The following is a 71,595-nucleotide window of genomic DNA, read 5'->3' on the forward strand; positions in this document are numbered from 1 at the left end:
TGCATATTCTATGTCATTATATTTTGGAAGAATGTGATCTGCCTTTTGTTCATTTTGTTTTTGAATTTTCTTTCTTGTTTTTTTTTAAAGATTTTTTATCTATTTTATGTATAAGTATACAGTTGCTCTCTTCAGACACATGTGGTTGGTGGGAATTGAACTCAGGACCTCTGGAAGAAGAGTCAGTGTGCTTAACCACTGAGCCATCTTTCCAGCCCTTTTTTTTTTTTCTCCGTTTTAGTTAGTATCTCAGGTAGCCTAGGCTGGCCTTGAACTTGCTATGAGGCCAAGGATATCCTTAAACATTTTGTCCTTGTGTCTTATCTTTCCAAACATGTGTCATCACATCCAGGGTAGTTTTTTTCCTAATGTTTTATCATGTTTAATTACTCATGTGTCTAGGTATGGGATCTGCAATGAGTGCTTGAGGAGGCTAGAGGTGTGAGATGCTCTTGGGTTGGAGTCCAGTTGGTCAGGAGCTGCCTGACATGGGAGCTAGGAACTGAACCAGAGTTCAGGGAGGTTTGTGCTCTCAGGGGTTGAGCCATCTCTTCCACCCTGCCCATGGAGTTTTTTGAAACTGAATTAACAATTGTGTGTGTGTGTTCATGCTTATATGTGCATGTGTTCATGCGTGTGCCTGTGTGTATGTCTCTGTATATGTGTATATGTGTATGGACATGCGAGTGTGAGATAAAGTGAGCTTATGGAGGCCAGCAGATGATTTTTTAGAGCTGGTTCTGTCCTTTCCCCTTTACCTGGTGTTCTAAGGATTGAACTCAGGTTGCTGTGTTTCTACAGCAAGCACCTTTACTTGCTGAGCCATCTTACTGGCCCCTTCTTAATTATTTATTTAAACATATTGTTAAGGTGTATGTCAATAGATCTTTTGCCTGAATGTATGTTTATGCACTACGTGTGTGGCTGGTGCCAGAGGAAGCTAGAAGAGGGCATTGAATCTCCTGAGACTGAAGTTACAGAGGCTTGTGAGCCACCATGTGGGTGCTGGGAATCGAACTAAGGACCTTTAGAAGAACAACCAGTGCTCCTAACTGCGGAGCCATCTCTCCAGCCCCAACAAGCTTCCTTTAACATTTGTTTTCTTTATTACATTAGGATATCATGTATGTAAGTACATATGCACACATGGAGAACAACATGAGGGAGTTTGTCTCTCATTTTACCATGTGGATCTCAGGTATCTTAGTTTTATTGCTGTGAAGAGATACCATGACCATGACAAGCCTTGTTAAAAACAAAACAGGACACTTCATTGGGGCTGGCTTATAGCCTCATTTGGCAGCACGCAGGCAGACATGGTGCTGGAGAAGGAGCAGAGAGCTCTACATCTTGACCTGAAGGCAGCAGAAGGAGACTGTGAGTCACGTTGGGCATAGCTTGAGCATGTAAGACCTCAAATCTCACCTTCACCTGGATACACTTCCTACAACAAGGCCACACCTCCTAACAGTCCCACTCCCTATGGCCAAGCATTCAAACAAGAGTGTATGGGGGCCATTCCTATTCAAACCACCACACCGGGAACAAACTCAGGTTGTCGGTTTTGGGGGCAGTACCTTTACTTATGTAGTCTTCTCCCTTCCTTTTTCCCTCAAGTTAGATTTGACAGGTTCTTGATAGGCAAAGTGATTTTGGCTTGAGACCAGGATGCTCTGAGTACAATCAGACTGTGGGTCTCATTTATATTTGTGTTTATTCCTCCTCCTCCTATACTGCTCTGCAGGGAGAGCAGGGATGGTGTCTCCTAATGCCAGGAGGGTGTAAAAGTTCAGGATCTTCCTTTGGTCTCCACTGGCAGCTGGAGCTGGAAGGGAGAGGGGAGTCCTTCTAGGCAATAGGCAGTTTCTGCATTATGCCTTTACTGACTGCACCCTAGCTGGGTGTGGGATAGTACCTCCTTCTGACCCCAAGTGGTCTCCACTACTATTGTGGACAAGCATGGATAGCCTCTTTGTGGGTGGATGTCCTGAGGGTCTCTGATCATTTGGAGGGGAAGGGCTACATCATGGTTAGAGTAGCCTGCTCTAGGCTTCCTACTTGGTCAGTTGATGGAGTGAGAACCAGGCTGGAGTCGAGATGATGCTGTTCAAACATTACCTGTCTTTCTAGTACCTTTCCTGGTCTTCTAACTAAAGGAAGCAGGCTTTCCTCAGGACTTTCAGTTGTCACCAATATTGGCAGATTTGGGTTGCTTGGTGTCTCCTGTATCCATTCTGTCATATATGGGGTAAGAAGAACACTCAGGAAGTAACACCAAGTTGTTTTGATCCCAATGTACCTAGCAGGTCTGTTTTCTTTCTTTTTTCTTTCTTTTTTTTATCAAGACAGGGTTTCTCTGTGTAGCCCTGGCTGTCCTGGAACTCACTTTGTAGACCAGGCTGGCCTCGAACTCAGAAATCCACCTGCCTCTGCCTCCCAAGTGCTGGGATTAAAGGCATGTGCCACCATGCCCGGCGCAGGTCTGTTTTCTTGTTCATTCTGCCTGTTCCATTTATAGCGTCCAGCATTTAGTTGTACTTAGCAAGAAGACTTGGGAAAAGCTTGTCTACTCTGTCTTTCCAGAGGCAGAAATTGTCCTGAATACTTAAAAAAAAAAAAATTTACCCAGGCATAGTGGCTGGAATCCCAGAAGTAGAGGGAGAATTTGGAGTTGAAGGCCAGCCCAGGGTACACAGTGAGACTTTGTCTTAAAACAAAACAAAAATTAAACTCAGCATTAAATGCTGATAAAAATGTAGGCTTCTGGCCGGGCGTGGTGGCGCACATCTTTAATCCCAGCACTCAGGAGGCAGAGGCAGGCGGATTTCTGAGTTCAAGGCCAGCCTGGTCTACAAAGTGAGCTCCAGGACAGTCAGGGCTATACAGAGAAACCCTGTCTGGGGGGCGGGGGTAGGCTTCTGATCTCTCATGAAACATTGGGAGATGTCATCCTAGTCCCTTGCTACAGTCTGGAAACAGCCGGCCAAAGCCCGCCCTGTGGATGGGGATACCATCTATGCCAGTTTACAAAGTTGCCTCACACACCTCCTCAAGGTCCTGCAGCTAGAGATTGATGCCTCTGCATCAAAACCTGTATCATTCCCAGGAATGGATGGCCACAGTAAACACTGAATGTGAGTCAGAGAGGGAGTTCCTGCCAGGATCTTTAAAGGATTCTGCTACATCATTGCAAAGATGTTCCCTATCTCCCAGTGTAGAAACTAACCACAGAATGCTTTGAGCAGTTACAATTAAAAAAAAAAAAAAGAAGTTCCCTTCTCCCTCCTAAAAAAAGAGCTAGCCTATTTCCCTTAAAAGAGTTAAGACTTCAGACCCAGATACAAGGTATGTGTGCTATGCCCTTTAAGGCAATGGTTCTCAACCTTCCTAATGCTGCAACCCTTTAATACAATTCTTTAGGGTCCACTTCTGTCCACGTGCTTATGGTTTATCTCCTTTCATGGTGATATCCTTCTTCCCCTTCCTCCTCCTCTTTCTTCTCCTCCTCTTCCTCCTTCTCCCTCTTCCTCCTCCCTCTTCCTCCTCCTGATGCATGTGGGAATCCTCTTGTATGGGGGTAACCAGATCTTGGGGTACAGGATTTAGTATAGGAATACATAGCAGCACCAGACCAACCCAACAAAACTTGGTTGTGTGCCTAGTGCTCAGCCTTAATGACAATGAGGTCAGAAACGTGAGAGCAGGTCGGCCCTCTTGCCTCTATTACCTGGGTAAAGAGTCTCTGAGCTGGGGGCTGGGAAGATGGCTCCGTAGATAAAAATTCTCACCAGGAAAACATGAGAACTCAAGTTTGAATTCCCAGAATCCACTGAAATCTTATTCTTTCCTCATTAAATGGTCTTGAGTATTCTTGCCAAAAACCAACTGACCATAGCTATATGTTGATCTCAGTTTATCCTTCCTTATGCCATCTTGATTGCTACTGATCTGTAGGGAGCTCTGACTTCGGGAACTTTTGAGTCCCCGAGTTATGCTATTCATTCTCTCTCTCTCTCTCCCTCTCCCTCTCCCTCTCCCTCTCTCTCTCTCTCTCTCTCTCTCTCTCTCTCTCTCTCTCTCTGTGTGTGTGTGTGTGTGTGTGTGTGTGTATGCATTTATTCTGCGGTCTTTATTGGATTTTGTGTGAGAGAGTATACTGAGTCTGATAGAGACTTAATATAAAGACAGAGTCTTTGGGAGAACATTGTCATTTTAATACAATTTTCCTTCTTTTCTTTCCTCGTCTTATTTTGTTTTTTGAGATAGGGTTACTCTGTGTCACCCTGGCTGTCCTGGAACTCACTCTGTAGACCATAGACTACGCTGGCCTTGAACTCATAGATATCACCTGCCTCTGCCTCCCAAGTACTAAGGGTACACTACTCCTTTTTGTTTGTTTGTTTACAAACAACTTTCGACTGGTTTTGATGTTCTTTAGTTGCTTTCACCATGGTTTTGTAGGGCTTTTTTTTGTTTTTTTGTTTTTTGGTTTTTTTTTTGTTTGTTTGTTTGTTTGTTTTTGAGACAGGGTTTCTCTGTATAGCCCTGGCTATTCTGGAACTCACTTTGTAGACCAGGCTGGCCTCAAACTCAGAAATCCGCCTGCCTCTACCTCCCAAATGCTGGGATCAAAGGTGTGCGCCACCACCAACCGCTGGTTTTATAGTTTTTAAGCTGCCATTTTGTAATGTTTTGTTTCTGTATGGTTTTTTTTTTTTTTAAATAATCTCAATATGTAGCTCTGGTTGGGTTGGGTTCTAGATCTTCTTGCCTCCATTTACAGGTTATTTGTTTTGTTCTTAAATTTACTTATTTTGAGACAGGGTTTCACTATGTAGTCCTAGATAGCCCGAAAGTCTCTATGTAGACCAGGCTGGCCTGGAACTCATAGATTCACAGAGATCCTCTCTTCTGCCTCCGAAGTACTGGGATAAAGGCATGTGCCGCGGCCCTCCCTGCTGAACAGCATCTTGCTCTGTATTCTAGCAGACTGACTTGGATCTCCATCCTTCTGCCTCAGCTTCCTGAGCACCAGAATCATGCATGTGCTCTACGATTTCTAGTCTACTCTTTAGAACTTTACTTACAAGTATGTGAGCATGTGTGATGTCTATGTATATGCGTGGGCGCAGATGCCTACAGGGGCCAGAAGAGGGCCTCAGAGCCCCTGCAGCTGGAGTTACAATTAATTTCCAGTTGCTCAGTGGTGTTCGTGCTGAGAACCGAACTTGTGTCCTCTGGAAGAATAGCAAGCTTTTTAACCACTGAGCCTTATCTCCAGTCCCTATACACACATTAGGGGTCATGGATGAACATCAGGGGTCTTCCTAAAGAACTCCCCTCTTGGGGCTGGCAAGATGGCTCAGCAGGTAAGAGCACTGACTGTTCTTCCAAAGGTCCTGAGTTCAAATCCCAGCAACCACATGGTGGCTCACAACTACCTGTAATGAGATCTGACGCCCTCTTCTGGTGTGTCTGAAGTCAGCTACAGTGTACTTATGTATAATAATAAATAAATCTTTGGGCCTGTGGTTGTTGGGAAATTCCCAGCTGTCCTATTGGAACAGTGTTCTGCTGTTCTGGAACTATGTAAATCTTGAACTCCCAGAGATCCTCCTACCTTCCCTTCCCGAGTGCTGAGATTAAAAGCATACACTACCAGAACTATCCACTATGGCAAATATCTAAGACCTTAAACCTTTTCAGCATTAAATCCAGAGGAAACGTTATCCCCAGCATCATGAAAACAAGCAAGACAACAAGTATCATAGGTATTTCACTTATGGGAGGTGCTTAAAAGAAATTAAAACCACAGAAAGGCAGAATGGTGGTCGCCAGGGGCTGGGGAGAGCATGGGAACTGCCCTCTAATGAGGAAAGTTTCCATTTTAGAAATAAGAGTCCTAGAAATTGATGCTGTTGCTCTGGTGATTGCTGTGCAACAATACGAATGTCCTTAATACCACCCAGCTGCCATTCACGGGAAGAACTGGGAAGGGAGAAGGCTGGGGATTGGACCTTACACATACTGAACAAGTGTTGTGCCAATCAACTACACCCCCAGACCAAATTAGCAAATTAATTTACAACTACAACTTTTATATGTGTGGGGGTTTGGCCTATGCACCTCTGAGTGTCTAGGGCTCTGGGAAGCTAGGAGAAGGCAGGTCTGGAATTGGAGTTATGGGAAGTTATCAACAGCGTGATGTGAGTACAAAGAAACAAAGCCAGGTCCCCTGCAAGAGCAGCAAATATCTTCACTGCTGAGCCTCACAACTGAAATTTTAATTAGGGCAGAAAGATAGCGAATGGGTGTGGTGGTTTATTCTTATAATCCCAGCATTTAGTATGACCAGGAAGGAGGATCACTATGAATTCAAAGTTGACCTGGTTTAGCCATGCTACCTCAAGATAAAACAAGAAAGCAGGCTCAGTTGCCTGCCTAACATGCCAATGCTGGGGTTGGGGGTTGGGGGTTGGGGAGAGGGCTCAGTGGTTAGGAGCAGCTGCTGCTTCTACATGGAACCTGATTCAACTCTCAGCACCATCCATAACTCTACTCTTAGAGGATCTAATGCCTTCTTCTGACTCCTGGGGCTCCAGGCGGGTCACATGATACACACACACAGGCAATACATAAATGAATACATCTAATTAAAAAAAATGAAGCACCGAGTTTGATCCAGCCAGTACACATTCCTATATGTAAGGCAAAACAAAAATAAACCACACAACCCACAAAACACATCCCGGAGTCTGAACTGCTTTCATTTCTTCTTCTTCTTCTTCTTTTTTTTTTAAAGCAGACTTAATTCTTTTATTTTTCTTGTACAAAGTCCTTATGTAGTAGCCACAGCTGGAGCCTGGGTCCTCTGAACAGAGACTCTGGTGTGGGTTTTCACAAGATGATCAGTGAATTCCTGATAAGGAGACTTGGTGAAGACAGTCTCTTTCCAGGGGTCGGGGGTCAAGTAGCTGTAAGTCTTGGAGATGGCATCAAAGGTGGCCTTAGCAAAGTTGCCCAGGGTGGCAGTGCAGCCTCTGGCTGAAGTGTAGCAGTCATCTATACCGGCCATCATCAGGAGCTTCTTGGGCACAGGAGCAGAGACAATGCCAGTGCCTCTGGGGGCAGGGATGAGACGCACCAGCACAGAGCCACAGCGGCCTGTCACCTTGCATGGAACAGTGTGGGGCTTGCCAATCTTGTTCCCCCAGTAGCCTCTCCGCACAGGGACGATGGAAAGCTTGGGCAAGATGATGGCCCCTCGGATGGCAGTGGCAACCTCCTTGGAGCACTTAACATCAAGACCAACGTGACCATTGTAGTCCCCAATAGCGACGAAAGCCTTGAACCTGGTCCGCTGGCCAGCCCGAGTCTGCTTCTGCACTGGCATGATTTTCAGAACAGGGAGAACAGGTAGATCTCCTCCAAGGACTTGATCTTCATGTCCTTAACCAGGCGGCCCAGCTTGGTGACAGGGATCCACTCCTTGTCTTCAGCTTTACCTCCCCGAGCCCCGCGGTCTTGACCACGGCCACGGCCACAACCGCGACCGCTTACGAATCCTCCACGGAAGCCTCCGCGGCCTCCTAATCCTGGGCCCCCGGGTCCTCCGGGCCCTCCCTCTGCACCGGCGTCATCCGCCATTTGGTGAAGAAGAAGAAGAAGAAGAAGAAGAAGAAGAAGAAGAAGAAAGAAGAAGAAGAAGAAAGAAGAAGAAGAAGAAGAAAGAAGAAGAAGAAGAAAGAAGAAGAAGAAGAAGAAGAAGAAGAAGAAGAAGAAGAAGAAGAAGAAGAAGAAAGAAGAAGAAGAAGAAGAAGAAGAAGAAGAAGAAGAAGAAAGAAGAAGAAGAAGAAGAAGAAGAAGAAGAAGAAGAAGAAGAAGGAAGAAGAAGAAGAAGAAGAAGGAAGAAGAAGAAGAAGAAGAAGAAGAAGAAGAAGAAGAAGAAGAAGAAGAAGAAGAAGAAGAAGAAGAAGAAGAAGAAGAAGAAGAAAAGTCTGCTTTCATTTCTTTTTTTTTTTTTTAATATTTATTTATTTATTATATGTAAGTACACTGTAGCTGTCTTCAGACACTCCAGAAGAGGGCATCAGATCTCGTTATGGATGGTTGTGAGCCACCACGTGGTTGCTGGGATTTGAACTCCGGACCTTCGGAAGAGCAGTCGAATGCTCTTACCCACTGAGCCATCTCACCAGCCCTGCTTTCATTTTTTTTTTTTTTTTAGATTTATTTATTTATTATATGTAAGTACACTGTAGCTGTCTTCAGACACACCAGAAGAGGGCGTCAGATCTTGTTACGGATGGTTGTGAGCCACCATGTGGTTGCTGGGACTTGAACACTGGACCTTTGGAAGAGCAGTCGGGTACTCTTACCCACTGAGCCATCTCGCCAGCCCCCTGCTTTCATTTCTTAAGTGACTTATTTCCTGTGTATGAGTGTTTTGCTGGTATGAATACAAGCGCACTTTATGCATGCTCTAGAACAGGTGTTGGATCCTCTGGCATTACAGAGTCATCACATGGTTGCTAGACAAGGTTTTAATCCTAGTACTCAAAGGGCACAGGTAGGTGGATCTGTCAGTTTTAGGCTAGCATAGTCTACAGAGCGAGGTTCAGTACAACCAGGGATAAACAGAAAAACTTTCAAATAAAAATAAAATTCCTGTACAGGCATTTGAGACCTTTTTTTTTGGAGATAGTCTCTAAAAGAACATTCCGCTCTCTTAAATAAGTTATCATGTTTGAAGTACCTCATATGTAGCAAGCCTTCAAAAATATTAATTATTCTTAATATTAATTTTTAACATATAGGGACAAGCATTTCTTTTTCTTTTTTCTCTTTTTTTTTTTTTTTTTTGAGTTTTTCGAGACAGGGTTTCTCTGTATGGCTCTGGCTGTACTCTGTAGACCAGGCTGGCCTCGAACTCAGAAATCTGCCTGCCTCTGCCTCCCAAGTCCTTGGATTAAAGACATGTGCCACACCCAGCTCTGGGCCAAGCATTTCTAAGGGCACAAAATAACTATGGGCATTGAAATGTCCCAGTGGGTAACTAAAAATGCCCACCATCAAGCCTGACCACCAGCGACCAGCATTTGATCCTTGGGACCACAGAGTGGAGAGAACTAATTAATATAGGCTGCCCTCTGCTCTCCATCCTGCAGCCTTAGTGCCTGCATGCCCACACATGAACCCAAAATAAATAAATCAATTAAAAGGAGTTATTAAAAATAATTTGTGCTGGGCGTGGTGGTACATGCCTTTAATCCCAGCACTCGGGAGGCAGAGGCAGGTGAATTTCTGAGTTCAAGGCCAGCCTGGTCTACAGAGTGAGTTCTAGGGCTGCACAGAGAAACCCTGTCTTGAAAAACCAAAAAAAAAAAAAAAAAAAAAAATCTGTGAGGTCTGGAGAGATGGCTCAGTGGTTAACAGCACCAAGTGCTCTTCCAGAGGTCCTGAGTTCAAATCCAAGCAACCACATAGTGGCTCACAACCATCTATAATGGGATCTAATGCCCTCTTCTGGTGTGTCTGAAGACAGCTACAGTGTACTCATATACATAAAATAAAGTCTTTAAAAAAAAAACTTGTGGGCTGGTGAGATGGCTCAGCGGGTAAGAGCACTGACTGTTCTTCCAAAGGTCCTGAGTTCAAATCCCAGCAACCACATCGTGGCTCACAACCATCTATAATGAGATCTGATGCCCTCTTCTGTAATGTCTGAAGACAGCTACAGCGTATTTACATATAATAATAAATAAATCTTTAAAAAAAAAAAACCTTGTGCGTAGGGCATTTCGGCTTCTGTTTATAATCTCAGCACTCAGGAGGCTCAGGAACAGGACACCTGGACTACGGGTAATATCCTGTCTGCCTTAGAACACTACCAACAACTGCCGGGGTCTGAAGTAAGGCTATGTGAGAACTTGATGCTTTTGTGACATAGGCTTGGGGACATCCCAGGTTGCTACTTCTCAAGAAGGGAATTTGTAGAAGGAACACAGGAATAGCTGCGACCTCCCTCAAAGGATGTTCCCACACCTCAGATGTTTCCCTGACGACAAAAAACATTTTGTGCATTTAAATAACCTTGAACAGGCTGCCCTATGAAACAGCCTTCACTGAACTGCAAACTCCTAAGGCTGTTATCAAAGGAGGTATGATAATAAAAATGAGCCTTGTTATGGAAATCACAATCAAATGCTGGCTGCCTAGAGTCCCCATCCCCCTACTGGGTTTCTGGCTTCAGTTCTGCAGGCAATCATGAGGAGAGGCAACTAGGACAACCTTTCACCACTGAAAAACATGACCCAAAAGCAAACAGACTAAGACTGAGTAATTCTTTATTTCCACATACTTAATACTTAATGAAGGAGCTTTCCTTAAATATTCTCTCCAGGGGAAAACAGAGCATGACAGCGGCCTCCAGCTGCCCCGCTCAGGGCCTGGGCTCCTCCCTGCCCGAATGGTGAGGTGGAGGGGTGTATTTGCCCTCTTTCATTAGCTTCTCCCGCTGTTTCTTGATATCATGCATTCGCCTCATCTGTCAGGGATAAAAAAAGCATTAAGGCAAAGGGAAACAGGACCCAGAAAGTGAGAGCTAGAGTCTACTGTTATCCTTTGTTTTGTTTGCTTTTAAAAATTCTTAGCTGGGAATAATAGTACATGATTTTAACCCAGCACTCAGGAGGCAGAAACAGAGGCAGGAGGATCTCCGTGAGTCTGAGTTCAGCTTGGTTTACATAGCCAGTTCCAAAGAGAACTCAAAAGTAAAATAAAATTTCTGTGTGAGAGAGAGAGAGAGAGAGACCTAGCCACTTGGCATACCTGCTGGGAACTGAATTCAAATCCTTTGAGAGAGCAACAATTGCTTCTAACTGCTGAGCCAACTTCCAACCCCACTATTTTTTTTTTAACTTTTTCCAATTTTTTATTAGGTATTTTTTTCATTTACATTTCAAATGCTATCCCGAAAATCCCTTATACCCTCCCCTCACCCTGCTTCCCTACCCACCCACTCCCACTTCTTGGCCCTGGAATTCCCCTGTACTGGGGCATATAAAGTTTGCAAGACCAAGGGGTCTCTCTTCCCAATGATGGCTGACTAGGCCATCTTCTGCTACATATGCAGCTAGAGACACAACCCCACTAAATTAATCTTTAAAGAATTGAAAAACCAAAGAACCAACTGGAAATCACTTTGAAACTTTTTTTTTTTTTTTTTTTTTTTTTTGAGACAGGGTTTCTCTGCATAGCCCTGGCTGTCCTGGAACTCACCTTGTAAGACCAGGCTGGCCTCGAACTCAGAAATCTGCCTGCCTCTGCCTCCTGAGTGCTGGGATTAAAGGCGTGCGCCACCACGCCCGGCTGAAACTTTTTAATGATCAGATTTCTCTTCTTCTCCTCCCCTCCCCTTCCACTTCCTTCCTCTCCTCTCCTTTCTTTTTTATTTTTTTGTTTTTTCGAGACAGGGTTTCTCTGTGTAGCTCTGGCTGTTCTGGAACTCATACTGTAGACCAGGCTGGCCTCAAATTTAAAGGTCTACTCCTGCCTCCAGAGTGCTGGGATTAAAAGCATACACCACCACCCCTGACTCAGCATTTTAATATATATAAAAATACATCCGTGAAAGCTAGTAATTAGGATATTCTCAGTATATATGAGGACAGTAAGAGATACATTTGTGGGCTTGTGAGCTAGCTCAGTGGGTAAAGGACCTTGACCATGTAAGCCTGAAGACCAACGTTTAATTGCTCAGACCCACATGGTAGAAGGAGAGAATCAACTCCACGGAGTTGTCCTCTAACCTCTGCCATGAACCACTGCTCACCCAGTGAACACACGTGTACAGAGAATATCTTGTGTATTGTATGGATGCATCATCTGTCAATTTAAAAGTCTATGGCTTATAGCTTAGCCAGGAAACAGAAGGTGGGACACCCAGAAGGCAGAAAGGATTCTGGGATAGAGCCAGGTGGGAGATTCACTGGGAAGATGTGATGAAATGCATGCATGGTACCTGAGCATAGGCAACCAGCCATGTGTCAGAATGTACGCTAGAATAAATGAGGTACTTTAAGTTATAGCTAGTCAGTGAAGATCCTAGCTATATAGCCAAGGTATTTGTAAACATATTTTGAGTCTGAATTTTATTCCAAGTTTGGTTTCTTTACTGAAAAACAAACAAACAAACACCAAAACCAAACAACAACAATAACAAAAAAAAAAAATTTTTTTTGGGGGGGGGGAGATGGGTCTCACTCTGTATCCCTATCGGCCTGTAGCTTACTATGCAGTGATGAGATTAAAGATACTACCACACCATTCACCTACTAAAACTTCTTGATCCAGGTAACTTGACTATAAATTTAAGAGAAATCTAGATTTTTCTCCCTGAACTCAAGAGATCATTCAGATAGATGTAGTTGTGGACACCTTAAATCGCAGCACTTTGGAGCTTGACACAGGCAAATCTGAGTTCAAGGCCAGCCTGGTCTGTAGAGTGAGCTCCAGGACAGCCAAAGCTGCATAGGGAGAATGTCTCAAGCAAACTAACAAACTCCAATCAATCGAACAAAAAATATATTTGCAGTTACAACTGCAACACAGAAGCAGGCAAAATGATTATCTAAAGCCAAAGCTTCCTTCTCTAAGATTAGGGCCCACACATTATGCAATTCATTCTGTTAAGACCTTTGGTCAAACTTGCCTAAAGCAATGTCATTAATGAATGCCTCTACCTTCTTCAGAAACACATACAGTTGGCCACACTATGTTTACTATGCTAGATCTACAAGATTTGACAGTTTCTCCAACTGAGCTTTGGGGCTCAATGACTGTGAAACAGTCCCACCCCGGAGTTTTCTTTTTAATTTTGTAAAAATTATTTTCTGTTACATAGATGGCTGTGTTGAATGCATGTATGTCTGTGATCTACAAGTGTGCCAGGTGCCTGTGGAGGCCAGAAGATGGTGGGAGTTACAGATAATTGTGAGTTGCCCTGTGGGCACTGAGACTGGAAGAGCAGCCAATGCTGTTAACTGAGCCATCTCTCCAGCCTCTGCTGTTAACTGAGCCATCTCTCTAGCCTTTGCAAAACTTTTCAAGAACAACCAACCAAAGCCAGTGTGGATTCTTGCTTTACAGACTACCAAAAAGGCAAGGCCTAAATACACATACAATTCTGGTTATAGCAGAAGACAAGAAGAAGAAGCTAAGAAGAGGAAGAGCTGGCCCTCCTCAGATCCAAAGGGTCTGAACTGCCTACATGCCAGGAGTCTTCCCAACTACAAGTGAGCAGTCACTGTCCAAAGACCAACTGGACACACTGCAGTTGGCCCAGGGGCCTAGGGATTTAGCATAGTGACAGAATTTACCTAAAGTGTGCAAAGTCCTGGATGCAATCCCCACCAGGGCCAGAAGAGAGAGTAAGGGAGAGGGGAGGGAAGTAATTCAGCTCCCACCACCATTACTCTCTTACCGTTTTGTACCGAAGCAAGCACTCTTCGAAGTCATCGAACTCTATCTTGCACTCCTTTTTCGCCCGGGTCCCACCGATCCCGTGTGCACACTCTATCCACTCTTTTTCAAATGCGTGGCACCGAGCGGCGTTCTTATAGGGCTGTTCTGCGCTTAGGAACATAAAGTGCCGGTCCAGGCTGATGCCCAGCTTTTTCTGTATGTCAAGGAAAGGCATGGCTGTAAAAGAACACCCAGGAGACAAGAGTGTGATCAAGTGACACGCTTCCGAGAAGAAACGAGGAACTTCATCTGCCAAGCCCGAGGCCCCAAATCTCTTCTCACCAAGCTTTTTGTTTTTCCAGATAGCATCCCATCTAGCCCAGGCCAGTTTTAAGTCACACTGTAGTGAAAACAGCCTTGATTTCTTCATCCTTCTGCCCCACCTCCCAACTGCTGGGATTACCAGCCTTTTTTTACTAAGATGGGCTCTCCCAGAGTAATTTGGGGACTTTCACAAAACTCATGGACTAAAAACCCAAATTAATTTTTTTTCTTTCTATGTATAAGGTTATTTTTTTCAAGGGTGAAAAAAATTGTTTTGACTCAAATAAACAAACTAAAAGCAAAACAAAAAACAAAACAAAACAACAACTCTCCCCCAAAAAAGAAAAATGAGAAATAATATAAGCACACTATTTATTTACATTGTTCTATACATTCTTTCCATCCCAACCTAAATGACACGTGTCTTTGGACACTCTCTTGTGTCTCTCCTTTTATAGAAGTAGTCTGTCCTAGGCTGGAGAGATGGCTTAGAGGTTAAAAGTGCATGCTGCTTTAGCAGAGGACTCGAGCTGGAGTCTCAGCAACCACTTTGGGTGGTTTACAAGTAGCTGCAGCTCCAGCTTCAGGGCCGTATGATGTGTCTGGCTTCACGGAGTAGCTACACTCACATGCCCACAGTCATACATCCACACATAATTAAAACTTTAAAAAGTACTTTGTCCACCGGGCAGTTGTGGCACATGACTTTAATCCCAGCACTTGGGAGACAGAGGCAGGCAGATCTCTGAGTTCGAGGCCAGCCTGGTCTACAAAGTGAGTTCCAGGACAGCCAGGGCTACACAGAGAAACCCTGTCTCGAACCCCCCCCCCCAAAAGTACTTCGTCCATTACTGTAACAGTCTATTTACTTCTATGTTTTTCCTACTGCTTTTGTTTTGAGAGCAAAATCGAGCAGATGCTAGTTAACTGCTAAAAATAAATGAACAAGTCAAATTAAAATTTTGTAAAAAAATAAAAAAAATCAGGAAATCTCAAACAACTTACACGTACAACTATAAAGCAGTGGATAGATTCTGGTGCTCAGTAGAATATGACATACATTAAGCAAAAAGAACATATGGAAAATACATAGTAAAGTTGACATAGAACAAAATAATCCCAAACGACAAATGTGCTTAAGAATGGAAAGCAAGCGCAGCACCCACATCAAAACCATCCTGTACGCGGACATTTAGGTGAATTTAATTTATAAAGCTCCCTCCCATTCTTTTAGTCATTTACTGTGTATGTCAGAGGCAAATGGGGGAAACGGCTCATCATAAGCACTGGAGACCCACACTGGGAACCTGAGTAAGAATTCGGGGGAGGAAGCCATTGGGAGAATAGAAAAAGTCCCAGAGGAGGATCTACATCGCTCTCTCTCTCGCTCTCTCTCTCTCTCTCTCTCTCTCTCTCTCTCTCTCTCTCTCTCACACACACACACACACACACACACACACACACACACACACACACAAACATAGACAACAGAAGTTATGACAATGAGGACGGACAGAGGCTCTGGAGCGGCTGCTGAGCCAAGTGCACAACAGGAAGAAAGTAGAGGGCTCTGGGGACCAAAATCAGGATGTGGTGCACGCCTTTAATCTCAACACTTGGAAGACAGAGGCAGATGCTTCTCTGTGAGTTCAAGGCCAGCTTGGTCTACAGAGTGAATTCCAGCCTACACAGAGAAACCCTGTCTCAAAACAAAAACAAAAAGGAGCGGGATGTCAGGGTAGGAAGGAGGCCAAGGCAGGAGTCCGGCAGACGGTGGATTTGCTCCGGAGGGCCGGGGGTGGGGGTGACGACCTAGTTACGGGGTGAAGGGAAGGCAGGAGGACACGCCCAGACCTGGGCCACCCACAGAGAGAGGAAATGTGTCAAGGAGCTAATCCTGAACGAAACTTCTTGGCTGTGCGGACACAGCAGCGCCTACCGCACCTCTGCAGTGCCCTTGTCAGGTCCCTGGTGCAATTCCCGACCGCCGGCTGCGGGAGGACGCAGACGCCTGCCGTAAAGGACGCCCGCAGCACGACATCTCCAGAGCGACGCCGTAAATCAACCACCGGCCGAGGAACTGTAGAAACCAAGCACAGCGGGTCTGCGCCTGCGCAGCAAGCAGCCCAGCCTCCAGACGCTGACAGCTGATAAACCGACTTTCCCCATACTACTGCGCCCGGTAGTGAGTTCTCCCTTTCAGCACTGTCGTGACCGTTGATTGTTGTGCTACTTGAGCAAGGTCACACTCGAGAAAGAGTAGTGCTTCCCTCACCCCAAGGAAATGTGGTGATTAAAGCTCGTGTGCCGTGACCCCAAAACTTGTGTGACTGTTTCCCAGTTTCACGGTGGCAGTTTCCCTTTTTGGTAATAAACATAATAGCCGGGCTGGAGAGACAGCTCAGAGGTTAAGAGCATTTGTTGATCTGGGAGAGGTCCTCGGTTTAACTCTAGATTCAGGGGACCCAACATAGTTCTTCTAACCTCAGCAATACCAGGAGCACACACATGGTGCACATACATGAAGACAAAACTCTCGCACATAAAGTAAATCTTAAAAGAAAGATAATAGTGCCTAACGTGGTGGCTCAGGCCTTTAAATCACAGAAATTAAGAAACGGAAACAGGTGGATGTCTATGAGTTCTAGGCCAACTAAGGCTACATAGTGAGATCTTGTTACAAACAAACAGCTATAGAGTTACTATAGGGACTTCTTTATACTGTGACATGATGAAAACGTTCTTTGATGTATTAGCTGACATTTGCACCAAAGCAATCAGAAAGCTGAGACAGGAGGATGTATCCTCTTGAGTTCAAGGCTGGCCTGGCCTATAAGACAGATGCTGTGCCTGCGAATGAACAGTTTCTGGAGAAAATTCCCGAAGTCCATGTGGTGGGTTCAATAGGAATGGCCCCCATAGATTCACGTGTGTGAATGCTTGCCTCATAGGCAGTGGCACTATTAGGAAGGGTGGCCTTGTGAGAGTATGTGTGGCTTTGTTGGAGAAAGTGTGTCACTTTTGGGGAGGGATTTGAGGTCTCCTATGCTCAAGTCAAGCCTAGTGTGGATTAGTCTCCTTTTGCTGCCTGTTGATCAAGATGTAGAAATCTCAGTTCCTTCTCCAACACCATGCCTTCCTGCATGCTGCCATGCTTCCTGCCATGATGATAGTGGACTAACCTCTGAAACTGTAAGCCAGCCCCAATTAAATGGTTGCCATGGTCACAAGTCTTTTTACAGCAATAGAAACCCTAGTAAGAGAGTCCACAATTTATTAATTTCATTCAATCACTCCAACTTGCTCCACTCACCCCCTTCCATCGGCTGGATGTCCCATATGAAACTGGTTTCAGTTCAATTAAAGTTTTCTGAGCACTCAGCCTGTGTCCAGTCAAATATTGGCTCATTATGGAAGTAGTGAACCATACTCACAAAGTTCTAATGGCACGGAACTGATGGCCACCCTTTCCAACCCACCCCTCTCCTTATGCCACTGTGAAGGCCTGCTTAAGGGTCTCATGTGCTCAAATGCCATCAGGTAACTAGCCCCTTGCAGTTCTAGGGCTAGAAGCCAGGGCACCATATGCTAGCACATTCATGACCAGTGAGCCCAGTCCATGGCAAAGGTGGCAGTTCTCAGATCTCTGTCCATTCTCTCTCTCTCTCTCTCTCTCTCTCTCTCTCTCTCTCTCTCTCTCTCTCTCTGTCTCTCTCTCTCTCTCTAAGATTTATTATATCTTAGTAAACTGTAGCTGTCTTCAGACACACCATAAGAGCCCGTCAGATCTCATTACGGATGGTTGTGAGCCACCATATGGTTGCTGGGATTTGAACTCAGGACCTTCAGCAGAGCACTCAGTGTTCTTGACCACTGAGCCATCTCTCCATCCCAGAACTTTCTCTTGATCTTAAGTTTCACCTTCTTTTGCCTGACATGCTACCACTATCTCCCCTCCTCAAATCCATTCATACCCTGTCTGTTTTGCTAGCTTCTGATGGAAATTCCAATCCTTTGGACATTTCTTTCCTTTCCTTTCCTTTCCTTTTTTCTTTTTTTCTTTTTCTTTCTTTTCTTTCTTTTTTTCTTTCTTTTCTTTCTTTCTTTCTTTCTTTCTTTCTTTCTTTCTTTCTTTCTTTCTTTCTTTCTTTCTTTCTTTTCTTTCTTTCTTTCTTTCTTTTTCCGAGACAGGGTTTCTCTGTGTAGCCCTGGCTGTCCTGGAACTTACTCTGTAGACCAGGCTGGCCTCGAACTCAGACATTCACCTGCCTTTGCCTCCCAAGTGCTGGGATTAAAGGTGTGCACCACCATGCCCAGCCCTCCAGACATTTCTAAGCCCTATCTCAGGCCCTGACAGCCTTATATCCATCGTAGATCTGAACGTGAACAGGTACCCACAACTGGATATGTCAGACAACAGGGTCCTCACAGGCAACAACAGCTTTTCCTCTCAAGCAAATCCTGGAAAACTACAATTCCCAGACTCAGCAGCAACGGCAGGAGTTGTTGCTATGGTGCCCAGACTTTGGGAATTCTCTATGTTGGGTCCCAAGACAGACATATGTGTTTGTGGGTCCCCCATCACTGTGTCCCTTACCTTCCACACCCTCCCTCCTCAATGTCTCTTTAGGACTCTATAATGAACCAAAGGACTTTATACCTGTCTTCACCTCCCAGACATAGAGACATAGAGACTCCAAGATCTTTGTAATGAAAGGCCTGGGGCCCCAGTGCAATTCCTCTGAAAAAAATTCAGTGGCTGCTGGAGGAACAGGGGTCTGGACCTCACTGGTGCTACAGGGCTATCTCAAGTACCCTCGATATCCACTCACAGGGCTCTGGGCTCTGTCCTGGGCCCATTCACACAGTGGAAACTTTTAAGTGTCTTACACTGTTGTTATGATGATCTGAACAAAATGTTAGCCTACAAAGCCCGGCACAAGAGAAGCCCTCGATGCTGAAAACTCTCAGGTCAGTTATTGGGCTGTAGGACAGAAGCAGACCCTGTGAATTCCATTTGGAGATGGAGAAAATACCAAGCTGAATAAACCAAACCAGGAATCCCTTAAGCAAAATGAGTCAGAAACACGGCTATCAGGCCCAAGAGGCCAGAGGCAACTGGAGAGCAGTAGATAGTCTATCCTTAGAGTTCTCCTTGGGAGGCAGAGGCAGGTGGTTCTCTGTGGATGCAAGGGCATCCTAGTCTACATAGTGAATTCCAGGACAGTTAGAGCTATATAGCAAGACTGTGGCAAAAAACAAAACAAAACAAAACCAAAACCAAAAACAAAAAAACCCACAAAAACCAAACCAAACCAAAGAACTCCCTGTAGTTTTCAAACCTTATTTTTTTTTTTGTTTGTTTGTTTTTTGTTTTTTGCTTTTTTTGAGACAGGGTTTCTCTGTATAGCCCTGGCTGTCCTGGAACTCACTCTGTAGACCAGGCTGGCCTCCGACTCAGAAATCTGCCTGCCTCTGCCTTCCAAGTGCTGGGATTAAAGGTGTTTGCCACCACACCTGGCTTCAAACCTTATTTTTAATGATGGTTCTTAAACACTTTAACCTCTGTTGTGGCCCACCACCTGACAGAGGTAGTGGACCTGTTTAGAAAAGTTCTTTGGAGCAACTTCCATCTGTGTTGTTTGGAAACCGGCAGTTCAGTTCACAGGTTAGCAGGCAGCAGCAGCTCAATCCACTGGAAAACCCTTCACAGATATTCCAACAGTCCAGTTTGGTAAAGTCAAGATAGCAACAGGGGTGCCATGACCTAGTAGACAGCCAGGCCTCAGCCTCAGCACAGGCCAGCAGGGGGGCAGGGAAGAATGCCAGTTCTCAGCTGTGACTTTCACATCAAAGCGAAGATGCAAAGATAGGACCAACAAGCGTTGCACAGCTCATTCTGTAAGCAAGCCAGGATCAGCCTCTGTCACTGTCCGTGAGTCCTCTTTATACTCTCCAAATATCATGTGTTCTCCATGGTCTTGTCTTAGCACATGCATCTGTCTCAGCTGACATCACTCTGCCAATCAGCCAGAGAAGCAGCAAGAACCTGCAGCATGCCACCAGAAGTTTCTTGGTGTGGTTCTCTTTATGGCGTCTCGACAAATGGAGCTCAACTACACAGTGTAAGGCAGGCTAATACATGCGTGTTGTTAGCAAAGTATCTTTTGTCATGCTTGCTTTAGCAGAACATCCTCTCTCCTGTGTCTGCTTCAGCTAAATGTTCTTTCACGTGTTTGCTCCAACAAAACACCAAACTGACATTCCAAAGAACCCTTAAGTTTCCACTTCAACTCTTCTTGGGCTGGGAATGTGCCTTGGTTGGTAGTGCTGGATCCCCAGAGCCAGATAAAAACAAAACAAAACAAAACCCAGTTATCGTGGTGATGCAAACCTGTAATCCCAGCTCTTGGGAGGTGGAGCTAGGAAGTAAGGTTAAGATCACCTTCAGCCTCAGCAGGAGGCAGCCAGCCAGCCTGGACTATAGAAGACCCTGTCTCAACTCAAGACTTCCTCTTATGTTGATGTATGGAGCTGCCTCTTGACCTGAAAAAGTTGGGCTTCCCGAGTGATAAAGTCACTGATAAAGCCAGCCAGGCAGTTTACTGCTCCCGCCATACATTCTCACCATAAGTTAACTCACTGGAGTCTGGTTTCACCAACCAAGTAGCTTTATTACCGAGTCAGCATCCCTAAGAGCAGGTAATTAAAACTCCTGCAGGGATGCTGCCTGGGCCCGGAAGCCTTCCCTAGCATACACTCCCTCTTTCCTAAAGCAGGGAACTGTTACCATTCCGTCCACTAGACTGTGAGATAGCCTGAGAAGGCTTAAAGTAATTGACCTGGGAGTCCTAGGTCAGCGCTGAGGAGACACATAGTCACGGCTTCCACTCATCAGTGAGGAGGTGAGATAATAAAAGAACTCAGTGCAGTAATGGGAGAGTCACCAAGACAAGTGCCTTACAGGACGTCATAAAAACAAGATGAAGGGGTGTGAGGACGCACTGCAGGTGCATTATACCTCAGAGGTTGTGGGAAGCCACATGTGCCGTTGCTGAGTGGCACTGACTACTGCTGGCCACCATGCATAAGATTGGACAAACAACCAATGTGTACATATGCAGTAAAGTTTTTTGCAAAAACACTGCCTGGCCCAGGCATGATAATGAGGTTCTGTAAGGTACTGAGAGTATAACCAATCGGATGTGAGACATGCAAATGAGGTATGATAATGAGGCTCAGTGAGGTACTGAGAGAGAGTAGCCAATCAGATGAGGAACATGCAAATGAGGCTTAGTGCATAACCAATCAGGGTATGAGACACGCCTCTCCTAGGCCTATAAAAGCAGCACCAGCTCTGGGCAAAAAGTCTTTTCGCCTCTGCAATCAAGCTCTCCCAATAAACGTGTGCAGAAGGATCCTGTTGCAGCGTCGTTCTTGCTGGTCGAGTCGAGCGCGCGCAAGAAGTGGTGCCGAAACCCGGGACAAGAAACATCTTCAGGCACGAGCGAAGACCCCCTACTACAGGGAGGATTCAGAACTGCATCGCGGGGAAGGAGCGGTTAATAAAGGTTCCCGTAAAACAGACTGCTGAGAAGGATCCGGCGTGGATTCAGAACTCTTCAGCTGGGGAGCGGTGTTAATAAAGGTTCCTGCAAAACAGACTGCTGAGAAGGATTCAACTGCGTGGATTCAGAACTCTTCAGCTGAGGAACGGTGGTACCAGTAAGTATAAAGAAATTAAGGTAAGTCTCTGAGAGGTATGCTTTCTTACGCAGTGGGTCTGGTAATTGTTGCTGGGTTTGTGTGGGACCAGCTGTTAAGGAAGGGCAGCGACTTTGTAGGAGTACCAGGAAGGCATATCAGAAACAGAGAGAAAGGAAAAAGAAGACACGCGCAGAAAAATAAGTAACTTAAGAAATATAAAAAGAAAAAAAGAAAGGAAGCTAAAATATAAAGATATAAAGGATAATATAAAATGTAAAGATACAAAGGATAATATAAAGATATAAAGGATAATATAAAAAATGAAGAACAAAAAATTAAGTCAATTTACCCTCCTCTCGAGGACTTTGACTAAAGAGGCAGCCTTCATCAAAGGCTTAAAGATAGCTCTCAGGGAAAGAGGAGTAACTATTAGAAGCAGCCACTGTGCAGAATTCCTAGAAGAAAAAAAAAATGAAAATAAGCTATTTCAGAGCCCTCCTAGGGACAGACGGAAAACGGGAGACGTCCTGCTTCCTCTCTGGCTCCTATGGAAATATTTTTAGCTTCGAATAGGATATCTGTGTTCTATTTTCTGTTTTTTGGTGCACCAAATTGTCTATATGTCTGTCAACTCGTGTTTGTTTTTGCTTGGATGATTGAATGATTGTTGTTCTGTGTTTCATGTTGAAAAATATAAAAAGCAGTCTCAGTCTGCACAGCAAAAATTGACAGGTTAGCTGCACGGTGGCTGGGAGTCAAGTACAGCTGAAAAAGCCCGGCTGAGGGCCGGTTGCAAATGGAGCTTTTAAAGGGGCAGGCAGCCTTTTGCTTGTAACAGAAAGTTAGCTTAAAATTGGAAACTCAAGGTTGGAGTTATTCTAAACAACATAAAAAAAAAAAAACAAAAAAAAAAAACAGGTAATATGCAAAAGCAGTGTACAAAGAGTAGAAAGAGTAGGTTTGAAAATAAAGTACATATCTTTACAAATAGAAGGAAAACCCTTTCAAGGTATAATGGATACAGGAGCAGATAAAAGCATTATATCTAGTAAGTGGTGGCCTGCTTCTTGGCCTGTTAATCAATCGTCACATAGCTTACAAGGATTAGGATATGAGGCTACCCCAACTATAAGTGCAAAATCCTTACAATGGAAAGATAAAGAAGGAAGGACAGGGCTTTTTCAACCTTATGTACTCCCTTTACCTGTAAACTTGTGGGGGAGAGATGTGTTATCAGCTATGAACTTTATATTGACTAATGATTACTCTCAGAAAAGCAAGGAAATGATGAAAGGAATGGGATATATACCTGGACTAGGTCTTGGAAAAATTTTGCAAGGTAGAATTTTACCAGTTAAAGCCACTGTAAAGGCAGACAAGAAAGGGCTGGGTTTTTTCTAGGGGCCACTGAAGAGCCTTTGCCCATCCCGTAGCATACGGAGGACATGGTGTAGGTGCCTCAATGGCCTTTACCCTCTGAGAAGTTAAAAGCAGCTAAAGAATTAGTACAAGAACAATTAGACCTGGGACATGTGGAACCCACTCAATCACCCTGGAATACCCCCATTTTTGTTGTAAAGAAAAAGTCAGGTAAATGGAGATTGTTACATGACCTAAGAGCCATTAATGCACAAATGCAAGTTATGGGTCCTGTACAAAGAGGGCTCCCCCTACTCTCAGCTCTACCTAAGGATTGGAGAATTATAGTAGTAGATATTAAGGATTGTTTCTTTTTAATTCCATTAAATAAGAAAGATAAACCTAGATTTGCATTCACCTTGCCTTCTATTAATCATATGGAACCTGATAAAAGGTACCAATGGCGGGTTTTACCCCAAGGAATGGCAAATAGCCCTACCATATGTCAGTTATATGTAGGAAAAGCTTTACAACCGGTTAGGGATGGTTTCCCCTCCTTAAAAATTTGTCACTATATGGATGACATTGTAATCTGTGGACCTGAAGAAGAAAGTATACAGCAAGCTTATGGCTTGCTTAATGAAAGTTTAAAAAATAATGGTTTGAGTATTGCACCAGAAAAGGTACAGCAGTCTAATGTTAGTCATTTTCTAGGAGCCACTATTACTTTACGATGTGTCACCCCACAAAAGATTAGTATTAGAAAAGATCATCTAAAGACACTAAATGATTTTCAAAAATTATTAGGAGATATAAATTGGATTAGACCTTATTTAAGGACCCCTACTTCGGAGTTAAAACCTTTATTTCAAATTCTAGAAGGAGACTCACATATTACCTCATTGAGACAATTAATACCTGAGGCTTCTGATGTTCTTAGGAAAGTGGAAAAGGCGATCCAAACAGCACAGTTAACTCGTATAAATGAGCAAGAACCTTTGTGCCTATGCATATTACGCACCATCAATCTGCCAACTGCTGTGTTATGGCAAAATGGTCCTTTAGTATGGATACATCCACATATATCCCCTAATAAAACTATAGAGCATTATCCCACCATGGTAGCAAATATGGCCCACAAAGGGATAAAAACTTCAATCACTCACTTTGGAAAAATGCCTGATAGCATAATTGTCCCTTATGCTGTCGCACAAATGCAAATATTGTGTGCTGCTATAGATGAATGGGCCATTCTTAGATGCAGTTATTCTGGTTTAATTGATAATCATTATCCTAAACATCCGTTATTACATTTTATGTTATTACATCCAGTAATATTTCCAAAGGTAACGGCTAATACCCCTATAAAGGGAGCCATTGATATTTATACAGATGGATCCAAAACAGGAGTTGGAAGTTATGTAATCAATGAAAAGGCTGTAAGGTTGCAATTTACACCAGGAGCCCCTCAATTGGTAGAATGTTTGGTGGTTTTAGAAGTCTTTAAAAGATTTCCTATGCCCATAAATATTATCTCTGATTCTGTTTATGTAGTTAATGCGGTTCTAGCATTAGAGACTGCCGGAAATTTTAAACAGTCCAGTCCTGTATCTGAAATTTTGATGAAAATACAAAATTGTATTCTGATGCGTGAGCATCCCTTTTATATTCAACATATTAGAGCACATACATCATTACCTGGACCTATGGTTAAGGGAAATGCAATTGCTGACTCAGCCACCAGAGACATGGTTTTCCTATCACAAAGTTCTATAGAAAGTGCAAAAAATTTTCATCAGCTTTATCATGTCCCTGCCTCTACATTACGACAAAAGTTTAAGCTCACAAGAAAAGAAGCCCGAGATATTGTCCTACAGTGTGGTAAATGTGTAGAATTTGTTAATGCACCTTCCCTGGGTGTTAATCCTCGTGGATTGCGACCCCTAGATGTTTGGCAAATGGACGTAACGCATATCCCATCTTTTGGGAAATTACAATATGTACATGTATCCATCGATACCAGTTCTGGTGTCCTACATGCCTCTCCCTTGACAGGGAAAAAGCAGTTCATGTCATATCTCACTGCTTAGAGGCTTGGGCTGCATGGGGCAAGCCCCTAGTGTTAAAGACAGATAATGGTCCTGCATATACTTCTTCTAAATTTAGCCAATTTTGCAAACAAATGCAAGTAAAACATATTACTGGATTGCCCTATAATCCACAGGGCCAAGGCATAATTGAGAGAGCCCATCGCACTCTGAAACAATATTTGCAAAAACAGAAAGGGGGAATAGAGGCTATGACGCCAAAGATGGCTCTATCCCTTACAATATTTACTCTTAATTTTTTAAAATTGGATGATGCTGGAAGATCACCAGCTGAAAGGCACGGACAATGGCCTCAATCGCCCAATGAAATGGTCAAATGGAAAAATGTCCTTGATAATAAATGGTATGGCCCGGATCCTATCAGATCCCGGGGAGCTATTTGTATTTTCCCACAGGGTGAAGAAAATCCACTTTGGGTCCCGACGCGACTGACAAGGACCGTGAAAGAGCAAGATGAACCCCAAGATGATTCTCCTGCTCCTGATGATTGAGACCGGGATAAGTATACCTTTGTGGGCCATAGTAAGATCATGGCCAGTACCTTTACCGGTACATTCCAATTCTTCTACCTTGCCTTTATTTTTTGCAATGGAATGTTATTTGGATGCGCCTTGTGCACGACAAACTCCTCAAGAGCCACGGGTGTATAATAGTACTAGTTTTCATTTGAATTATACACTATGCTTTGTGCATAATGTGGATAAACCTTTTACACCCTGTATATTTTTAAAGAAAAAGATTATCTCTAATTGGGCAGATCCCATTAGCCAAAATAAGGTGAGCTCTGGAGTGTTGTTTAATGCTTTAACACAAGTTGCTCAAGGAGCGCAATCAGGCTCAGGTGATGTTGAAAATAATATAATTTCACCTATAAACATCACCACTATTATGATAAAGGGAAAGGTGACCATTCCCAAAAGATCACGATGGCCTGTTGGCAATGCTACTGCTATACGCAGCATGCCTTGGTGTCATCCGGACCTCGCATTTCCTATAGTTTTTTCACCTTGTCAATCAAAAATTTTTCCTCGAAAAGAAATAGCAAAGGGTTTTGTTTTGTCACCCCCACTAGATTTTGCTATAATGAGCGATAAAGGAGATGCTACAGGGAAAGAAAATATTTGGCCATATTACCAATGGATTTTAAGCAATGAGGCAGGTGCTAGTACCAGTCTGTCAGCCTTTGCATTGCTGACTGGAACCTTTCATGAGATATTGAATGTTTCTGCCACTCTTTCCAATACCTCTACTCATTTAGATAATGTGACAACTAATATGACTACTTCTCCAGTAGAAGTTTGTGTCAATCCTCCATTTTTCTTTATATTGGCTGAATTTCAAAATAATACAGAATGGTTAGATTGTACAAATGTCACTTGTTTTTTGACGCAATGCTGGAATGGAACCAAATTCTTAGCCTTAGTGGTTCATCTACCAATCTTTGTCCCTGTGCCTGTTGAGGCAGATCCAGAGAAGTTCCCAATAACGAGTCTTATTCGGCAAAAGAGAGGTTTTGGAATCACAGCTGCCATTATTACAGCCATTGTGATGTCCGCGGCATCAGCAGTTACCGCAGGAACTGCTATGGCCCATCAAGTTAATACTGCTGACACCATAAGTCAGATAGCAGAAAAATCCTCTGAAGCATTGCTTACCCTGCAAAAGGTGGATTCTCATATCGCCTCAGGGTTAATGCTAGTGAATCAGAGAGTCGATATTTTACAACATAATATGGAACGGATGATGGATGTCATACAAATGAGTTGTGTGGCATCCACATCGCATGTGTGCATTACTCCCAATAAGTATATTAATAATTCTTTTATTAAAAGTACAGACCTATCGAATTACTTGAAGGGGAACTGGTCGCAGGAGCTGGAGAGGTTGCAGGCGAGACTGCAGATGCAGATCCTGAACCTTAATGGGACCAGAGTGGAACCAGTGACCCTCGGAGACTTTACCTCTTGGTTTACCTCTGCTTTTTCTTACTTTAAGGAATGGGTGGGAGGGATTTTGTTTGGTGCTGCCATATGCTGTGGACTGGCGTTCATGCTCTGGTTGGTATGCAAATTCAGAACCCAACAAAAACGTGACAAGGTGATTGTAACTCAGGCACTTTTAGCTATTGAAAACGGCTCCTCCCCTGAAATTTGGTTATCTATGCTCAAGAATTAGTCAGCATGAGATTAGATGAGAGAGACTCAACGATCATTGATCAGCCCTTGCTCATCAATAGGGTGATCATGATTTCCCCACTAATTCATTTTTTGGCTGGCCTCTTTTGCAGAGTTCGCCCTAGGTCATTTAGCAGTTATTGTCACACAGCACTGCGGTATCCAGAGACGGGCAACTTTCCTCGTGCACAGTCCAACCTAAGACATGGGGCCCGGTGGCGATAGGGTTACCCTATGACGGGTAAGGCTGTGACATTAGAGGAACGACCTAAAACAGGAGCCACGGCGGATGGGCATAATTGCACAGGCCTAGTCCAGCCTCATTTTATTAAAACAAACAGGGGGAGATGTGGGAAGCCACATGTGCCGTTGCTGAGTGGCACTGACTACTGCTGGCCACCATGCATAAGATTGGACAAACAACCAATGTGTACATATGCAGTAAAGTTTTTTGCAAAAACACTGCCTGGCCCAGGCATGATAATGAGGTTCTGTAAGGTACTGAGAGTATAACCAATCGGATGTGAGACATGCAAATGAGGTATGATAATGAGGCTCAGTGAGGTACTGAGAGAGAGTAGCCAATCAGATGAGGAACATGCAAATGAGGCTTAGTGCATAACCAATCAGGGTATGAGACACGCCTCTCCTAGGCCTATAAAAGCAGCACCAGCTCTGGGCAAAAAGTCTTTTCGCCTCTGCAATCAAGCTCTCCCAATAAACGTGTGCAGAAGGATCCTGTTGCAGCGTCGTTCTTGCTGGTCGAGTCGAGCGCGCGCAAGAAGAGGTCCTCACAGCCTGATCGCCCAGGTGACTACCACTACCACTTGATCTTTGTCACTTGAAATCTTTTGTGTGTATCCACACATGTTCAGGTGTGCACACACCTTGAGGCCTGAGGATGTCAGCGTTTTCCTCTATCACAGTGCCCCTAGCCCCTCCCAGTCCCTCCCTTACCAGTGTTTTTGAGAGCTTTAGAGAACTTTGGCAGGCCTTGAACTGAAGCTATGGTCCTGAATTTTTCTACTTCTCAAATGTTGGGTTCACAGATGTGAGCAAACCTGCCCAACGTATGGAAACCATTTCTTGCATTAAAAAAGTAATCCTGGGGGCTGGAGAGATGGCTCAGCAGTTAAGAGCACTGACTGCTCTCCAGAGGTCCTGAGTTCAATTCCCACCAACCACGTGGTGGCTCAGTACCATCTGTAATGAGATCTGATGCCCTCTTCTGGTGTGTCTGAAGACAGCTGTAGTGTACTCACATACATAAAATAAATCTTAAAAAAAAAAGTCCTGGAGGCTGGGTTGTCTGTTAATTATGTGTATCTTAAGTGTAGGTATGTGCATGCTGTATGGGTGCCTGAGGTCAGAGGCATCAATCAGATCCCCCGGAACTGGAATTACATGTGTCCCAGGGTAGCTGTGAATGAAGTCCAATACAAAATCATGAACTTTAGAAAAGGGTGTGGTGGGGAACACCTCTAATCTCAGAGGCAGGGTGAGGTTAACTTAAAGGTCAGCCTGGTAGACATAGCAAGCTTCAGGCCAGCCAAGGGTACATGAGACACCTCAAAAAAACCAAAACCAAAAAAAAAAAAAAACTTGGAAGTGGGATATGGTAGGCCACACCTTTCAATCTCAGCAAATTGGGAGGCAGAGGCAAGCAGATTTCTGTGAGTTTCAAGGCCACCCTAGTCTACAATGCAAGTTCCAAGACAGCCAGGCTGTTACACAGGGAAATCTGTCTCAAAATACAAAAACAAACAAAACAGCTTAAAAAATAACTTTGTGTCTTCATTGCGGCTCTCAGGCATGAGCTTTGTAGATGATGTTGTGCGTCCTGTTGTGATGAGATTGGACATGTGGGTGATTTCAAAAGACCTTAGGTTTTGAATGTACTTTTCCTTTTTTTTTTAATTAAAAAATTTTTTTAATTAATTAACTTATTTATTATATGAAAGTACATTGTAGCTGTCTTCAGACACTCCAGAAGAGGGAGTCAGATCTCATTACGGATGGTTGTGAGCCACCATGTGGTTGCTGGGATTTGAACTCTGGACCTTCAGAAGAGCAGACGGGTGCTCTTACCCACTGAGCCATCTTACCAGCCCTGAACGTACTTTTCCTAATCCAGACTGGAGGCTTCAGTCTTAAACTTTAGGTTCTGGTCCTTTATGGGGCGAGTATGAGCCCACATTGTTGGTGCTGGGGTTCAGGAATCCCTGCTCAATTCACACATACACCATCTCAGTTAAGCAAGTTTATTGAACGAACACCATAATATTGGACGTCCAGGACCACACAAAGGACTCAGGGGCCTAACTGCAGTGCTAATCGGTCTCAGAGTAGACTTTTCATAGGAAAACCAACTTCACAAGTTAAAGGGCAAGGAGAGGAGCAATTGGCTTACTAGGCAAAGTATTATCAGTTAGCCTTTAAGCTGATTGGTCCTGAGTAAGGTGGATGGGTGGTAAACAGGAGAATTTCCAAACAATGAGATAACAGATCATGAGTATTAAAATCATAACTTTTTGGCTTATCAGTAGCATTCTTCAGTGTCAGCCACAAAAACCATAGTGAGTCCATATGTCATACTTAAGTGCAGGAAGGGCTGCCCGGTGGTCAGCTCTGACTCAAGCCATTTTAATAAAGAACACTTCATACTGACCTTGGATCTGATGGGTCCTATGTAAAGCTTTGTGGAATTTCTTAAGATTAGCAAACCCCGTACAGAACATACAGAACAAAACAGGGTATGTGGTCAGCATGTTGTCCTTGAGCCAAGGGACTTCTCTGTGTCAATGACTGGCAGGTATGTTACAAAATGACTACAGCTATTGCGGGTGGCGGTGTCAGTGTCAGACTCTAACAGCTGGGACATCAGAACTGTCCTGTATGCAGCTCAGCTAGCATACTGGCACACTCAGTCCCTCGGCTTTTCAGTTTACCTTTGCTTATGGAGTCAGACTAGGCAGATACCTCAATCTGTAAAGCACACAAAACCCAAATTTTAAAAGCCATTTATCTCCCCTGGCAATGGGCAAAGAGGCACCTAGTTGGTGATGTTCTTGTACCAGTCAGGGGCAGGGCAGATGGCAGTCCTTTGTTCATCTTGGCTTGATGCCTGGCTTGGTGGCCAAGGCAGCCTTATGCTTGGGACTCAAAGATCAAATCAAATTCCAGCAGAGCTGGGCAGAAGGAGACAGACCTTAGACCTGTCCTCTGGTGCATGGCACAGGTGTGACATAGACACCATGCAGCATGGATGATGTCACCCAGGGGCCCACCAGCCTGTAGCAGAGAGGCAGGGAGGCCACCACAATGTTAAAGTATGTGGTGGTCAGATGGGAGAGAAAAAGTGGAGAGGCTTAAGAACTATGTGGAGAGATGTAACTGGAGACTCGAAGGAGCAAAGGAATAGCCTGTTATGAGGGCTAGTCCTGCCATCTGAGGACATGGTGAGGTCCCAGCCAGAGGTGCCACTGAGGGCCATGTCAGAGTTCATGGTTACATACCACAGGGAGTTGGTACCACTAGAGAACATGGGGATGTCCGTGGTGGGGGCTGCTACTGGATATCCAGGGGCTGTGCACAACTGGCCCTACCCCTCACTGGATGTGGCCTCTGGAGAGCTGGCCCCATCTCTCACTCGTGGCAGCATTTGGAAGAGCAGGCCCTGTGCCTCCCCCAGGCAGCATAGTGGAGCTAGTTCTGGTGGCTGGGGTGTAGGTGAGTCAGCCCTGAGGGAGCTGAGTGTGAGTGCCACTCCTTTGTTGTGGGATGGCATGGGCACAGAGGTGATGCCTCCCACTGCCCCTTGCCACCTATGGCAGTCAGGAAAGCTGCCCACAGGGTCATGAGGTTGGGGGAACTGGCCCTGCCCATCTGTATAAGCTCTCTGGAGAGCTGGCCTAGAATTGTGCCTGGGCATTACAGTAGTGCTGGCCCTGGTCGAGGGGGAGTGCGTGAACCAGCCCTGAGTAGAGCAAGAGCTTGGGCGAGCTGGCCCATTTGTCTGTAATGAGGTGACTGACAGCTGTGGGGCTGATGCCCTGCCTTTCTTACCCCTCATTATTGTGGCAATCAGGAGAGCTGCTTCTGCCCCTCGATGGCTGCAGCACTCAGGAGAGTGGGCCCCACACTCCACACTTCCCCTGGGCAGTATAGTAGTGCTGGCCCTCGTCATGGGTGAGTGCGTGAACCAGCCCCAAGTAGAGTGAAGAGGAGCTGGCCCCACTACCTCTGGCAAGAGGTTGTGTGAGTGCAGGGGCGATGCCCCGCCCCAGAGATCTCAAACCAGATCAATGACTCATTGCAATGAACAAGTGAATATATGCAGACAGGGATATACTATTCGATACACCGACACACTACAGCAGGGAGGGGGAGGCAGCAAGGGCGAATGAGGGGACGGGGAAATGAGCAGAGCCAGACTGGAGTGGATGATGAGAAACTCACAAAGAATCAAGTAAAAAAAGACAGGTGTGCCTCAAACTCTGTGGTTTCTGGGAACAAAATCTGGGTCTCTGCAAGGGCAGAACATGCTCTCAGCCAAGTCATTTGTAGCCCTTCATCACGTGTTAGAACAGCTCTCACATAGTACAAGCTAGCTTCCAACTTCACCATGTAGGGCCCCATCCTAGAGATACAGACATGTACCACGTTTGCTTTACTGCAGTGCCAGGGACCACACCCAGGGCTCTGTGCATGCCGGACGGGCGCTCTACCCACTGTGCTTCGTCCCAGGTCTACTCTCACCCTGCTCTTGTATCACATGGTATCCTTCTTCCTCCGATGGAAGCAGGAACATTTATTTTTACCCCCACCCCTTCAGCTCACGATGTTAGAAAAGGGCTAGAGAAATAGCCCAGTAGTGTAGAAGTGTAGTGCCATTGCCCAGCATGTGTGAAGCCCTGGGTATAATCCCCAGTACTGTCAAAAAGACAAAACATACTAAACACAGGCGTTAGTCTGCACAGCCAGCTACGTAACTAGCTCCCCATATAGGTTCTTCTAAAACCACACATTCCAATGCATCCTTGTAGTTTTTGTAGGTTTTATTATTAAGTCAGGATTTCCATAGGACAATGGAATTTCCCTACCTGGGAAGTACCCTTAAGTTCTAGCCCTAGAAGTCAAAGTGAAGCTAAAAAATAAACATATAGATATATGTGTGTATATATACACACACACAAATACGTATATACACACACATATAATATATGCACATACACACATACATACATATATACAGGGGCTCCTGTACTCACATAGTTCAGGCTGGCCTTGAATGCAATGTAGCCAAGGATGACCTTGAACTTCAAAGACCCACAGGCTTCCAGGGCCCCAAATATGTAGCCTCATTCCCTACCTAATGCCAACCACAACGTATCACACTCAGTGGCCCCAGAGGATAACCTAAAGACAGCCTGCAGGCACTGCTTGCTAGCAGTTGAGGTGTCAGGACTGTTCATCATGAAAGCCACTTGTAGCCAGAAGCCACTGACGGAATGCTTTCTAAGGAAGCACAGCACCATGGTGTCTGATAGGCCTTGGGGTGAGCAGCCTTCAAGTCTCGGCAGCCCCACATGCCTTTACCCACCACACACAGCCATTACTATGGCTCCTCTTCAGGGAACAAGGAACTACGCTGGAGAAAGAAGCGATGAAACAAACTGTCCTTTAAGCAAGTCAGTCATTCTTTAATTATTAAAAGAGCACTGGTGGGCTCTCAGAGTCTGTAAATCTCCAACAGGCTGTGGAACTGTGGGAATGGTTATAGCAGCCTTATGAGAGTTATCTGAACTAATACACATCATCACAGCATCAAGAAGGCAAGGTAAACAAATAGCTTAAGTATTTTATTCGTTTGCAACTAAGCTTGTTAACACTATATAATGAAAATGTACAAAGAATAATGTTGCAGTTTTTGGTTAGATTTAAGTCAAAGACATTCATTAATAAGGAATCTTCAAATGTGAATACCCCAGAAATGTCCGCAAGCCAGCTGATCACAACAACTGTCTCTGAATATCACCTTACTTTGGAAGGTATTAGCAAACATTTGAATTAAAACTCAAGATTTTTCCAAAATAAAGCCGTAATTAATATAACTATTCTATATTCAAACTAAAACAGTTTTCATAAAACTTTCCTTTCCAAAACAACAGTAAAGGAAACAAGGCATTTTGTAAAATGTGGTCCTGAACAAGTCACAGTAAAAATAAATGTATACTTAAATCCCACCTCCTCAAAACAGAGGCTGCTTTCTGCTCACAGCCTTGGGACCAAGGCAGAGAACAGCCAATAAGCAACTTCAGGCAGGGTATTGCCAAAACCAAGCTCTAAGGGTTGAACACGGACACCTCAGGAGAGTTTGGGGTAACCTGGACAAAGGGTCCAGATTCTATGTTGGAACTGATGCGAAGGTGAGCGGCTCCTCCCAGGTAGCAGTGCTGTGAGCCTGGCCCAGCCCCGCACTTGTTACACGCTCCGAGGACACCCTGATCTTCCGCTCCAGGGGAGATCTTTTCCCTGTAGAAGTTCAGCGTTCAGGGAGCTCCGTGACTGTATGAATGAGGTGAGCTCAGACTCCACAGGATATTTTAAGGCTTGGAGTCAAAGTATTTTTCCAGCACAGCTAGGCAGAGTCCATGTACTGATAGCCTGTCTCCAGTTTGTTCTAATTTCTCACCACGTATTTGCAGATTCAGGACTGCAGACCTTCCCTAGATCATCATAATCACATCTAATGTCCATCCTAACTTACATTTCAAATTCTGTGCCTGGAAACAGTCCCTGTATTTAACGATAATACCTACAAATAAACAACCCACTGTTACAACCTATATGGTCACCAAACATTAATGATCTTCTGTAGACCAAGAAAATGTTTTTAACCATAATTGTCGTGCATCAAATTCACAGCCAGAATCCCCAAGATCAAAATTTTTTTTTGCACAATACAAATAATAACTTAAAACACAGACACACACACGCACACACTCACACTTCTCACAGAGCTGTGCTTGGGGAGACTCCACGTGTTGAGTGCCACTGAAGGCATTCTTTGCTAGACTGCTGTTCCAGGTACTTTGTCTGGAAAACCTATCACAGTAGGGCACAGCTGTTTAGTGGATGAGCAGAAAAGAAAGATATGCTTGTGGCAACCAGAAAGTTTTAAGGTCTTTCAAGTTGTATAAAATGGACCTGCAGAAACATTTAAGTGTTCTCAGGATGCAAAGTTGGAGCTGAAATGTGATATCAAACCAGTTGCAAAAAGTGTACAGCAGCCATCTCTTGAGGTCACACCTGGTACCCAGATAGGCAAGAAGGCTTCAGGATACATCTGCAAATTAGGATTAAAAGACAAATAGGAAAAATGAAGACACAGTTTCAAACTTTTAAAAACATATGCCAGTAGTAATCGATCAAACAGCAGGAACTACTACTTCAAAAGCACTAAACTTTAAGAACTTAAGAAACCTGTTTCGGGCTGGAGAAATGGCTCAGCAGTTAAGAGCACTGACTGTTCTTCCAAAGGTCCTGAGTTCAATTCCCAGTAACCACATGGTGGCTCACAACCACCTGTAATGGGATCCGATGCACTCTTACGGTGTGTGTCTGTGTACTCATAAATAAAAATAAATAAATCTTAAAAAAAAAAAAGAAACATGTTTCAAGTACTTCAAATATTTAGAATTAAGAAATCTTGACCACTCATTGGATAAATCAACATCCATCAACTAGCTGGAACTGCCTTTCTGGGGATAAAATATTAACAAAGAGACGACTATAGGTAGAAATCTTGGCTAACTACAGAAACTTGAGCAAATTATCTAACATTTCTAAGTATTATCCTTACCAATAAAATGGGGTCCACATTACAAGTTGCACCTCATGGGACAGTGTGAGGATTATGTAAAAGAAAGACTTGCTGGCTTGATATTGTGCTGGAAACCAAAGCATTCTTAGCCATTTCACTTTACAGAGTCTTTAAAAAAGTTATTTTTTTGGGCTGGTGAGATGGCTCAGCAGTTAAGAGCACCCGACTGCTCTTCCGAAGGTCCGGAGTTCAAATCCCAGCAACCATATGGTGGCTCACAACCATCCGTAACGAGATCTGACTACCTCTTCTGGAGTGTCTGAAGACAGCTACAGTGTACTTACATATACTAAATAATAAATAAATCTTTAAAAAAAAAAAAAAAGTTATTTTTTTTAGATTTATTTTATGTGCATGAATAAGTTTTGCCTGCATATATGTTTGTGTCCTACATGTTTGCCAGGTGCCCTTGGAGGTCAGGAGGAGGCATCAGATCTCCGGGAACTGAAAGGATAGGTGGTTGTGAGCCACCATATGGGTGCTGGGAACCCACATGAAGAGTCTGGGCCCTCTGCAAGAGCCTTTTGCTCTCAGGACACAAAATACTCCCAAGCAAAATTGTGTTCTTAAGAACCAGATATTTTAAAGAAAAACATGGTCTACTTACAGCTTGTTGGCCTTGTCCCGTATCGCCGCATGATCTGATCATGCGTGAATTTCACAAACGATTCATACTGTTCTGTGAAGATATAAGAAAGAGAAACCCATCCCTAATGCCTCGGCAATTTAGGAAGCACAATGGCATCTGGCTTCCCTGTTTGCATTCTCTACTCAAACATTCCTTTTCCTCTTTTATAATTCTACCCTCTACCAATGGCTTCACAGTACAGAAATCTAATCTATGAGCTTGGATTTCTGAAGTCCTTTCATTATGAAATGAAAACATGAGCAAATGGGATTACAGTGGGATCAGTAACAGAAGACTTGCATAAGCAAATGGGTACAGCAGATTCCCAACTAAGAAAGCAAAGAGAAAAAAAAAGGCTGAGCACGGTGGCTCATGCTTGGAATCCCAGTTTTTGAGGGGACTGGAAACAGGAGGATCTCTGTGAGTTTGAGGCTAGCCTAGTCCACACAGTTAGCTCGTTTATCATTATTTTTTAAATTGTGTTTGAGTGCAGGTGGCCCTGAGCGCAGAGAGTGCTGGATCAGCTGCAGCTGTAGCTCTTGGTAGTCTCGAGCCGTCCAGCATGGGTCCTCTGGGAGAGCAGAAAGCCCTAAGTGCTGAGGCACTCTCAAGGCTCTATTCTTTACCACACAGGCTCCACTTGTCTTTCCTAACCACCTATTCTCTAGCCTCAGCTGGCCTGTACTTGCTTTTTTCTATCATACTTCCCAAACAGAGCGCCCAACTTTTACATTAGCACAGTGACTCTCGTGCAGAAGTTTGAACATGCTGGTGACACTGCACTGTCCCAATCCTGACACCTGTTAGGAAGTCAGTACCATAGGCCAACCACCTGTTGACCAGATGGTGGCCTACTCACTGCCTATACTTATGGAAAATTTTTACATGAAGGGCTCTGCTTATCTGCTTTCAGAAATGCAAATGAGTTCTTTCATAAGATGTAAAAATAACACCATGACAGCACCAAAGAGTGGCCTGAGTGCTCACAATCCGTAACATCTCCTGCATGAAGCCATCTTTTCTGAGTTGTGTAAACAGCACCGTAACATCTCCTGCATGAAGCCATCTTTTCTGAGTTGTGTAAACAGCAGCGGCACCCACGCCTCAGCCTACCTGCGAGTTTGGTACTGAGGATTTGCTCATACTCCTCTCGGACTTTATCTTCATAGTCTTTTAAGAGACGCTCACATATTATCCCCACTTGTCGAAGGGTAAAGGTGGGCTGGTCCTTCTTCATCCAGAAAGCACCTGGCAAAACCGTAAATATAAGCTGGGAACTAATATATAAATATAAAATAAATATAAGCACATGCCTATAACTCCAGCAACTCTAAATGCAAGAACAACAGAATTTAAGGCACACATGGGAAACTTAACAAGACCCTGTCTCTAAATAAAAACAAAAGCTGCGTAGAGTGTTTGCCTAGTCCCAGATTGCCTATAGCCCCCAAAAGATAAATCTTTACACAATGTATTCCAATTCTGAGGTTTAGAATTAACCTTCATATAAATACTCTTAGCTTTAGATGGGTGAGCCGGGCTACTCAGGGAGCCCCATGGATCTTGCCTATCTCTACCTCTCTAAGTGATAAGATTACAAATGAAAGCTTACATCTGGCTTTTGTTTTGTTTTGTTTTGTTTTGTTTTGTTTTGAGACAGGGTTTCTCTGTACAGAGCCCTGGCTGCCCTCAAAGTCACAGAGAACCGCCTGCCTCCACCTTCCCAGTCCTGGGATTCATGGCATGTCACCATACCCACCTCTCCTATTGTAAGGTCGGTGACTTGGTTTTGGACTTTATTCACTGCTATCCTGGAGCACTTGTGACCCCTATGCACATCAGATTCGAAGGGCCTGACTGTACAACACACATCAAAACTACACTTTCTGATCATTTAATTCTGTAGCAGGTCAGGGCCCAGGCATCTTTTACTTTTAGGATCCACAACCGATTTTGATGACTCAGGACCTTTACTTGCTCAATAATATAAACCAAGTCACTAATATTAACCCCTTAACACTCCCTATTAGAAATGGTCTCAAGAAATCCAGGCTGGCCTTGAACTTATTAGTACCCTCAAATAACCTTTAATTTCTGATTCTTTTGCCTCTACCTCCCCAAATACTGGGATTACTGTGTTGGTTTATTCTGTGCTGAGGATCCCACCAGGGCTTCATGCATGCTAAGCAAGCACTCTACCAACTGAGCCACATCTCTAGCCAGTCATCACACCTTTATGAACCCACACTCCTCATGATTAATCAGACTCCTATAAGCCCAGCACTGTCAGAAAGATCAGGAATTAAAGTTAGAGTCATTCTCTGCTACTTAATGAATCTCTTCACAAAATGTCTCAGTTATCCTAGTCACTTTACCAGCAGAGGCCGTGAACATCGAAACTGTAATTTTCAGCTTCTTGGGAGCTATTCAGATGTGAATTTATCATTCATATTCAGAATATTCAGCAAAAATGGGAGGGGCAAAGGTTATAGAGGAAACTTCTACTCTGTAGGTGAGGACAAACGAAGCAAACAGCAGCATGGTTACAGCTGGAGTCTGAAGCTGGCAGTTGGAGTAAGTCTGCATAAAGATCAAGCCATAACCCATCCTATCCTCCCTTTAGAATCTTCCTTCACTCCGGTCAGTATTTAAGCTACTTACCACCCTGAAACAACAAACCCTGTGGTTGTTTTCTCTTAAACTAAACAAAGTATTTTTTCCTTTACAAATGAAACATGACCAAAACACTAGGCACACCCATCATCTGCAATCATTTCTCTCCTCACATTTTCTGCTACTTTAAAATTACTGGGCCAGTGAGATGGCTCCATGGGTAAAGCCCCAGGAGCTGAGCCTGAGTGAACCCAGACTGTGTACAGAGAGAACAACTCCTACAAGTTTTCCTCTGACCACCACATGCATGCCATGGCATAAGTACATCTGCCTCCCACCATAAATAAATGTAGTAAAAATCCTTATGTTTACATTTACATATTTTAAAAACATTTATTTCCAGATCCTATGAAGTATGAGGTAAGAATTTACAAATCTTAAGACAACTTACAAAGATTCTGTCCCCAAATTAAAAAACAAAAAATTACAAACTTCACCCTTGCTTTTTAAAGTTTTAAGATTCCTGTCTCATTTAAACTAACATTTCCATAGATGGGTGTGGTGCACACCTTTGATCCCAGCACTCAGAGAAGGTGAATCTCTGTGATTTGGGGGCTAGCATGGTCTACAAAGGAAGTTCTAGGACAGCCTGGGCTACACAGAGAAAGCCTGTTTTGAAAAGACAAAAATAAATAATAGCAATATTTAAGAGGCTGGAGCGATGGCTGGGTAATTAAGAACACTCACTGGCTACATTCTAGAGGACCCTGGTTCAATTCCCAACACCCACATAGTTGCTTAGCACCATCTAATTCCAGCGCCAGGAGATCCGATGCCCTTTTCTAGCCTCTGCTGGTACTAGGCACTCACATAGTATCTGGAAATACATGCAGGCAAAACAGCCACCCACAAAGAAAATGAACAAGAATTAAAATAATATTTAGGAGGAGGCGAGCTGGCATCGCAGAGTAATTCACATGGAATGAACCATTTCAAAGTGAAAATTTCAGTGGCATTCAGTATGGCCACCATGCTGTGCAACTCCCTCTAGTCCTAAAACATTCCCACCATCCTCAAAGTAAAAAGCCTTAACAGCTCGTTACTCTTCCTGCCCACCAAGCTTCTTTTTTTCTGGGTTTCTCTGTGTAGCCCTGGCTGTCCTGGAACTCACTCTGTAGACCAGGCTGGCCTCGAACTCAGAAATCCACCTGCCTCTGCCTCCCAAGTGCTGGGACCAAAGGCGTGCGCCACCACTGCCTATCTTCCCACCAAGCTTCTTAAACCACTAATTTATCAGGAGACAACTTCTTTATCTTTCTCTCACTCCTTTCTACCACCCCCCTTGTAAAACAAACAAACAAACAAACACACACCAAAACCCCAAAACAAAACAGGGTCTCTCTGCATAGCCCTGGCTCTTTGGAACTCACTATATAAATCAGGCTGGTCTCAGTGAGATCTGCCTGATTTGCCTGACACTGTTTCCTGAATGCTGAGATAGCCAGGTCCCAGTCAATAACTTTTTTGTTTTGTTTTGTTTTTGTTTTTGTTTTTGAGACAGGGTTTCTCTGTGTAGCCCTGGCTATCCTGGAACTCACTTTGTAGACCAGACTGGCCTCAAACTCAGAAATCTGCCTGCCTCTGCCTCCCGAGTGCTGGGATTAAAGGCGTGTGCCACCACGCCCGGCTTAGTCAATAACTTTTAAGGTAATTTCTAACTTTAAAACTGTTAAGTAATTGAATACTTTGAGGAAGCAAACTTTTCTAGAGGTTGGCAACACTGGACTGCTGACCATTTATAGGGACCCAGCAGGCAAGGCTAGTTCACTAAGTGACAAAGACAACTGCAAATCCTGAGATTTTTGAGCATAGCCCCCACAAACCACATGTCAGGGTTACAAAGCAGAACTGACTGTCCCAGAGAACTTTCTAGAACAAATTTCCTACAGTTTTATGCCAATGCAGCAGCCACATGTGACTAGTACTTATGCAAGAAGACTGCCACATGCTGAAGACTGATCAGTCTGCAGACCGGCCAAGAATATATACTGAGGCTCTGTCTAGACAACAAAACGCAGGACCAGGCATGGTGACACACCACTCTGTAAGAGGATCTCTGCAAGTCCCAGGCTAGCCAGGGCTGTATGTGAGACTATCTTATCAACAACTTGTCCAAGCCAAAAGCAAAACCTCAAAGTGACATTTTTCCCTAAAACTTCATTAGTAGGTTTAAATAAGAAATAACCTAGGCTCCATTTTGGTTTGACTCTAGACCATCTCCATAGCCAATGCTTCAGGTGCCTGTTTCCTAGCTTGTGACATTATTTGAAGGCTGTCATGTCTTTAAGAAAGATGAGGTCTGGCAGGTACAAATAGGTCACTGGGGCAGGCATTTGAAGTTTTTATCTGCATCTGGTCCCATGTCACCCCACTTCCTGGTCTATACCATATGAAGAGGAAGCCACAGGCTCACTGCAGGAACTGAGCCACTTCACCATGCCTCTGCTGCCACAAAGGAGAAAACCACCTAAAGCCATGAGCCAGAATAAAGTCTTCCTGCCTGAAGTTGCTCCTGCTAAGTACACTGTCACAGGAATGAAAAGCAATACAGCACAGGTCGCTAAAGGACACACTGCAGTTAAAGAAAAACGACTGTTTTCAGACAGGGTCTTGCTAGGCTTTACTAGCCGGTCTCAAATGCACAGTTCTGGCCTTAGCCTCCAAAACATGCTAGGCCCACCAAACCCAGCCCACCAAGGCTGAAACAGATTTCTAACGCAGTCTGCTTACCTGGAGAACCTGGTGCAGTAAGTGCCGAGGAGGAAGGCTGAGTTTCTGAAGTACAGGCTTCGCTTTGACTGAGAACAACTTCTAAATGTCTCCATCTCTGGTAACGATTATATTCTTGTTTTATGTTCTGAAAAATTTGCTCTAGTAAAAAAAAGAAAATGAACTTGAATATTCATTTTATGGTCATTTCTTCAAACTTCCCACCTACAAACTTTGTTGAGAAGATAGGCAAGAGAGATCTTATTATTTTATTCTACAAGATGCTGGGGTTCAAACCAGAGTCTTAACCACTAGGCAAGCATCTGCCTAGGAGACACATCCTCAGTCCAAAGACGATATTCTGACTAAATATCCCTTTAGCACACAGGCACAAGCCCTTCCTTAAGTTACAGTGTATCAGCCAGCCATGCAGCTCAAGACAGTCTTATTCTGACTTTTGGAGCTGGTATGATGGCTCAGTGTATAAAGTGTTTGCTGTGCAAGTGGTTCTCTCTCTCTCTCTCACACACACTCTCTCTCTCTCTCTCACACACACACACACACACACACACACACACACACACACACACACAGAGGCAAACACTCATATATATAAAGTAAAAATAAGTAAATCTTAAAGAAGTTTAATTCCTAAAATAATAGCTATTCTGGTTATGCCTACTGCTTTACTTTTTCCTGTGGTAACCAAGCAAATCAGACCTGTATCTTGCTGGATTCACCAGTACAATTTAAAGTAAAATAAACGTGTTGTTATTTTTAATTTGTTTTGGTTTTATAGACAGTCTCATGTAGCCTACCCTGGCCTTGACCTTGCTGTATAGCTGAGGTGACCATGGACTCCTCCTGACAATCCCCTTATTTCCCAAGCACTCAGATTAAACGTGTGTTACCATGTCTGGTTCTTTTTTTTTTTTTTTTTTTTTTTTTTTGAGAAATGGTTTCAGACTGTGGCCCATAGTAGCAATATACAGCATGCCCCTGCCTTAACTCAGCTAAGTTTTACATTTCTACCAAGCACAGCATTATGCTTTATATTATGCTTATCACTAAAGGTCTTTTAACAATTAAGGCTTTATTCCATGAGACTTTAAAAGGTCTTTGGGAAAGATGGTAGGTAGAAAAAAGCATTATGTGTAACATCCTGGACTCTGGGAAGGCGCTGGAGGAGCGGGAGGAGCTGAGGGCTACTGTTTGGGATTATCAAGGCTCATTAAAAGTATTTCCGAGCCAGGTATGGTAGCACAAATCTTTAATTCCAGAAGAGACAGAGGCATGGTGGATCTCTGTGAGTTCAAGGCCAGCCTTTTCTACAAAGTGAGTTAAGGGCAGCCAGGGCTATTATACAGAAAAACCCTGTCTCAAAAAACAAAACAAAAACAAAAACAACAACAACCAAACTGGAGGGCTGGAGAGATGGCTCAGTGGTTAAGAGCACTGACTGCTCTTCCAGAGAACCTAAGTTCAATTCCCAGCAACGACATGGTGGCTCACAACCACCTGTACTAGGACCTGACGCCCTCTCCTGGTGTACAGACAAAAAAAAAATAAAAAAGTGATTCTGAGAGGGCCAGGAACACTGTTTTCTCAGAGGACTTGAGTTCAGTTCTCAGGACACACATTTAGGCAGATCTCAACTGCCTGTAACTCTAGTTCCAGAGGACCCCAATGCCTGTGTAGGTTCCTGCGTGGGCGCGTGAAAACACACAAACACACACACACACACACACACACACACAACACACACGTTAAAAATAAATTCTTAAAGAAAAAGAGTTTCTGAGCTGACTATGGTGATTATTATTACAAGTCCATGCCTGTAATCACAGCACTTGGAAAGTTGGAGGCAGAAGAATCAGGAACCCAAAGTCATCTTTGCTTACACAGAGTTTGAAACAATCTGGGCTACATGAGACGCCATCTCAAAAAAACAAGCTGGGCTTGGTAGCTGGTAATCTCAGTGATTGGGAAATAGAAACAGGAGGATCACTGGTGCTCAAGGTCAGCCGGGCTACTCAATGAGTTCCAACACAGCCTGGGCTGAGCGAGACCCTGTCTCAGAACAAATATTCTGGAGGCAGGCATAGTCTCAAAACCAAAACACTTCTGAGCTAGGCCTAGCCTAGTGATGCCAACCTGTAAGTAATCCCAGCTTCTCTAGAGGCCAAGGCAGAGGCCAAGGCAAGCCTACACCAGAGGGCAGCGTAAACTGAAAGCCAGCCTAAACAGCTCCACAAGAGGTGGGTCACACTTCTAATCCCAGCATTAGGGAGGCAGGGGCAGGTGGATCTCTGTAATTCAAGGCCAGCCTTGTCTACAAAGTGAGCTCCAGGGCAACCAGGGATATACAGAGAAACCCTGACTCAAAAAACCCAAAACTACCAAAAAAAAAAAAAAAAAAAAAAAAAAAAAAAAAAAAAGGGAAAGAAAGAAAAGTTAAGGCTGAGGCTACAGCTCAGTGATACAGCACTGGCTTCACATGCAATCCATGTTCAATATCCAGGACAGGAAAAACAAAGAAATGTGATATTACAACAGGCAATGCTTGCTAGGCGTCAAATGATTATTCTGAGTCAGTCATCACAAACTGAATTTGCCAACAAGCAGGAAACACCAATTAGCAACTAACTATAAAACTGTATTCCTGGAGACAAGCGTCTAGAAGGATGTGGGCTTCAAGTTTTTATATACAGTGACATAATATTGTGTTCCTTTTCCAGATAATATAAAGCACCCCAATAACAAAAGCAGAGGCTGCAAGACATAGTGATGAATGCCTAGGATTCTAATACAGGGAGGTGGGGGCGGGGTGGGGGCAGGAGGATCACTGTAAAGTTCAAGGCCATCCTGGCCTATATAACAAGTTCCAACCAGCTACACAGGCCTATCTAAAAACCAGGAAATTATATTCCCCAACTCAAACTGTTCTAGTGTATACTTTGCTTTGTAACCATATTTGTCAGGGGTGGTGATAATGTTGCTTTGTTTGTTATGAGCAATTTTAGGAAGTCATTTGAACAGGTAATGAGAATCAAAATCACGGAGCTGGTAAGAGTGCCAGTGGCAGTATGGTCCAGTAGTTGTACATCTAGGTAAACCAACTCTGCCTACATGCTAGAACACAGACAGTGAAATTCAGGCTCTAGGTGCCTGCATATAGGAAACCTTCCTTTTTTTAAAAAGTCCGACTCCTCAAGTGCACACCTGCCAGATTCATTCAATACAAGGATGTAAGCAACTGCCAGGAAACAAGAAAGGACAAGCATGAGGGCAGAAGGTTCCGAACAACTCCACCTGCCTCCGGAGCAGCTGAGTGAACAATGGAGAGAGACACTTCCAGCCTGGGAGGATCCACTAGTAAGTCTGAGATGCTAACACAGACTCTAAGCTTCCTCTCTTACACAGGAGGAAAACAGCTGTGGTGCTCTTCTGACGACCACCTAAAGAAGGGAAACTGGCTTGCTTATTTATTTATTTATTTATTTATTTATTTATTTTCCCAAGACAGGGTTGCTCTGTGTAGCCCTGGCTGTCCTGGAGCTCACTCTGTAGACCAGGCTGGCCTCGAACTCAGAAATCCACCTGCCTCTGCCTCCCAAGTGTTGGGATTAAAGGCCTCCGCCACCACTGCCCGGCTAGTTATTTTTAACTATGCAAATTTCCTTATAATACTTAGGATGTTAATCCTTCATTCTCATCACTATTTAGCTTTTAGTTTCTAGGTTATTTATCAGGCTAAATTCCTCCTTAAAACTAATGTTTCTGAGCTACTATAAGACAAAACTAAATAACTTTCAAGACTCAGCCCTATGTGGGGGATGGAAGAGCACACCTCAGGAGGCAGAGCCAGGTGGATCTTTGTGAGTTCTTGACCAACTAACTAGGCTACCTACCTTAAGAAAGTTTGTCTCGATGCCCTCCCCAAACTCAGCCCTAAGGCAGGCATGGAAATAGGAGTCTGTTATTCCACTCAGCATACAGGAGGTAAGGGTAGGAAGAACAGGAGTTCAAACTCAAGCTTGGCTACGTGGCAATAACAAGTGGGAAGCTACTCAAAGTCAGACTGACTCTAAACCAGGCAATGCATGCCTCAAAACCAGAGTTCAAGGTCATCCTTAGTTGTCTACTGAACTTCTCAAATCCAGCTTGGGTTATGTCTCCCCCCAACCCACCCACAAAAAAAGGGAGGAAGAGGAGAAGGAAAATAAAATCCCATTATTAACTAAATTCCCCCTTAGATGACACCATTGTTATTTGGTATATTGAGATAGCCCTGGGTAGCTTGGAATTCATTCTATAGACCAGGCTGGCCCTAAGCTTGTAGCAATTCTGCCTCTCAAGTGTGGAGAGTATGGGTCGCCAAACCCACTTAGTCTATTTGTAGAGCAACTAGCAACATCTCTATTTTATCCTTGAATCCAGAGGACATGTTCTACCTAAGCTAAAACATTAAGTAATAGATTAATTCTTCATGTTTCTTTCATGACTGACAGAACCAAAATCTAATAAGCATTAAGAAACAAGGTTTGGGGGTGTATTTAATACATTAAAAAGTTAAAAAATATAACTGAGCTGGGCGTGGTGGCACACGTCTTTAATCCCAGCACTCGGGAGGCAGAGGCAGGTGGATTTCTGAGTTCGAGGCCAGCCTGGTCTACAGAGTGAGTTCCAGGACAGCCAGGGCTACACAGAGAAACCCTGTCTCGAAAAACCAAAAAAAGAAAAAAAAAAAAAAAAAGTAACTGAGCTCAGGGCATTTAGTTCCCCAGAGCAAACTGAGGTTCTGGTTTTCAGAGTCAGCATGCCCAACAACAAAGACGACCTCATTACAGGACTCTGCCATACTCAGTCTCTGAACACATTTTAAAATGATCACTAAACAACTGTGCTCAGCTGGACCACTACACAAATGGTATAGAAAATTAAGTACTGAGGAAATAAAATTTTTGTTTCAACAGACATTTATGCCTCTGCCTTTTTGAAATGGGGGTCTTCCTATGAGGCTCTGGCTGGTGTAGAATTTTTAGGTTCACTTGATCTTCCTGCCTCAGCCTTGCCTGCCCCTGCTTTTGGGGCCCTTCATAAAAACAAACAAGCAAAAAAAAAAAAAAAAAATCTTCCAACTGTTCAGTCATTCTGTGGGTGAGGCTATATATAACATTAAGTCACCAGGGAATTTAAATTGAAAAGATTGCATTGTGGGTCAGACTAGGTAATGGATGCAAGACTCTATTTAGAAATGATTCTTGGAATCAGCCGTGATGGGTTACAAGTCTGTAATTCCAGTCACTTGTGAGGCTGGGGCAGGAGGGCTGCTGAGTTCAAGACAGGCCTGGACCACACTGTGGGTTCCAGGCCAGTCTAGAGAGTGAGACACTGTCACAAAACAGCAAAGTGAAAGACTATTCAGATTAACAACCTCAAGGAAAAGATGGAGAAAGCAGGTCTAGTGGAAAGAGCAGAGCCACAGTTAAAGGAAATGGATGATACGACGACGTGAACACAGGTAAAGCTCGAGAGGACTGCTGGTGGCAGCAGTATCCTTGAGGGGCTAAGCACAGGAAGGAGGAAATGAAAACTAGAGGCACTAGAGACTGCAAGATGTAAGGGGGAAAAATGATTTAAAGGGACTGCAGGTTTTCCTAATGCTTGAGGAACAACAATAAGAAGAAAACAAAGAAACAACTTGGCCAAATCCACTTTTGAGGGATTATTTCTGGGATCCCTCTAATTTGCTGAATATGGGTGCTGAAGCGCGTTCCCTCCTCCTACTGCAATATGATAGGCATCTTTACTGCCCCATGAGTCCTTCTTTTTGCCTTGTCTAAAACGAAGTGCCTTACTCAAGTCGAGTCACTGTATTAGATATTTGAATTTTGAGTACAGAATCTCTGTATACTTAAGGATTCTCAAATACTAGCCAACCAACTACCCACTTCAAGCCATACCCGAAACAAGACAATAGCCACACGATAAAACAAGGTCAGTCCGTCTCTTAAGAAATAGTCTGGTTGAAATTGCATTCCATGGCTTCTGCTCCCTAAAGAATTCTAGAAATCAAGTCTTCCTAAAAGCACCTTGCGGCGCTACATACGCTCACGCCCCTTCCCCTCTATCCGTCTCCCGCCCCACTCATGGCTGGGTTCGTGAGCAGAATCCAATTTTCCATGGCCCACTGGATCTCCCGGGAGGTTCCGCACAAGCGGAGGCAGGAGGGGCTTCAGGGACACCAAGAGCCTTCGGCGGTCTGGGGTATCCCCACCTCATTTTGGTGCCCACCCCTCAGACTCTCCAGCTCCAGGAAACCCGAAAACCGACACTGTGGGGTCACTGCCCTTCCCGGATGTCTCTCGTCCCCGGAAGCAACCGGGCCCAGCAGCACCCCAGTTCCTTTTTCTCCCAAGGCCGATATGGGGTGCGGAGGTGATCTCGGCCGGTGTCCACGACCCCCGCACCCTCCCCGCCCCCCACGCCCGGGCCTGGCTTCCTGCCAAGTCCGCAGCAGCAGCGCAGGTTACCGGGAGTTGGAAGACGACGCTCGCTGCCGGGTGGGGCAGGCTGCTGGAGGCTCGCCGGCGGCGTCTGCATCTGAAGCGGCGGCGGCTCGGCGTCCGGGGGCCTGAGGCCCGGAGTGGGGCCGGGCAGAGGGGCGCAGCGTCGCCGCTTCGGGGAACCGGGGCTCAGCAGCGCCGCCTCGAACTCCATGGGCCGCTTCAGTGTCGCCCCGCACGCCATCCCGCGGAAGGGCCAGAGACCAGACGCAGACGCGGCAGCAAGGACTGCCCTGGATCCAACTCTTCAGCTACGGCTCCCAAGCCAAGCCGGCTCCAATGGCGCCTCCGGCACCCGGCAGCCGCGCTGGCCCCGCCTCCTGTGACGTCACGGGCGTGCGCCACCGCCCGGCAGAGGGGAAGAAGTCGGAAAAGGGCCGATCCGGGAGGCCCGCGAGCCTGGGCTCGGCCCATGGCGCCCCCTGCGGAAGAAGTAGGCCGGTCTGGGCGGAGAGCGTGGTCGCCTAGCAACACCCCCGCCCCCGCCCCTCCCAGGGCCCCCCCCTTCACGCTCTCTGCCGGAGTGGCCTGGGAGGTCTTTCGCACCTGCGCGGCAGGGGCCTCGGGGGCGGGGGATGGGAGAGACCCTGGGAGACCGGGGTTCCCTTGGCCGCGTGACCGATAAAAGAGGTGATTCTAAAGGGTTATCAAAGGATTTTGTCTTGAGTCCCAGGAAATCTTCACAAACATAACCGGGTTATCTAAGGATAGACTTTATTTAATCCACGAACCCTGTGCAATCATGGGCAAAATTGGAAGGGGAGGTGTGTTACAAATGAATGTATTTTGGGGATAGATGACCCGGCCATTAATCGGATCACTAAATGGATATGTGTTACGCAAAAAAGGATTAAAAGGAAAAAAAAAAAAACAAAAAACAATCCTACCAGAAAACTCACTGGCTTAAACTGTCTAACCAAGTGATACCAGGGTGTTAGGAACTTCCCCTGATAGCTGATTTGGCAGTTGGCTTCCTCATCCGACTTGGCAACTCAGACTGGTTCTTCCTCGGGTCAATCGAGATTCTCTGCCGTACTGTTGGCTGGAAAATGCTTTTGATATTCAGCAAATGAATAGAAAACAGGGAGGTTCTGCTTTAGGGAACTCTGGTTGTAATTTTCCTGGGGAGTAACTCCAGTGCTTTCAAATACATCAATAGAGTCATCAGAACAACACCTCCACATTCAAAGCCTTTCTGTAATTATTTGTATATTAGTGGCTGTGATTCCTGTAATCTGGCTTTAACATTATCTCTGTAACAGATTTTTCTAGAACAGTCCAAATTTTAGATACTCATTTCTAATTGCCAAGATGGCTGTCACAGTACTTCAACACACTTGGGGTTAGACAATAAAGGCATACTATCTCCAATCTTCCTCCTCCTTCTCCGCCTCTTCTTCCTTCTCCTCCTGTTCGTTTTGGTTGCTTTTCTCTGAGTCCTCTTCCGTTTCTACAAACTCTTTAAAGATCATAACATAGGTCATATACTTTCACATTTATTTCTGTAAAATATAAGACAGCACAGCATACCAAATTGCTGGTTTTCTGTTTGTTTTGCCATATTGGGATTCAAGCCTCCCTAGGCACATTACCCATGTTAAGTTTATTTTAGCACATTTATTGTCAATATAGATGTAACGTGGTTTAAACTAAAATCTAGAAATAAAACATTAGAGTTTTTTTTAAAAAAAAAAAACCTCACAATTATCTTGGTGGTAAATGACTGAATTTAAAATTCAGTTCTGAGCTTCTTGAAGGCTAAAGAAAAATGAAACCATAGTCATGATGAATAGGTGTTATCTGAATGGAACCAGTTCACCAGAGGACACAGACCATCATTTTGTGTATCACTTTAATTCCAAAGGTAGACTGTCATGACTTTATTAGGAAACAATGATGTAATAAAGCCTTTAAGACCGCTTGCATGGCTGTTTCTATGTTCAATAAAAGCCAAGGACATGAAAAGCCACTTCACGATGGTTATTTTTTAAGGGGACCTAAGAGCATCAAGTAAATTGTTTTCTTGTGGTATAAACAGATCCAAAGTGAACGATTAGAAGACTTGAAAAGTATGTCCCTTGGGTAGTCATTTTAAACACACCTCTCTTAGTAGGGTTTTGCTACGTGCTTTGGTAGTCACTCTGTGATCCTTTAAAACATTGAGTGTGCCTTGGAATATTAGTGTTTTAAAGGAGGAAGCTGTAATTTGAATATATGTCTAACTGTGCTTCAAAACCATACATTCCTTGAGAATAACAAGGAAGCCTTTATTCATCTGTATTTCCCCACGACTTGCACAGTGAATGTGGCAGGAATAGACACGGAATAAATATTAGTCAATGAATAAGTGGTAATTATTATTCTATCTCTGAAAGTTGATAGACCACATTGTTGAATGAGGTGGTTTTTAGATGATTCAGAAGCCAAACAAGTAGGTGGTATATCCTATGAGATGTTGCAAATGACAGTGGCTCAGAGACATGCCTCTGAGGGAGGTGGATGGGCTGCTCTGACAGGATGGAAACGCAGTCCTTATGAGGTCACCACACTCCAGGTCAACTTTGTTGTGAGTGATACAGTGACTCGACTAGGCATGTACATGCATGCACCCAACACACGTAATTGAGCATCTCTGTGTAAGGCATCAGGGCAACCAAGCTTTGTTGCTGTAGATACTTGGATATGAAAAGAGGCTTGCTTCCTGTCCTCCAAGGGTTTCTAGTCTGCTAGAGATGACAGATACTAATGAAACAGTCACCACAACAAATATCTAATTATAATCTCTGACAAGTACTGGGAAGGAAAGGGACAGGAAGTAAGGTGAGCATACAACTGGGAGTCTTAAGCTATCCTAGAACCGATAACAACGGAAGAAGCAGACGTTAAGTTAAGAGCTGGCAATGTAACAATGTAACCAGGAAAGTGTGCTAAAAGAGGGGCCTCACCCAAGAAGAGACAACTTATAGAAAAGCCTATGAAATGCTGGAGGAACCAAAGAAGTCTCAAGTGGCTGTGGCCCAGAGCATGATGAATTCAGAGAGATAAAAACTAGAACTTTGTGGTTAGATTTACATGTGAAAAAACTCCTGGCTACACTATGGAGAACAGGTTGGAGGGGATGAGAAAGATGTGAAGGAGATAAATGTTTAAAGGAGGGAATTGAAGCCAGGTGTGGTGGTCTGTAATTCTACCACTTGGTAGGTGGAGAAAGATCGGGGCTACCCTCTGCTATGTGGCAAGTTGGAGGCCAACCTGGACTATAAAAAGACTTGGTTTCAAAAACGACCCCAAATCTCCTTATACCTCTACTCATCTCTCCCTTTCCACTAACACAGACAATGACCTGCAGCTATGGAGGAAAGTAGCTGTCGATGGTGAAGGGAGCGTAGAAGATGGAATCAACAGAGATCCTAGTGAGTCTTAGTGAGGAGACAATAGTGCATCCAGAGTGAAGGTGACAGTGAGTCCCAGAGTGGAAGTGACATTGAGTTCCAGTGTGGAGGTGACAGTGAGTCCCAGGGTGGGGGTGACAGTGAGTCCCAGTGTGGAGGTGACAGTGAGTCCCAGTGTGGAGGTGACAGTGAGTCCCAGGGTGGAGGTGACAGTGAGTCCTAGGGTGGAGGTGACAGTGAGTCTCAGTGTGGAGGTGACAGTGAAGTCCAGTGTGGAGGTGACAGTGAGTCCTAGGGTGGAGGTGACAGTGAGTCTCAGTGTGGAGATGACAGTGAGTCCCAGTGTGGAGGTGACAGTGAGTCCCAGTGTGGAGGTGACAGTGAGTCCTAGGGTGGAGGTGACAGTGAGTCTCAGTGTGGATGTGACAGTGAAGTCCAGTGTGGAGGTGACAGTGAGTCCTAGGGTGGAGGTGACAGTGAGTCTCAGTGTGGAGATGACAGTGAGTCCCAGTGTGGAGGTGACAGTGAGTCCCAGTGTGGAGGTGACAGTGAGTCCCAGGGTGGAGGTGACAGTGAGTCTCAGTGTGGAGATGACAGTGAGTCCCAGTGTGGAGGTGACAGTGAGTCCCAGTGTGGAGGTGACAGTGAGTCCTAGGGTGGAGGTGACAGTGAGTCTCAGTGTGGAGGTGACATTGAGTCCCAGGGTGGAGGTGACAGTGAAGTCCAGTGTGGAGGTGACAGTGAGTCCCAGTGTGGAGGTGACAGTGAGTCTCAGGGTGGGGGTGACAGTGAGTCCCAGTGTGGAGGTGACAGTGAGTCCCAGTGTGGAGGTGAGGGGTGGCAGGGTTTACATGTTCCTGATTGGCTTTCAATTTTCTCAGAGCTATTTCATGAGAAAGTTTGTATATGTGGGTGCATGCATGAGTGAGTGTGCATGTACCTATGTGTGTGCACATGACAGCCGCAATACACACGTGGAGTCAGAGGATAGCTTGTGGAAGTCATTTCTCTTCTACCACCTGAGTCTCAGGGGGTTGTCTTGTCAGGTTTGGTGGCAGGTGCCTTTGCCCACTAAGTTATCTCACCAAGCCATTTTTCTTGAGACAGAGTCTCATTAAGTTGCCTGAACTGCCAAGCACGGTGGCTCCCCTTTGTAATCCCAGTACTTGGGGAGCTGAGGGTAGGAGGCTCAGGAAATCAAGACCAGCCTCAGTTACATAGCTAGTTTGGGATCAGTCTTTACTACATGAGACTCTGCTTCTAAACAAAACCAAAACTTGTCCAGGCTGGTCCTAAACCCACTCTGCAGTCTAAGTAGGGCTTGAACATATAATATTCCTATCTCTGCCTCCTGAGTATCTGGGGCCACTGTCTGCTTTGTTGTCAACTTGACACAATTAGAACCATCAGAGAGGACAGAGACTCATAGTTGAGGAAACCCCTCCATGACATCTAGCTATAAAGCATTTTCTCAGAGATCAATGGGAGAAGACCCAGCCCCAGGGGTGGGTGAGGCTGTCCCTGGGCTGGTGGTACTGGGTTCTATGAAATATCAGGCTGAGTAAGCCAGTAAGCAGAACTCCTCCATGGCCTCTGCATCAGCTCCTGACTCCACGTTCCTTGCTTGAGTTCCTGTCCTGATGAACTATGATCTTTAAGTGTAAGATAAATAAACTCTTTCCTCCCCAACCTGCATGTTGGTTATAGTATTTTTGTTGAAGCAATAGAAACCCTCACTAAGACAAAGGCTTATGCCACAGGCAAAGCTGATTGCTTTTTCTTTTGAGATTAGGCTTTGCTGTATACCCAACACTAGCCTAGAAACTCACTAACTAGGTGTGGCAAGCTTTGGACTTGAGGCAATTCTCCAGCTTCAGATTCTTCAGTAGTGGAGTCACACCAGGCCCAGTTTTTTTGAAAGCCCCTTTTTTCTCTTAAGATTTATTTATGAAAATGTATTCTGGGGCTGGTGAGATGGCTCAGTGGTTAAGAGCACCGACTGCGCTTCCAAAGGTCCTGAGTTCAAATCCCAGCAACCACATGGTGGCTCACAACCATCTGTAATGAGATCTGACACCCTCTTCTGGAATGTCTGAAGACAGCTACAGTGTGCTTACATATAATAAATAAATAAATATTAAAAAAAAAAAAGAAAATGTATTCTATGTGTCTGTGTCTATCTGACATGTTTGTGTGGGTACTTATGGAAGCTAGAAGAGGAACCTGGGTGCTCTTAACTCCTGTGCCATCTCTCCAGGTCCCATCTATGAATGTTCTTTTTTTTTTTTTAAGATTTATTTATTATATGTAAGTACACTGTAGCTGTCTTCAGACACTCCAGAAGAGGGAGTCAGATCTTGTTACAGATGGTTGTGAGCCACCATGTGGTTGCTGGGATTTGAACTTCAGATCTTTGAAAGAGCAGTCGGGTGCTCTTACCCACTGAGCCATCTCACCAGCCCCCTATTTTTTTTTTCTATTTTTTTTTCTATGAATGTTCTTAAGTGAATAAGATAAAATACATTTGACTATAATCAAGGGGTGGTGGCTTATGCCTATAACCCCAGCACTTGAGTCAGAAGGACCTTAAGTTTGAGAATACACAGATAGATCAGCATATACAGATAGACCCTGTCTCAAACCAAACTGGATGTGGCAGCACACACTTGTAATCCCAGCGCTTGGGAGGTGGAGACAGGTGGACCAAGAGTTCTGGCTCATTCTCAGCTACATAATGAGCTTGAAGCCAGCCTGGGGTACATGAGACCTTGTTTCAAACATTACAAAACAATAGACTGTGAGAGTGGAGGAGATGGCTCAGCTGGCAAAAATACTGCAAAGACATGAGGCTCTAAATGTGGATTCTCATCACCCACAAATGAAGCCTGATGTGGCCACCCATGAGCCAGTAACCCCAGTGATTGAAAGGGGGGTTGGTAGAGACAGGAAAATGGCTGATATCTGCTGGCCACAAGCCTAGCTCCAAGTTCAAGGTGTATGTGCATGAACACACACATATACACATTTTTTTTCCCCAAGACTAACTTTCTCTGTGTAGCCCTAGATGTCCAGGAACTCACTCTGTAGACCAAGCTGGCCTTGAACACAGAGATCCACCTGCCTCTGTCTCCCAAGTGCTGGGATTAAAGGTGTGTGCCACCATCCCTGGCTAAAAAATTTTTTTTAAATGTATTTATTTTATTTATGTGAGTACATTGTAGCTGTCTTCAGGCACACCAGAAGAGGGCATCGGATCCCACTACGGATGGTTGTGAGCCACCATGTGGTTGCTGGGATTTGAACTCAGGACCTCTGGAGGAGCAGTCAGTGCTCTTAACCACTGAGCCATCTCTCCAGCCCAAAAATATTTTAAGATTTATTTTATTTATAGAGTACACAGTCACTGTCTTCAGACACACCAGAAGAGAGTGTCAGATCCCATTACAGATGGTTGTGAGCCACCAGGTGGTTTCTGGGAATTGAACTCAGGACCTCTGGAAGAGCAGTCAGTGCTCTTAACCACTGAACCATCTCTCCAGCCCTAAAAATAATTTTTTTTAAGTTAAATAAAGGGGGCTGGCAAGACAGCTCAGCGAGTAAGAGCACTGACTGCTTTTCAGAAGGTCCTGAGTTCAAATCCCAGTAATCACATGGTGGCTCACAACCACCCATATTGAGATCTGATGCCCTCTTCTGGTGTGTCTGAAATTAGCTACAGTGAACTTTTATATAATAATAAATAAATCTTTTAAAAAAAGTTAAATAAAGGTGTAAGCAAGGACTACATGGTAATGAAATGCAGGGAGAGTCAGAGAGGAAATACTGATTTTAAGAGGAATCTAAAGTACTAAGACTAACGATGTAATAATAAATGGCGTAACTTAACTTTTTAAAAAAGATTTATTTATTTTTATTTATAAAGTACATTGTAGCTGTTTTCAGGCACACCAGAAGAGGGCATCGGATCCCATTACAGATGGTTGTGAGCCACCATGTTGTTGCTGAGAATTGAACTCAGCACCTCTGGAAGAGCAGTCAATGCTCTTAACCACTGAGCCATCTCTCTAGCCCAACTTAAGAACTTTTAATAGCCATACACTGAGCAAAAGACAGCTACATGCAATAAAACATTTTATAAATATATAATAAATATAATAAGGGCTGGTGAGATGGCTCAGTGGGTAAGAGCACCCGACTGCTCTTCCAAAAGGTCCAGAGTTCAAATCCCAGCAACCACATGGTGGCTCACAACCATCCGTAACGAGATCTGACGCCCTCTTCTGGTGTGTCTGAAGACAGCTACAGTGTACTTACATATAATAAATAAATCTTTAAAAATATATATATATATAATAAATACGTAAGATGGCTCAGTGAGTGAGATTGCTTGCTGTGCAAGCCTGATTGTTTGAATTTGATTTCTGGAATCCATGGAGGAAGGAGAGGACGGATTCCTAAAATGTGTCCTCTGACTTCTGCACATGACTGTGGTATGCACTGCATCATCGCTTACAGACACATCATACACACATATGAACTCGTAACAATACAGAGAAAGTAACAATGTAATACATGGAAAGTAATAATGTAAAACAAAAGAAGTAAATGAGGAATACTTGATAAAATACAATTCAAAAGGTTTATTACGTTAAATTTATTTATTTTTGTATTTGTTTATGTAAGTGTGTCAGTGGGCATGTTCATGTCATAGCAGGTATGTTAAAGTTAGAGGACAGTTTACAGTAGTCAATTTTCTCCTTCCCCAATGTGGTCCCTAGATGGAATTCGGGTAATCAGGCCTGGTTGCAAGGGTCTTTATTTGCTGAGCCATCTCAATGGTCCAAGCTTGGGATTTCTTGTGAGGCAATGGCCCTACCACTGAGCCACATACAGACTTCTATGTCATGTTTGAGGAGGGATAGAGTTAGTAAATGATGATAAATAAAAGAGAGGGAAAAAAGGCAAAAGAAAAATGTAGATTGTTGAATGTCATAAATGTTCCAGAAGCATGGAGCAAAGGCAGCGTAATGAATGACCTGGTAGTAGTGTTTGCTCCCTGTTGTCTACAGTTAAAGTCAACACTTCCCAGCACTCAGCCTGGCATAGGAGCGGAGCTTTTCTTAGGCCACCAGAGGTCACTCCATCTCCCTCTGTTACAGGGTACAGAAGTCTAGTATCGGACTAGGTGCCACAGTGCCTTGGGCCTTCCTTCTGTGGCTGCTGAGCTGTTGGGTGCCTCTTCCCTTCTGCTGCTGTTGGTGGCTGCTGGAGCAGTTTTTATCATCACTGGGGACCAAGCTCTCTCCCTTCTGCCAGATTGCCGAGTGATGTAGCTAAAACTCAGATGAAGGGACCAGGCAAGTGTTGATTCAAGCCCAGGGCAGTCATAACTTGTCTGAGGGGCACTTATAAAATGAACCTAGAACTGGAGAGGTAGCTCACTGGCTGCTCTTCCAGGGGACCGGAGTTCGATTCCCAGCACACAATGGCAGCTGACAAATGTGTATAGCTCCAGTTCCAGGTGACGTGATGTTCTCCTTTGGAACCAAGCACACACATGAACCACAAACTTACATGTAGGCAAAACACTTATACACACAAAATAATAATAACATTTGAAAAAAAAAACTAAAATGAACCTGTATTACCAGTTAAGTGTCAGAAATAACTGGATGGTGTATCGCAGATAGTTGGGATGACCCATAATTCGTTTCCTTATTCTGGGGTTGAACCTAAGACCTGTGCACACTGGGCACCTGCTCTGCCATTGAACTGCATCCCCATCACCTCTGCTTAGGTTACAAACTGGGCAAGAATGTTTTTGCACAGTGCTGACACTAATATTCGTATAATTTTCCTTTTATTCTCACTCCCCAGCTTTTCTACACTTTTTCTTTTCTTTTTTCTTTCTTTTTCTTTTTTCTTTTTTTTTTTTTTTTTTTAATTTCTTTTTCATTACGTAGCCCTCAGTAGTCTGGAACTCACTATGTAGACCAGGCTGGCTTTGGACTCATAGAGCTCCAACTGCCTCTCATGCCAACTGCTAGAATTAAAAGTGTGTGCCACCCAACCCATAATTGCATGCTCTTTTATGGAGGACAGAGTTCAACTTCAAGTGTTTTTCCTCAGGTGTCAGCCACCTATCTTTTTTTTTAATTAAATTTTTAATTAATTAATTTCCTTTTTATTCTTTATTCTATTTTATTAAATTTTATTTTTATTTTTTTGACAGAGTTTCTCTGTGTAGCCTTGGCTGTCTGTCCTGGAACTTACTCTGTAGACCGGTGGCTGGCCTTCAACTCAGAAATCCACCTGGCTCTGCCTCCTGAGTGCTGGGATTAAGGGTGTACACCACCATGCTTGGCTAAAAACTAATTTGTTTTATATGTATGGATGTCCAGCCCACATTTATGTCTATGCACCATGCATGTGCAGTGCCTGAGGAGACCAGAACAGGTGTCAGGGCTCCTGGGATTGGAGTTACAGGAAGCTCTCATCTGCCATGTAGGTGCTGAAATCAAGTCCTGGTCCTCTGAAAGAGCAGCAAGTGCTCTCAACTGCCAAATTATCTCCCCAGTCTCCATCTTGTTTTTTAAGACAGGGTCTCTCACTGGCTTGGAATTTGCTAAGAAGTCAATGCCGGATGGCCAGTGAGCCCCAGGGAACGTGCCGTTGCCCCTTTCCCAGCCCTGGGGTTACACATGCATGCCACTACACCCCCCTCACTTTTCTTAAACATGGCTTCTGGGATTGAACTCACAGTCCCATGCTTGTACATGGAACAAGCAATTCTCCCTACTGTGCTATCTGCCAGCCCCTTTCAGATGCTGCTGCTCAGCACACACCGTTTTCAAAAATTGCTGGCTTGTTATTGGTCACTGACAAAGTCTGCCTTGGGCTCGAAAGATGGTTCAGCGCTCTTTCAGAGGACCCATTGTCACTCCCCGGGACCCAAATGGTGTCCCACAACCTTCTATAACTCCAGGTCCAGGAAATCTGGTACCCTCTTCAGGCCTCCCATGTGTACCAGGCATGTGGTACACATATATATGCAGGCAAACACCCATACTAAAATAAAAATGAATAAATCAGAGACTGCTTCAATGCCTGTAGGTCATATTTAAGTGTCTCCAGGAGCCTGAGATGCCTGGATGTTGTGGGCAATGTAAGAGAAACACTAACAAGGAAGGAGCCCTAGAAACAGTTGATTATGAAGTAGAAACAGTTTGCACAGGGACATGCAGCCAGTCAAGTGCAAGGAGGCACCTGCAAGTCCACAGAAGCTCAGCGGCTTGACACATGATGATGGTGTGCAGATGGTGGAAGAGACAGGGCTCAATGGAAGGTGATTAGGTCACTAAGGTCACCTCAAAAGCCTGGCTAGTGTTCCAGAAAGAAAGCTGCTGTAAATGATAAACCTGGGCCCCAAATCTTCCTCACCTCCTTTTCTTTCTTTTGAAAACTTCTTTGGATTTTCTGTGGGTTTGTTTGTTTGTTTGATTTGCTTTTGTTTTGTGAATGTACACTTGTGCACGAGGTACATGCAGAAGACAGTATTGGATCCCCTGGAACTGAAGTTACAGAAGACTGTACGGCCACCACAGTGGGTGAATTGAACCCAGCTCCTCTGAAAGAGCAGTGTCATGGTTTGTATATTCTTGGACCAGGGAGTGGCACCATCTGGAGATGTTACCTTGTTGGAGTGGGTGTGTCACTGTGGGTGTGGGCTTAAGACCCTCACCCTAGTTGCCTGGAAGTCAGTCTTCCACTAGCAGCCTTTGGATGAAGATGTAGAACTCTCAGCTCTGCCTGCGCCATGCCTCCCTGGATACTGCCATGCTCCTGCCTTGATGATAATGGACTGAACCTCTGAGCCTGTAAGCCAGCCCCAATTAAATGTTTTTTATAAGACTTGCCTTGGTCATGGTGTCTGTTCACAGCAGTAAAAACCCAACTAAGACAAGCAGCCAGTGTTCTTAACCACTGAGCCATCTCTCCAGCACCCCCACCCCCACTTCTTGTTTTAACATAAGATCTCTCCCTCTTTCATAGGTACCCACCATGACAGCACACATTTTGTGATATAGCTAAGAAGTACTCATTAGAATACTGGTACCATTCTGTTTAACATGCAAATCTGGGAAACGAATTTGTTTTTGTTTTCTTTTTTTTTTTTTTTTAGATTTATTTATTTATTATATGTAAGTACACTGTAGCTGCCCTCAGACACTCCAGAAGAGGGAGTCAGATCTCGTTATGGATGGTTGTGAGCCACCATGTGGTTACTGGGATTTGAACTCCTGACCTTCGGAAGAGCAGTCGGGTGCTCTTACCCACTGAGCCATCTCACCAGCCCTTTTATTTTCTTTTGAGACAAGGTTTCACTGTGTAGCCCTGGCTGGCCTGGAACTCACTCTATAGACCAGGCTGGCCTTGAACTCAGAGATCTGACTGCCTCTGTCTCCTGAGTGCTGGGATTAAAGGCATGAGCCACCTCAGCCTGGCAATAAACCTCTTTTGATTATACCTTAATCAGTCTGGAGCATTTTGTTCTAGCAACAACATAAACCTAGCAATATAAAAATTATCTCAATTGAAGTCGCCCCTACTTATTTTCTCCTCGTTGAGACAAGGCCTTATGCAGTCCAAGTCAGCTGAGGGTGGCCTTGAACTCTACCTTCTTTTTTAATCTTAATTTTTATTTTACTTTATATATATATGTATGTATGTATATGTATGTATGTATATATGTATGTATGTGTGTGTGTATTTTGCTTGCATGTATGTATATATACCACGTTTGCCTGGTGCCTGGGAGGCAAGAAGACATAGTTGAATCCCCTGGAACTGGAGTTGGAATGTTGTGAATCATCACATGGGTTCTGGGAATCGAACTTGAGACTTCCAGAAGAGCAACCAGTGCCTTAACCCACTGACCTACCTCTCCAGCCCCAAATTTTACCTTCTAGAGTGTGGAGATTACAGTCTGCACTATCAGGATCAGTCTATGATTTAGGAAGGTTCTGGGAATTGAACTCAGGGCTTTGTGTGTGCTAGGCAAATACTCTATCAACTGAGCTATAGCTCCAGACTATTTTTTTTTCATCATTATTACTGAGACCGGATCTTTCTTATGTAGTGCAGGCTGACTGTGAACCTGTGATCCTTCTAGATCATCCTTCTGAATGCTGGAATTATAGATATGGCATACTAAACCTTACTCTTGTTTGCTTGTTTGTTTCTTTGTTTGTTTGTGACAGGGTTTCTCTGGCTGTCCTGGAACTAGCTCCACAGACCAGACTGGCCCTGGAGTCACAGAGATCCACCTGCTTCTGCGTCCTGAGTGTTGGGATTAAAGGTGTGCTCCTCTCCCACCGAGCTGAACCTAAACCTGGCTCTTAATATTTAACACAAGCTCAGCCTTCCTTCAAGGAAGAGTAACTGGGCCTAATTTATCCGAGGGTGTTGAGTGATACATTTTAATTTCTTGCTTACTTTCTGTGTTCTATTTTGCAGGTATTTTACAAACCATAAATCTAGAAAAACTCTTTGTTAGTTTAGTTTTAGCATTTTTTTCTTCCTTCAATTATAAGCCTGAAAGATAGCATTTATATTTTCACAACATAGAGTAGACATAGGTTGCTCTTAGTTTGTGAGCAACCTCTTGATAGAGGATGAGGCCAGATCCTGCCTTCAGGGAATAACCAATTCAGAACTTAAAATAAAAAATTCTTGAACTAGATTAAGTGTGGTGGCTCATACTATAGCCCCATAACTCTTTAGGCTAATGCAGGAGTTTGAGCCTGTGAGTTCGAGGTTACCCTGGGCTATACAGTGAGTTCTACCCTGGTCTGGACTCTGATGTAAGACGCTGTCTTAGTTAGAGTTTCATAGCTTCGAAGAGACACCATGACCAAGGCAACTTTTATAAAGGACAACATTTAATTGGGGCTTGCTAACAATTTCAGAGGTTCAGTCCATTATCATCATGGTGAGAAGCATGGCAGCATCCAGGCAGACATGGTGCTGGAGAAGGAGCTGAGAGCTCTACATCTTGATCCAAAAGATGGATGTAACTGTCTTCTGCAGGCCACCAGGAGACGGTCCCTTCCACACTGGGTGGAGCTTGAGCATAGGACTACAAAGCCCACCCCACCAGTGACACATTACCTCCACACTTAGGAAACACCTCCACATTATAACAAGGCCACACTCACCTCCTAATAGTGTAGTGACACTTGGCCCTGTGGGCCAAGCATTCAAACATATGAGTCTATGGGTGCCAAACCTATTTAAACCACTACATTTATTCAAACCACTACAGATCCTATTTTTTCTTTCTTTTTTATTTTATTTTATGTATATAATTTTTCGAGACTGAGTCTCACCATGTAGTCTGATTGGCTTGGAGCTCAATATGTAGACCAGGGTGGTCTTGAACTCACAGAGGTCTACCTGCCTCTGCCTCCTGAGTGCTGCAATTAAAAGTGTGCATCACCATGCCCAGCTGAAAACCTATTTCAAAAAGAAAAGCCAAATAATACAAGACAAAAAAAGAGAAGGGTGTGGGGGGTGCTAGGGAGGGTGAGGCAGGAGGATTAAGAGTTCAGGGCTGGGCTCAGGCCTGTAATCCCAGTACTAAGGAGGCAGAAGCAGAAAGATTGCCCACAAATTTGATGGCAACTTAATTTATGTTCCAGGCCAGCCTTTGCTGCAAAGTGAGGCCCTATCTCAACCAAACAAAACAACATCACAAAGCAGAATAGCACAGAGCAGAACAAAGCCTAAGAGTCCAGGATGGGACTTGGGAGATGGCCCAGTGCTTAAGGGCAAATACAACTGTACTGGGGGACTGGAGTTCAGTTCTTAGCATCCAAAGTGGGTGGCTGCCAAAAGCCAGCAGCTCCAGCTCTGTGGGATGTCCTGGCTCTTTTGACCTCCTCAGACAGCTATGTTCATGTGCAGGCACTCACCTCACAGACCTTTATGCATACACATGAGTGGAAAAAAGAATACGAATAACAACAAAAAGGAGTTCAGGGCCACCCTAACCTATATTGTGAGTTCAAGATCTACCTGGGCTCCATGAGACTCCGTCTCAGAATTAGTATAATAACAATTCTTTTTAAAAATATCCATCTATCTTTATACCTATCTATGTAGATATGAAGATATCTATATAGACACATGCATGTATATATAAGAAAACTTTCAGAAATTATCACAATAGAAACCTTATCAAAAAACACCATAAAGAAGAAAAGTAGCCGGGTGTGGTGGCACACGCCTTTAATCCCAGGACTCGGGAGGCAGAGACAGGCAGATTTCTGAGTTCGAGGCCAGCCTGGTCTACAAAGTGAGTTCCAGGACAGCCAGGGCTATACAGAGAAACCCTGTCTTGAAAAAACAAACAAACAAACAAACAAAAAAACAAAAAAAAAACAAAAAGAAAAAAGAAAAAAGTTCAGGTATACAGCAAAAGCTACAAAGTATTAGCTATAAAAAATAGAAATACTAAGTAAAAAGGAAAGGGCCAGTTAAAGAAACTGGAGAGGCGGTTGCTATGGGGGCGGCCTGTGAAGGAAACACTTGGCCGAGCCTTTGCTCCACTCAGTAAGCATCCTCACCCTCAGGAGTGCTGTCCTCCTGCTTAGACACACTTTACGTCTATTACTAATCCCTGGTGCACGTCTTTGTCTTGGAACCCTAAACCTGAAAATCTTAGAGGGGGTCCCCAGACATAAAAGAGCACTTATTGCTTGCTCTTCCGTAGGACCTGGGTTTGATTCCCAATATCCATACGCAGCTAACAACTTCCTGCAAGCTCAGCCCCATGGGATCTGATGCCCTCTTCTGACACACAAGAAGGCATTGCCAGTGGTGTGGGATGAGCAGCTGCCTGGCATGACATCACCTGTCAGAGGAGAGAGGTCGAACAAGTTTGGAAAGTGGCTCGTCAAACAAAGTAAACAGACTTGTTGATTCAGGCCTTCTGAGAGCCATGTGACACGGCAGGTTTAGGATACCCAGCTTTCCCTAAAGGTTTTCAACCATGGAATCCTACGTTCAGGGATAGAGAGTTAAGAAAGAACACTTGCTTCTCTTGCAGAGAAGTGGAGTTTGGTTCTCGGCGCCTGCTTCAGGTAGCTCCAGATCCCAGAGGGCCTTCTCTGACTTCTGCAAGCTCCTGCGCCTAGGTACACACGGGCTAAATGAAAGTGGGGTAGCTCACATCTCTAATCCCAGGACTTGGAATGCAAAGGCAGGTGGACCCTTCAACTTGGAGGCCAGTCAGGTCTACACAGACTTCCAGGTGAGCCAGGGCTGCATAGTTAAACCCTGTCCTGATTTAACAATAAATAGAAAAGGTAGATGAGGTTTATCTCCAACTTCCACATATATAGGCAAACACACACACACAGACTTTTTATTTTAATTGTGAGCCTAGTCTTTAATGGCTGAGCCATGTCTCCAGCCCCGCCCCAACTTCCCAAATTAATTGGCTGTCTTTCCAAATTCTCTTTGATATGTTTTGGTGAAAATTTGTTAGATTTTTTTCTTTTGTAGGGTCAGGCATAGAACATAGGGCCTCCAATATGCCAAAGAAGGAAGCTACCACTAAGCCACACCTCTGCCCAAAGATGCTAACTGGGGGGTGGGGGTGGGGATGTCATGGGACCAGAGTTCCATGTGCTGCCTGAGCCACTTTGAGTTTCCTGAGTTTAGAGGATCGTCCCAAGTGCTGGGATTATAGGCAGTGCCACTATGCTTGGCCTTGAATATAGTAATTTTAATGTGGTTGAAATTTTCAAACTTTTCCTTAATAGTATATATGGCATTGAAGTTCTCAGAAGAAGCCAAGTCTGTCTCAAAGATCCCACAGACTGTCCTTGGCTGAATAGTACGTCATGGTGATTGTGGACGGAGGAATGTTGTAGGTTGGAAGCCAAAATTACTTTGGCCTATCTGAGTGCCTCTAAATAACCATTTGCTGCAGTTTCTGTAACTGGCCTCACATCCTTATGACTACGAGGAATGTATACTTAAACTTTGAAGACCTCTAGCCTTCATCAACCCTGTATCAAGAATCCTATAAAACAGCATCTGAGGGGGGGTGGGTATGGGGGACCTTTGGGATAGCATTGAAAATGTAAACGAGGAAAATACCTAATTAAAAACAAAAAAACAAAAAACAGCATCTGATATTATTAACTTACAATTTTTTTTCTTTTTCTTTTTTTTTTTTTTTGTAAAGATTTATTTATTTATTATATGTAAGTACACTGTAGCTGTCTTCAGACACTCCAGAAGAGGGCGTCAGATCTTGTTACAGATGGTTGTGAGCCACCATGTGGTTGCTGGGATTTGAACTCCGGACCTTCAGAAGAGCAGTCGGGTGCTCTTACCCACTGAGCCATCTCACCAGCCCTAACTTACAATTTTTAAATAATAAGGTTTTAATATATATGTATATTATATTAAATTTATATATATATATACACATACATACATATATATGTGTATATATATGTATATATATAAACTATAGGAAATACATATATATTTTGAAACCTATAGTTAAGAGTCTTGCATTGTGTCTTGCATAGTCTGCCTACCTACTGCCTCTACCAAGGAGTTTATTGAACTTGCTTGCTTGTTGATTGAGACAGGATCTTGAACTATAGCTCAGGCTGTCCTTGAACTACTAAGGCCAAGGGTGGCCTTGTGACAACCCTCCTGTCTTATCTACCTAATGCTAGGATTACAGGCATACACCACCATACCCAGCTTTATCAAACATATTGATTTGTGGTTTTCTTTTTCTTTTGTTTTTGTTTCCCTCTAGAGACGGAGTCTCACTATGTAGACTACGTAATCCTGTCCTGGAACTCACTGTGTAGACCAGGCTGACCTAGAACTCACAGAGATCCTGCATACTGTGATTAAAGAAAGGTGTGTGCCACTACACCTGGCTGGTTTGTGGTTTTCTATGCTCTGTGACTACAGAAATGCAGGCTGGGGTATAGCTTAGGGGTGCAGTATTTGTCAAAGACTTTGGCAGGAAGGTAGGAAAGGTTCATATAACCTTTCTGTGGCAAAATATGCCACTTAGAATAACTTGAATAGGTGTTCTTGGGTCATGGTAGTTAGTGCAATTAAACACACCTGAAGAACCAGGGACAAAAATGATGGAAGGAACGGTGTTCATCCAAAGCTGGCCTGCAAGGGAAAGACTGAAAGTCCCACAAGACCAAGTTCTCACCACAAAGGAGATTTATTTGCCCCTAGAGGGACAGAGTGCAGGGAATAAGAGGGACAAAGATGGTAGATGGAGGACGGAGGGGAAAGGGATATTTGTCCTTGAGGGGAACACCGGGCTGCCTCTGGATAGAGAGGAGACAGACCTGATGCATAGGAAAATGGTGGTTTATAAAGGTAAAGGGAAAAAACCCTGGGTTAGGACGAGGTGTGTCATTTTAATTGGGAACGTTTGTTAGGTGAGTCAAAGAAGACTTTAACTGCTGGACTTCAGCACTGGGATAGTTGGACCTTGGTTGTCAGCCTCAGGAGGAGGAAGTGGCCAAATAAGGGAATACACCTTGGCGGCCAGCTTTAGGAATGTAATCTAATGGTTTTTAGCAAGGCAGAGGGAATTGGGGAGAAGGGCAAGGCCTGCCCCAGCCATGTTTGCCAGGCTGGCTGGAGTGTCTTCACCTGCAATCCAGGTTGGCTCAGGGGCTAAGAGTACTTGCTGTTCTAGCAGAGGACCTGGGTTTGGTCCACAGTCCCTGTGTCAGGCAGCTCATGATGACCTGTAACTTCAGCTCCAGGGGACCACTGTCCTTTCCTGGCTTCCATGGGCACTGCCTGCGCACACACACATATATAGAAACAAAGCACTGAAGCGGGCTCTAAAGAAGACAGAAGATCTTAATTGCTCCCTCCTCCCTCCCCTCCCCTCCCTTCTCCTCTCCCTCCCCCTCCTACCCTCTCTCCCTCCCTCTTCCTTCTTCTTCTCTCTCTTTAAGATGCTGAAGGTCTTGATGGGGGTGAGGCAGTGGGTAGGATCTGCCTCTGGAGTGCAGTTTAGATTTCCTTTGTCAGAAAGAATGCAGCTCTCAACCTCCTGGGGCCGGCATCTGCATTTTCCTTCCAGATAAACACACATTTTATTTTATTTTTTGCAAGTTAATTCCTAGGAGCCAGGGAAGGTATAGGAGAGAATTTGGTCAAGATTGAAGCGAAGACTAGGGGGAAGATGTGGAGTGAGGGCGAGAGCAGCCCAAGGCTGCTGAGCTGAGCAGTTTCTACAACCTGAAAACGTCTTTCTCAACAGTAGTTACTTATGTGTTTTACTGCCTGCACGTGCATGCTCACGTGTGTTAATGTAGAGGCCAAAGGGCAACTTTCAGTAGTCAGTTTTTTCTTTCCACTGTGGATCCCAAGGATCAAACTTGGGTCATTAGATTTGGTGACATGGGTCTTTATCTGTTCAGACATCTTGCCATCCTTCCTACAATGGTGTGTGTGTGTGTGTGTGTGTGTGTGTGTGTGTAATAGGTAAATTTTAACTTATTTCCTTTTGGTAGATCAGGCTAGCCGGACAGAGATCTGCCTGCCTCTGCCTTCCAAGTGTCGGAAACAGCCTATGTCATCATCTCCAACTGTGTACAATAGCTTCTAAAGCACTAATTCTTTTACATTCCTTTATTTGTTTGATTTGTTTATTTTTGTAGTGCTGGGGGGGGGGCTCTTATGCTGGAAGGAAAAGGCTGAGGCACTGTGCTAGCTGGAGGAATAAAGTCCCATGAGAGAGATTTCACACAGCTTGTCAAGCCATCTTATACCTGAGATGATGATGGTGATGGTGATAGTGATGGTGATGATGATAATGATGGTGGTGGTGGTGGTGGTGATGGTGATGATGGATCAGGGAGGGCAGGCAGTGTTTTCTTGATGTTCTTCTCCCCAGTACGGCTACATTTGCTTTCCACTATTGTTACAGGGGCAATCAGTCAGGGTCTCCTTTTAAGAATCTTAGTCCTGGGGTTGGGGATTTAGCTCAGTGGTAGAGTGCTTGCCTAGCAAGCACAAGGTCCTGGGTTCGGTCCTCAGCTCTGGAAAAAAAAAAAAAAGAATCTTAGTCCTTTTGGTAAAAGAATGATAGGAATGGACTCAAATACAAGCTCAAGGACAATTTTATTACTTTTTAAAAGAAAACCCCAGAGCACATGAACCGTGAGCCACAACAGTTGCCTGGAAAGGAGAGAGATGTCCACAGGTCATGTCACGGCACTGGCAGGAGGGCAGACGTAGGCTGGACAAGCAGCCACATAGCAGGGAGGGGGGGCTTTAAAGAAAGGATGATGAAGCCAGAAATGTTGGGTGGGGGAGCCCAAAGTGTTAAGGAGAACATGCTTAGAAAAGAAAGAAGAGGGGGAATCATGTCTTTTTGTATAATTTAGAAAGTCAGATTTAAGACCCTTACAGGGCTGCCCCCTCTCCCCCCCCCAAGCTTCTGCACTCGGGAAGGGAATCTTGGTAGGAAAAGTACAACATCTCACTGAGGAACTAGTTATCCTGTCTATCTCTGCAGCATCAGCACCGCTTAAGGTGAGCCCACTTTTTTGTTTTGTTTTGTTTTGTTTTTCTACCCTAACACTTGCTTGTTTAGTTGGCCTTTTGAGAATGAGTGAGTGTATAAATCTAGTTAGTTGGGGAGTCCAGGCTCTGACCCCAACAACCTTTGTTTTGGGGTTTGATTTTTTTTTTTTTTTTTTTTTTGAGACAGGGTTTCTCTGTGTAGCCCTGGCTGTCCTGGAACTTACTCTGTAGACCATGCTGGCTTTGAACTCAGAGATCTGCCTGCCTCTGCCTCCTGAGTGGTGGGATTAAAGGAGAGTGCCACCACCCCTTGGCCAGTGTCTCTAAGTAGATGTCCTTAGTCAGAATTCTCAGCAGATAAGGATGTTTGTTTTAGGCTACTCTGAGTACTCAAGAGTGAGCTAGCCTAGTCAACTGCACTACTCAGTTAGCTTTGACAGAGGGATACTGAGGTAGACTGTGCCCCTTTTACTAAGAGAATAACTTTTTTTTTCCCCCCAGAGCTAGGGTTTCTCCGTATAGCCCTGGCTGTCCTGGAGCAACTAAGAGAATTATTAATGCCACAGAAAGCATTTCTAAGGAGTTCTAAAGAGAATTTGGACCTAGAAGACAAGCTGGGTTTCCCTTCTTATAAGATTTCTTGGGGAGAAGGAAGGCCTCAGTAAGTATTCCACAGTCCCTGTTTGTCATGGGGTGCAGTAGGGTTTCAGGGTCATAGCGGGAGTTGCCTGTTATCTCCACAGCAACTTTTCTCTTAGTAGGGGAGCGTGGGTTTGTGGGGTGCGTAGGGTGAAGGGAAGTGTTATTAACGCGTTCTCACGCCCGGCCAGGAAGAACACAACAGACCAGAATCTTCTGCGGCAAAACTTTATTGCTTACATCTTCAGGAGCAAGAGTGCAAGAAGCAAGAGAGAGAGAAAACGAAACCCCGTCCCTATTAAGGAGAATTATCCTTCGCCTAGGACGTGTCACTCCCTGATTGGCTGCAGCCCATCGGCCGAGTTGACGTCACGGGGAAGGCAGAGCACATGGAGTGGAGAACCACCCTCGGCACATGCGCAGATTATTTGTTTACCACTTAGAACACAGCTGTTAGCGCCATCTTGTAACGGCGAATGTGGGCGCGGCTCCCAACATCTCCCCCTTTCCTTTTAATAAGAGCAAATAGGCCACCCATATTAATGAGAGTGGAGATAGAGGTCAAATCCCCAGTGTGTAGGTAAAGGAGCCATGTACAGGATTAGCTCTTAGGCTCACAGGCTTTTACCCAGAGCAACCCTGACCTGCTCCCGTGTCGTTTTGCCTGGAGAGAAGGACACTTGGACACTCAACCTTCTTGAAAGATGACATGTCTCCCTAGAATAGGCTCATATATGCCGCAGAGCCTTTCTACTGCAGTGCTTAGCCGTGCAACTCTCTCGGGCTGCTGAAGCACACTCACTCTATCCCGTGCAATGAGACTAGCCTCGTGAGATGTAAGAGCTGAGTGGCCAGCGACCTATTGCCTAAGCATAGATAACCATATATCAGGGGGAGCACCATGTTCTAGAGCTGCAAGCGCCTGGGCAATAACCACCTTGTCTCTCCTAGTTTAGGCCTTAAGCTTACAGACCAATCAAAGAAGCAACACTAATCCACAGCAAAGTGTATCTCTAAATAATATCAATCCCACCCATACTTTAAAGAAGGGAAATGCTGAGGAGATCCAATTGGGTAATCCTTTGGTCAGGGACAGGTCCAAGCGCGTGGAGTTGACCTGAAGTCTCAATTCCCGAAGGATCTGTTCAAATTCAGCCGTCCAATTCTGTAACATATACTGAAAAAGACTTTTTGACAAATTAGCTGTCCTAGTAAATTTCTCATACTGAATGGAAATAACACACAATCCCGGAAACTTTTGTTCACATCCCTGCTGAGTTATTTGTCATAATACATCTAGTTGTATCTGGACAAGATCTATGAGTTGATTAACCAGCATGAGACCTCTCTGTATCTTGACATTAGCTGAGGCCTGTTTATCTATGACTGTAGTCACTGAGGCTGACAAAGTGTTAATGGTGTCAGTCGTCTGGACCTGTCCAGACAGAGCCAAGGCTGTCTGAATCAAGGCTAAACCCAGTTCCCAGTTAGTGGTAAAAAAGCAGGAGAATACTTGAGCATTATACATCACCGTCATTGGGAGTGGAAATGTCGACATTATCCCCCAACGCTGCTCTCTTTTTATTATTGACGCCCTGGACATCACCAAGACGAGGGACATTAGTATTCCCTTGGTCAGTCTGGATTTTTCGGGTGAGTCTTTCTGGTATCCAAAATGGGTTGTCTTCATTCTGTGGGAAAACACAGATAGCTCCCCTGGATCTTATCAAAATAGGATCCGGGCCATACCATTTATTATCAAGGACATTTTTCCATTTAACCATCTCATTGGGCCTATCTGGCTCTGTACAATGACGTTCAGCCGCAGTATGGCCATGAGCATCAATATTTAAAAAATTGAGTGTAAAGAGTGCCATAGACACAGACACTCTTGGTGCTCGGGGTACAGTCTCCTCAAAAGTTCCCCTCTTCTGTTTTATAAGATAGGTTTTGAGGGTGCGATGCGCACGCTCAACAATACCCTGTCCTTGAGGGTTGTATGGAAGTCCAGTCAGGTGGGTTACGTCCATCTGACGGCAGAACTGCTGAAATTTTTGAGACGTATAAGCTGGTCCATTATCAGTCTTAAGGAGTTTGGGTTTCCCCCAAGCACTCCATGCCTCAAGACAATGTTGAATCACATGTGAGGCTTTTTCTCCGGTTAACGGAGAAGCAAACATGATGCCAGAACATGTGTCAATGGACACATGGAGATATTGAAGTTTTCCAAAGGAAGAAACATGTGTAACATCCATTTGCCAGACCTGTAGAGGTCGAATACCGCGTGGGTTAATTCCCACATGAGGAACTGGCAAGAACTCACAGCAGCTTTGACATTGAGTAACAATGTCACGGGCTTCTTTTCTTGTCAGGGAGAAACGACTGCGTAATGTTTCAGCCGTCACATGAAAATTGTTATGAAAATTTCTTGCAGCCTCTACCGGGGATGATAGGGCAGCAGCCACCACTTTAGTGGCCTTATCTGCCAAATCATTTCCCAGAGCCATGGGGCCAGGTAAGCCTGAATAGGCTCTAACATGAGTAATATAAACAGGAAATCTTCTAGATAACAAAACTAATTGTATCTGCTGAAAAATATTGGCAACTCTACTGGAAGGCTTAATCACTCCAGCCACTTCTAAAAGATTTACTGCATTAACCACATAACAGGAATCTGACACAATATTAAGGGGTTCTAAAAAGGTTTTTAAAACTTCTAAAACCACTAAACATTCTACCACTTGAGGTGAATTTTCATTATATTGTTTGGATACCACTTTACCATTAGCCACATAGGCACCTATGCCAGTTTTTGATCCATCAGTATATACCACAATCCCATTTTTAAGTGGGTTTCTTACTGTTATTTGTGGAAACACAACAGATTGATTTTGGGCAAACTGTAAGATTGGATGCTTTGGATAATGGTTATCTATTTTTCCTGAAAAGGAGGTAACTAAAACTGCCCAATCATTAGATGTGGCTGCCAAGGTTTGAACCTGTGCAACGGTATAAGGTACAATTAAAAGATATGGACTTCGCCCAAAGTGGGTGATTGCTGCTTTTAGACCTTTAAGGGCAAGCTGTGCAATTGCATCAGGATACCAATCTATTATTTTAGCTGGGGATACGTTTGGATGGATCCACAACAATGGCCCATTCTGCCACAAAACTGCGGTTGGCAATTGTGCTGTCTTAAAGACACACAAACTGAAAGGCTGCGAATCCTCAATACGTTGTAATTGTGCATTCTGTAAGGCTTTTTCCACTTTTTGTAAGGCCTGGTTAGCAGCTAGAGTAAGAGTCCTAGGGGAGGAGATATGAGGATCTCCTTCTAAAATACCAAACAAAGGCCTTAA

At 44.3% G+C, this 71,595-nt stretch overlaps 2 protein-coding genes, 1 non-coding gene and 1 pseudogene across 3 annotated transcripts; 1 reads left to right on the plus strand and 3 right to left on the minus strand.

Moving 5' to 3' along the window:
* Gm12922 (predicted gene 12922) lies at positions 6,801 to 7,671 on the minus strand (annotated as a pseudogene).
* Positions 10,330 to 15,806, minus strand: Ndufs5 (NADH:ubiquinone oxidoreductase core subunit S5). The gene is made up of 3 exons (NM_001030274.1): positions 15,733 to 15,806; positions 13,484 to 13,701; positions 10,330 to 10,546 (listed from the first exon to the last, which is right to left on the minus strand). The coding sequence occupies exons 2-3, from the start codon at positions 13,697 to 13,699 to the stop codon at positions 10,442 to 10,444; spliced, it is 321 nt and encodes a 106-aa protein (NP_001025445.1). The 5' UTR covers positions 13,700 to 13,701; positions 15,733 to 15,806; the 3' UTR covers positions 10,330 to 10,441.
* A 14,355-nt stretch (positions 15,807 to 30,161) lies between these two features.
* LOC115490062 lies at positions 30,162 to 30,302 on the plus strand. The gene has a single exon (XR_003955495.1). It is a non-coding gene; the product is annotated as a small nucleolar RNA SNORA48 (small nucleolar RNA).
* A 2,512-nt stretch (positions 30,303 to 32,814) lies between these two features.
* Akirin1 (akirin 1) lies at positions 32,815 to 47,919 on the minus strand. The gene is made up of 5 exons (NM_023423.3): positions 47,568 to 47,919; positions 41,053 to 41,193; positions 36,763 to 36,897; positions 35,629 to 35,700; positions 32,815 to 34,484 (listed from the first exon to the last, which is right to left on the minus strand). The coding sequence occupies exons 1-5, from the start codon at positions 47,782 to 47,784 to the stop codon at positions 34,474 to 34,476; spliced, it is 576 nt and encodes a 191-aa protein (NP_075912.2). The 5' UTR covers positions 47,785 to 47,919; the 3' UTR covers positions 32,815 to 34,473.
* Between the last annotated feature and the right edge of the window lie 23,676 nt (positions 47,920 to 71,595).

This window comes from Mus musculus, chromosome 4, assembly GCF_000001635.26.
Source record: "Mus musculus strain C57BL/6J chromosome 4, GRCm38.p6 C57BL/6J".
Classification (NCBI taxonomy): domain Eukaryota; kingdom Metazoa; phylum Chordata; class Mammalia; order Rodentia; family Muridae; genus Mus; species Mus musculus.

What these genes read in the sequence shown, in the direction of transcription:
- Ndufs5 (NM_001030274.1), bottom strand. Translation starts at nt 13,699, where the DNA reads ATGCCTTTCCTTGACATACAGAAAAAGCTGGGCATCAGCCTGGACCGG. An exon ending in GCTTGCTTCGGTACAAAACG is followed by an intron (nt 10,547 to 13,483) that starts GTAAGAGAGTAA and finishes TATCCCTGACAG; the next exon opens with ATGAGGCGAATGCATGATAT.
- Akirin1 (NM_023423.3), bottom strand. Translation starts at nt 47,784, where the DNA reads ATGGCGTGCGGGGCGACACTGAAGCGGCCCATGGAGTTCGAGGCGGCG. An exon ending in TACTGCACCAGGTTCTCCAG is followed by an intron (nt 36,898 to 41,052) that starts GTAAGCAGACTG and finishes CGGTTTTGCCAG; the next exon opens with GTGCTTTCTGGATGAAGAAG. An exon ending in CCTCAGTACCAAACTCGCAG is followed by an intron (nt 35,701 to 36,762) that starts GTAGGCTGAGGC and finishes ATATCTTCACAG; the next exon opens with AACAGTATGAATCGTTTGTG.